Below are 72,089 nucleotides of genomic sequence, written 5' to 3'. Positions count from 1 at the left end.
TTGTGGAACCTCGTGTCATCATGAATGAAAAGTTGCATTGTGTAATGCAATTGATTAAGGAATATCACGAGATTGCTAGTTAGCCAATCAGAATAACGTATTATAATGAAACATACATCTAATGTTATTATAAATCAATATTGAAATATCTTATACGTTCAGGTATTTTATATTCAATCTGTTTATCTATTAGATCTGACAAAACATGTTTAACCTCGCCTTTACCAAATCAGGAGCCTCCTGACGTGTTTTTTTTTTTATTTTTCTATATCTGGGTGCGGGATTTTCTCGTTGTCTTTAAGCGCCTTTGGTGTCTTCGACTTTTTTTCTGTTCTTTTGTCGGTTTGTTGTCTTTTTTGACATATTCCCCATTCCCATTCGTTATTTAATTTAATCAGTTAGTAGTTTTTGTCGATTTTGTATAAATGGAAGATTTGTTTCGCTTTCTTATTTTTCAAGTTTTTATTGTTTCGTTTTACTGCGTTCAGAATGTTTCATTTCGGTCCATTTTTTCAATATAAGGGAAGCTAGCTATATAGTAACTATAGGGTAGCCGCTTGTTCTGATTTATACTATCTGTCTTACAACCTAAAAGGATTATTTGATATACTTTAATAAACTAACGAATATTAATTTTGATAAAATATATTAAACAATAAGAAAATTTACACTGCTTAAATTAACGATTGTAATACTGCGAATTTAAACAGTTATATGACAACTGCGGAGGTGGTTATTGCAGCTAAATCTTTAAAGAATGACAAATCAAATGGTTCAAATCGTATTTTAGATGAAATGTTGATGTGTATGTTAATTGTTCAATCTTATTCTTGAAGAAAATCAAACTATTTTTCTTGACCAAATTGGATTCAGAAGGGAAAGCTGAACAAGTGATCATGTTTTAACTCTTCAAACAAATAATTGATAAAGCATTTAAATCGTTAAAAAATATATATGCCTGGTTCATAGATTTAAGGAAGACATTTGATACTATTAACAGAGAGGTTCTGTTTTACAAATGGTCTTATTACAACAAAGATTGTCCCATAAAACTATGTTATATGCTGATGATTTAGTTCTTATTTCTGAAACTGCCAAGGATTGTTTCTGTTCCGGAACTATCACCCAGTCCATCAATTAGTGTGGAGTAGTATGCGGTTCGGAGCTGGAACTACGTGGATTTTGGGTCCAACTTATATACACGAATCGTACAGCGAGAAAGGTGTTTTATAAGTGGTGGATCCAAGAGGGGGTTACGGGGCTGGAACCCCTTTTTTGGGTCGATCAATGCATTTGAAAGGGGACATATGGTTGGAACACCCCCTTATATCCTGGGATGGGTGTTTTTGGTACATAAATCTGCATGTCAATTTCTTTTCTCGTTTGAATTGTTTTACATTGTCATTTCAGTGCCTTTTATATGAGCAAGGCGTCTGCAAAAATGAAGATGAACAATAAGATATGACTATTTATTCATTAAAATAAATGAAGTGTATGAACAAAAGCTTTAGGTCACATATGTATTTAGAACACCTGACCTGCGACAGTCAAATACATACCGAATAAGGCGGGGTTAAACATGTAAGTAGGATCCCCACCATTCCTCTAACCTGGGACAATGCTGATTACCACACAATACAAAATCAAATCTCAAATTTGGTAGCGTCACTTTTACCATTCATGAGTTATCATGTCCCTTTAAAAGCATAGAAAATGCTGAATTTTTCGTTTCCATTCTCTTAAATAAGTTTGATTCATTCAAATTGTATAAACCTTATACGCAATGCTTATTACCCCATAACACAGAACTATCAATTTCAATATTGGGTGGCGTCACTGTTTATGAGTTATTAGATGTAAGAAGGTGTGGTACGAGTACCAATGATACAAATGTCAACACGGAGCCTGAAGATAGGAAAATGCTAAATCTGTTGTGTCCGTTCTTTAACTTTAGTTAACCTCAACCAAATGTTTCGAAACTTATACACAATGCTTATGGTCACAAAACGGTAAAAATTACGTGAATCCTGTATCTATATGTTGAAGTTTACTCATGGTTTCAGAAGCAGGAGCATCTGTGGCAAATTGACATATTCTACATTTATTTTAGTAACAGCTTATTTACTTCCATTGAATTCTATTTCTATTAGAATTAACTTGCATATTTTTTCAGGATCTCGGTGCAGTTTGGTAATAGACAGTGATATTTCAAGTTACATGTGACCACTAGATTGAGCTCTCTGTCTAAGTGTACTTCTAAGGTGTGTTTCACTAGATTGAGCTCTCTGTCTAAGTGTACTTCTAAGGTTCTTTGCACTGAGTTCAGTTTATTGATATGCGAATACCCTCTGTGTGAATTCTTAAGATGTAAATACAGACTATCCATATCTATCACATCTGGCAGCACAAAAAGTCATAGTTTGGTCAAGAGTTCCTTGTCAAAAAAACACAAATCAGATTTTGAGGAAAGGGTCATCGTGGTACACAAAACTAACAAATATATTTATATATCTAATATAGATATAAGAAGATGTGGTATGAGTGCCAATCAGACAATTCTCCATTTAATTCAAGCAAAATATACAAGTTGTACATTGAGGGCAAGCTCACATGAAGTTCCTCGTGCCATAAGACTCACCATCTTATGACAATACATCTACATGCCACATATTCAGAAGCAAGGTCAATTGAAAATTATATTTTGAGGTCAAGGTAATATACCAAGGAACACACTATATCATGATGACACACCCACAGTGCATAGGTCGAGAGTCAAAAAGTCATAGTCTGGTCAAGAGTTCCATGTCAAAAATACAAACAGCAGTCCTGCTCGAAAGTACACGTAACAATGTCTTATGTCATGATGCACTACACCTGCCAAATACAGAAAACCTAGGTCAGAGACAGAAACACAAGACATATAACCAAACTCAATTGAACGGTTCTTGTATTGCAGGGGCCGTGTCATCGAAAGAGTCCTAAGATTTGTCTTAAGTTATATTTTAGGACAAATTGTAGGACATTTTTAGGACTGTCTTATGATATATCTCAGACTGTACATCGAAGGTGTCCTAAGATAATCTTAACAAAGAGGTCCTATAGTCACGGTGGGTATGGTTGTCCTGCGAGAGAACGTTCTGTGCTGGTGATTCGGTCCTGACGGGTGCTGGTGATCAATGAAAAAATGTAAACAAAGACGAAAATGATGATTTTTGACGTTTTCACTCATAAAAAATGGAAGAAAACAGTTGAGATTATTCAATTTTGTTTCTTATGGGTTCATATGTAAACCATTTAAAAGTTGACCCTCTAAACTGTTTCAGTAAGCGTAACACAAAAGTGCTCATTTTCAGAAAATCTAGAACTGAAAAAATAAAACAAAAATGCTCATAGAGTCCGCTTTCCATACCGCAATCCACACGGCAAAACTATTTTGTGAAAAAACATTGCAATTTATTAAAATTTAGCATTTTCTCAATTTATTCATGTCCTGATACTGTGCTGGTGGGTCCTGTCATTGTGCTGGTGGGTCCTGATACGGTGCTGGTGATTTTGGATAAGAAGTTGGTCATATTTGTAACAAATGTTACAAAATCAATAAAATTGGGCAGATAATTGTTGTCAATAGGATCAATGACTCCTATTTTAGCTCTTGTGCATCCATTTGGCTATTTAATATGTGTTTTCAAATGATCGTAACTTGTATTACATAATTACATAAAAGGGCAACATCTTTCATCCAATATCAGATAACAATATATAGTATCTAAAATAAGAATAGTTTTATTAAGATATTAAATGCCCCTTACATTGATGCTTCAACAATGATCAAAGCCCATGCCGCATAGACATGTTTGTTAGCGCTCTGCATACCCCTCCCCACTTCCACCCAACCAACCCTCCTTCATTGTTACAGTGGTGTACCAACACAACAATTTATCACATAAAATAATAACACAAAGACACACATTATTGAACAACGAATGCTCGCAGGTACTGAAAGCTAGTTCAAAGCCGCATTTTCAAATAATAGATAAACCATGTTCTCATATACAAAAATTCCAATCGTGTCGATTAAAAAAGTCTCAAAACTTAAGTTCACATTTTAATGTTTGATGAAGCAGACCTTTAAAAGTGTGCAGTAAATCTTGTGCTCACAACAGTTATTGTCATAATTATGTATACATAAGACTTATAAAGGAATTAAGAAGGTACCAAGAAATATTTTACAGTTCAATTTAATGATCATGAATGGAAGGAAATGGTACGGAAGTTTACATAGGACAAAAAGAAATTGATAGTATTTTTTGGCGAAAGACTTAAACGCTTCTTTGCATTATAGCTCTTCTATAAAAGCATGCAAAAAAAAAACTTTGATTGACTTGCTTGCTATGTTTGCTTGGATGTTTTGAGGTAGGCGGAGTTTCAATACATACTGGGATTTGATTGGACAAATACAAACTGACAGGAATTATAGTTAATGTTTATTGTCCAAACAAATTCTAGTATATAGTAAACAGACTACTTACCTGTCGTTTACAAACATCCAAACAATCATAGCAAGCAATTTGATCAATGGTTTGCTTTGCATATATTTATAGAAGAGCTGTAAATTCTGAAAAAAGAATGTTGTCGTAGATGGTTAAATCCTCAACAAAATCTCAATAACTTTGTTGGAACGAATAAAGGTTTTAAATCAAATTTTCTTGGACTTTTTAGATTCCACCCTGACGAGGCATGTTAGCTTTTCGTATGCTGTTGCACCTGACGCACGGAAAATTTCACATTTCCATCTTCTTTTCTGAAATATTTTTCCCAAGGATTGTTATCCTAGTAAAAGGTGTAACCAATGAATTGAACACAAGTTAAAAATTCCACAATACTATATAATTCATTTTATGTGTCAATTTGTTCGAAAAAAGTCGAAAAGAAGAGAGTTTTTTTAATGTCATGATTATCTGTCGCTTTCTAGATCTATGCTTAGCATTTATTTCAGATGACATGGACTCCTCACCCTGGTGACCCTGCTGCCTTTCATAACTTTATCCGTATACATATATTAATAGATAAACAAAAGGCTGCAACTGGTATTTTTGTATTTAAAATGATTCGTTGTAACGAGAATATTTGTGGTGAATGGAAACTGAGGGTCAAAATCTTAAATTGCTTATAAATGTTGCTGGACCCAGTTTCGTTATCTGATCTGAATTTTCTGAAATGTGCAAGGTAGATAGACATTGGCCTTTTGTTTTTTTTTACTCGGTAAGTTTTGCCCTAATTGCTTGAACTTTTGCAATATTAAAGCCAATTTCAATGAGTGTGTAGACCAAGGGATTATCTTTGGTTATCTTGCTTGCTGAACAGAAAAGTCATTGTTAGGTTATATAAACTACCCTACTTTAAGAGTTGACTAGTCCGACAAATGACACATCTTTCTGTCTGTAGGACCAGGCTACTTCGAAAGAAGGGTAGTATACCTAACATAACAATGAATTCACGGTTTAGCTAACAAGCAAGCTAACCAAAGATATTACCTTTGCCTACATACTCAATGGAATCGGCTGTAACTAAAAACTCGAATACATTTTAAAACAGACAGTGGTCATGTTTGTTGAGGGGGGGCAAGGGGGGTCCCAATAACAGCAAAACAGCAAATTGATTTGGCTTATAACAGATAACAAGGAATTAAAATGGACAAAAACAGATAACAGTAAATGACAGATCCAATATTTCTTATTACGGGTATAATCCTTTGTAATGAATTCCATTTTCTATGAACATGTTTTTAAAATTATGTATCTAGAATGTGTTTACTACTCAATATATTTTTATACACTCGTTTACGAGACGTATTATGGAATACTGTTGTCCGTCTGTCGTCAACATGTCGAACATTAACTCCAACACTCTTTAACCTATTTGCATAAAACTTTGGGAAATTGTCTATATCTATTAACCTGAGCTCCCCTTCGTTTTTAATAAATTTCAGATTTTTATTTTCTGAGTAATTGGGTTTTATTCAATAAAAATGGTGTTTTTTTTTTTCTTCAGTTTTCTGATAATATCTCAAAAATCCTGTCACAAATTTGCAAGGAATTTTAGTTCATTGTTTATATCTATTAACATAAGCTCCCTTTCAATTTTTATAAATTTTAGATTTTAAGGGCCGAGTTAAGGGGTTTTATTAATTAAAAGGGGGATTTTCCAGTTTTCGGACATTAACACAAAAACGTTTTCATCAGTTCTCATGAAACTTTGCTGAATTGTTTATACCTATTGTTGTAAGCGCCCTTTCTTTTTTCATTAATTTTAGATTTTATGTTATTGAGTTAAGGGGTTACTTATTCATTAAAAAAGGTGGTAATTTCCAGTTTTCGGACAATAGCTCAAAAATGTTTTCAGCAGTTCTCATGCAACTTTGGTGCATTGTTTATATATTGATCAAAGCTCCCTTTCGATTTTTATACATATCTGATATGACAAAGAAGTTCTCGAATATTTCAAAAAGGGCGACTGGCATATCATGAGCTCATGGCGTAGCAGTTTATTTGTTATAGAATACTTTTTTTCAGCATTTATTTTTTATACAGTTATAGAAACTCACACATGCTTGTAATTTAAATAGTGTTACTGTAATAAAATTAAGAATTGAAATGAGGAATATGTCAAAGAGACAAAACAGATCTCTAGTAAAAATTCAAGGGCAGTATTGGTATCAACGCAGGTCCAATTTGTGTTTGTTGCTACTAAAAAATGATCTAAAAGAGCTTAAATATATATATTCGCATTCTGACTTTTTTAAATGCCCATTTAATGAGGTGTGAGTATTTTTCTTAATAAGACTATGAGGCAAAGTGGTATATGGGGTAGAAAAATCAAAAGCACCAATTATAAGCATGCAATTTATCAAGTACCTCGAACCAATTTTCTCACTTCAAAAGTAATTTATTCAACTATTTTCAAAGGTTTAATTTGAACAATTTTTTATCAGGCTTTTGATTGCACCAAGTGTACTAGTAAGTAGAATACATAGTTTAGTAGGGGAACAATGGATTGAAGAAGAAATAAATGTTTGTTTGTAATGAGCTATGTGCAGCTTCGGAACCCAGTACATGGTTGGAACTAATATTGTACAATGTGTTTGATTCTGCTTTGAAAAGAATCACATAGCTGAGTCTATATATACCATATTATATAAAAGGCTAGCTTTATTGAGATTCTTGTCAGATATTCCTGGCCATAGGTTTCCTTTAATAAGATAATTCTAAATACATGTTCCAAAAAAATGGAATTTATTACAAAGGATAATCAAAATATATACTGGAATTGTCTGTGATTGGTATATGTTAATGGAATCCTCCTCCGCATACGGGACCAACATATTAGTAGTGGTAGACCCCAATGTCCAATGATCTTCAATTTCTACCGAAAATTTGCTCTAAAAAAAGTGCTAACATTCCAATTTTCAATAACAGTTAACAGCAAATACATTATCACAATAACAGATAACAAAAAAACTAAAAGCCCAATAACAGCTAACAAAGAATAGGACAATAACAGCTAACAGCAAATAAATTTTCAGAATAACAGATAACAAAGAATTAAATTGCCCCATAACAGCATAACAGTTAAACCCCTTGCCCCCCCTCTTTGTTGATGAATATTGTTTTTCCTAGATTCACTCTTGAAAAATCATTTGGTAACATTTGGTCAAGTAATTTCAGAAAAGATCTTTTTGTAATTGCGGACGCCAAGACAATACATGAACCTTACACGACCCCTCGACACCAGGGATGGGGTCGATTACTTTAAAATGTAATCGATTAAATTACAATTACTTTGCTAATAAAATGTAATCAATTACATTACAATTACACCCTTTTTCATATGTAATTGATTACATTAGATTACTTTTCTTTATAGTAATCATGATTACTTTAGATTACTTATGATTACATTGTATATATTGCAATATCAAAGTTTTTTTTATAATTTTTTATCCTCACAAAAAAGCTAATTTCGGTGATTTTTATAAATTCTTAAATTATTCATCTTAATTAATAGAATTTATAGACAAGTAAAGTGTAACATGTGTAATTTGATAAAATAGCTATTACAGACAAGTGCATGTCCTTTCTCTATGTAAAAGATATAACTTTATTTTTTTCTACAAATTTTAACCAACTGCCTAATTAACAAAAAAACGGAACAAAAAAGGAAAAATTAATTAAGTATAGTTTTATTGTCTGTTGGGACATAATTGACACATCCATTAATGTTTTTACAGGTGTTAATCACCACTTCCATTTTTTTTAACAAACAATAGGTGAGCTTGGGTATTAAAATTTTATTGTCTTAATAACAATATCAATAAAGTTAAAAGTGGTTGATTGTCATTATTTTGTTTTAAATTTTTTAATACTTGATCTAATTAATAATTATTGTCAGGTGAAAACACAAAACAGCTTTGTAACTTAGGAAAGTATATACATTTCTCTTTAAATTAAGAAACAGTTTATTTTAATAAAATATATTTTGTACTAATGAAACTTCTGACGTCACCTGTTGTTTACTATGCATATTGTTTGTAATATTATGCCATATGTATACACTGTACATGTACTTGTTTGTACTGATGAGCCGTAAGGCTCAAAGTTAATAAAGAATAAAAATTAGAAAGCACATATTATACACAAATTTATAGAAAACAAAATTTATTCAATTTCTCAATAAATGAAATCTGGTTTTTACTTCCATTTTGAATTAAGTGAGCTCATATATTTATGTCGACCAACAAAGTAAAATTGGAACTAAATGTTTTCTGCATTTGAATTTCAATGTAGTTATGTAAAAATATTGGTTAAACTTATATGAAATTGGAGTTAATATCAGAAGTTTTCAATCAAGGAAAAAAAGGTTTACAAGGCATATTCTTGTATCATAAGAGCTCAATCTCACAACAAAATATTGGAGAGGCAATTTCCTTTAGTAAACTGTTAACAAAATAAAACACTTGGTTATACAAATTTGTTATATAGATGATACAATCAATCACATTAAACAAGGTCCCATCATTGTGAATACCAGTTTCATGATTTTTTATTCAAGCTTTACATTTTCTTTTTTTCATATTGTCTATCAAAAACTATTTTCATATATATATACAAGATTTTGTAATCAGCAAGTAATCATATGAATGTAATCTTAAAAGTAATCTAAAAGTAATCATGATTACACCTGTTTTTTGCAATGTAATCGATTACATTATGATTACTTGTAATCAGAAATGGCATGATTACTGATTACATAGGATTACACTGCAAAATGTAATCGATTACAGCTGATTACGATTACTGATTACGATTACCCCATGCCTGCTCGACACAGGTGAGCTTATATATGATCTTATAGCGATTCGGGTTGATAACCAGTTGAAATTAAGCCAGTTTTTTGTGTGTGTAGATTTGTATTGTTTTAAACTGTTATGACCTTTTAAAGTTAAATGTAGGTGTTTAATCTAAGAATTTCTTTTTTAAACTTATATACTTGTTTTATACTCAATTGGTAGTATGAAGCTAGGAGATATTTTAATTTTTGAAATTGAAGGCACAATTAACAAAGCAAACGGTAGTTTCAAATACTTTTAAATAGATCTTTAAGAATAATTTACCCTTGTGTTGATCCAATGCTAAACATAACAAAAATCTCTGTACAAAGGTTATCTCGTCTTCATTCTCTGACATATTCTAGTCTGCCCTTTCATAAAATAGTGATTTTTTTTTAGTGTTCTATCGAACTTTCGATAAAAAATATACCTGATAACCGTTCAGACAAAAAAATTATATTGAAAAAATCTTACAGATACAGCAAGGGATTCTTAATAGCTATAAGATACATTTTTCTTTTAAAATACAACTTTTAAATCTTACGAGAAACTATGCCAAGCTTAAAACTTTCACTGTAATCTCGCTCTAACTTATCCCCCCCCCAAAAAAAAACAGCAAAAAAAACCAAACAAACAAACCCGCAATACTATTGTCATTCTTATAGTCAGCACTAAATTGTTTACAAACAAATGTGTTTTAAGCTGCTAAAGACATATGATTCAAACGTTCAGAAAGTACTTTGTTCTATATTTTTGCTCTCCATTTTTATGCAAAACCTTTTACATTTTTATTTTATGGGTTATTGTTGAAGGTCGTACGATGACGTATGGTTGTTAACACATACTTCCGTTGGTTTCTTATGGAAATTTGTCCATTGACAACAAACATACCACATCATCTACTTTATATAAGTATTGTATAATTTACAACGTATTTTGGTGAGCTTGCAAAATGATCGTAATCCCGAAAATCGTAAACATATTTTCTTATCTTAAAAGGGTGCAAGAAGGGTTCCATTAACAGGCCAATAAATAAGATTACAGTTAATTTAAAAAAAAATAAAAATATAGGGGTATTTTTTCTCTCATAATAACAGTAAACAGATTCACAACAATGTCAATTTCAAGAAAGCAGACAACAGTTAATTAGCCAATAACAGTCAGCATCAATGATCTTGAATATATGCCACATTTAACTAAAATATAAAGGCACAGAACCAGGACATAGGAGCACAGAACCAGGACCGTTTTTCTTATCACCAGCACTGCGTCAGGACAATTCCGTTTAACGAACTTGCACGACTTTTGCAATATAATATTGTTGTAATATACTTTGCATGGTACTTATGACGCATCAGAGAAAAATTAAGCAACAAAACAGTCGTTTTATTGCCGTTCTGATACAATGTAAACAAACCCACCAGCACAGAATCAGGACCCACCAGCACCTGACAGGACCAAATCACCAGCACAGAACGTTCTCTCGCAGGACAACCATACCCAACGTGATAGTAGTCCTACGTGAAATTATCTCGCCGTATAATAATGTAATTAATCTAACAAGAATATACCAAAAAGTAGGATTTCTATATGCTCCATTTGCACGCGTATTATGCTTAAACTTAAATCCTACATTTTAAACATATACGGTACCAATAAATTGTAAACACATGCATGGACGTTAAAAATATATGTTTAGTTGTAAATAATTAGATGAGACGAACTCAAAGTGCCAAACTGTTTCGATGTTTTAGATCAAAAGAAAATCTCGTGTTATTTTGGTATAAAAACTCAGGACATACATGTAATTATATAGTGTGTATTGCTCTACCGTAACCCTACAAAATGTGGAAGAAGAGACGTCCGAATTTTACAGACACAGAAGTACAAATTTTACCTAATGATTTATTTTATTTTATTCTTACTTTTATTTTATTTTAACAAGAATATACAAAAGAATCTATTTATACAATATATGTATTGTATCGGCTGTTGTCTGCTCTCTGGTCGGGTTGTTGTCGCTTTGACACATTCCCGATTTCCTTTCTCAATTTTATGTTGTTGGAAAATATAGAATTTATTTGTATGAGCTTTAGAAACAGGACGAAAAGCGAGGCTCTAGCTTTTCTCCTGTTTCGTAGCGAGTCAAATAAATTTTATATATATTTTCCGACAATGTACATATATTGTTTTTATCATGAAATTACTCCCAACACTTGAAACTTTAGTTATAAAATCAAAATCATTGTCTCTAATTTCACAAAATCGACATCGTTGAAACACGGACCGCGAAGAGGACCCCAAAATGAACTGGTTTGGAAATGTTCATACAACTGCTTGCTCAACGTGGAATTGGGGTAACAGGACAAGTACAAAAAAGCAAACATTTATTTGTATGTACCTGTTATTTGTACAATAGTTGGCTAATTGCAGGATTCATTTTTATACCCCACGCAACGAAGTTGCGGAGGGTATAATGTTTTTGACCCGTCCGTCCGTCCGTCCGTCATATCGTCCGTCAGTCCGTCCGTCAGTCCTGTTTCTTGTCATCGCAACTCCTCTCAAACCACACAACAAAATTTCATGAAACCTTTTTAGATGAAAAGGACATATTATGTAGTGCATATCGTCAGGAAATTACGATTCAATTTTTTTTCTAGGAGTTACGCCCCTTTGAACTTATTTGCTTCAATGTACTACTGCAACAGTTTGTCATCGCAACTCCTCTAAAACTACACTACAGAATATCATGAAACCTTTTTAGATAATAAGGACATACTATTAGATGTGCATATCGTCAGGAAATTACGATTCATTTTTTTTTTCTAGGAGTTACGCCCCTTTGAACTTATTTACTTAAATGTACTACTGCAACAGTTTGTCATCGCAATTCCTCTGAAACTACACAACAGAATTTCATGAAACCTTTTTAGATAATAAGTACATACTATGTAGATGTGCATATCGACAGGAAATTACGATTCATTTTTTTTCTAGGAGTTAGGCCCCTTTGAACTTATTTGTTTCAATGTACTTCTGCAACAGTTTGTCATCTCAACTCCTCTGAAACCACACAACAGTATTACATGAAATTTTGTAGATAATAAGGACATACTATGTAGATGTGCATATTGACAGGAAATTATTACTCATTATTTTTTTTTATACAATTTGTTTTCTTACACTTATTCAATTTCTCCAGTGACAATGTGGGGACGTGGGGTATGTGAGCGTGCTCACTAAGGTTCTTTAATTTTATATGCTAAGACATCATAAAGTTATCATTAAAGTGAAAATGTCCTTAAGACCTTATTAGTAGTTCTGAAGGTGGGACAACCATTAGGACATCTCTTAAAATAAGATCGTTTCAATAACACGGCTAAGAGCAAAAAATTCTCCTACGATGGTCTTGGGACATGTCTTAGTCCTAAGACACCTTCGATGACACGACCCCAGGTCACTACAATTTAATTTATTTAGCTAAAATGTACGCTTGCGTTAAACAATGGAAATTAACACTGTATTTTATAATTCGGTTGACTGGTAAAGAAGAATTTTACAAGCCTGTCGAAAGAAATTGTACAAGCCAAATCCGTAGAAATTATTGTATAGCGTGAAGATTGTATGTTTTTCTTGTATATGTTTCGACATTTTACAGATCGTTTTCAAAACTCCATTTCATTACTCTGTAATATTTTCCACTGAACATACACAAAACACTTTTAATGATAATTATATAAAAACCGCGCTCAATAGTCAATAGTGTCCTTGTTTTGATTCCAAAATATGTAGTCATACTTGAATGCAAATGTTTTAGCTCACCTGACACCAGGGCTAGGTGAATAATTCTCATCATTTGTCGTGCGTTAACTTTTACAAACATAAAAAAGAAAATGTGGAATGATTGCCATGCAATGAGACAACTCTCCACAAGAAACCAAAATGACACTGAAATTAACAACTTTAGGTTACCGTACGGCCTTCAACAATTAGCAAAGCCCATAACGCATAGTCAGCTAAGAAAGGCACCGAAATGACAATGTAAAAAAATGAAACACTTAAACAAACGACACCGGTACGTCTAAACACCGCTCAGGACGTCCTGAGTGCACTCAGGACATGAAATATATGTTTTAGTGTGTTGTGAAGGTATGCATTCGATAGATAATATAACTCTTCATCTAATAATTTTTGTTTTGATAAAATCATTTTAACATTTTAACATTTAAGGAGTTATCGAAGTTTTCATCGGCCGTTTTTGTGAAATATGTCAGGCATGACCTAGGATTATATATATTGAATACCAATTATCAGGTTTATTGTGCCTAGCCAGTCAAGGTCGTTAAAAACTTCCATTTGTTGTTGTTTATTAGGTCATTTGGTCTTTAATAGTTAAGAGTTATTAGTGATGGTACTAACCGCATACAAGTAAGCTTGGCAAACAAACAAAATAAGATGTCTTTTGGAATATCAAAAAACAATGAAGATATATTGTTTTAGAAAAAAACCGCTAAATAAACATTTTTCTTTTTGTTTGTAATAATTGAAGACAGTCGAGAAATATGAGAAATCTACATAATATAGTTTGGAAATTTTAATTCAATAGACCACTTTCGAGTTCATCCGTCACCGGAAAAAACTCGTCAATTATACGCGCCTTTATGACGTCATTTACCAGATAGAGGGGATCGCCTGTATCCCTGCACTATTAACGTTCATCAAGCGTCTTAGTGATAATAATAATAATAATAATAATAATAATAAATTCTTTATTTAAAGAGGGTAACTCAATTAGAAATAGTCTAATTTTCATTGAGGCCCTCAAACAAAATACATGCATACAGTTAACATTCATACATTCATACATTAATTTACAATATATATTACTAGTATATACACAATTCAATCATTGAAATATACAAAGGGTAATAAATGACAATATTTGATATAGTTTTGTTAGAGGAAAACAAATTAGTTGACTTGCATATAATTTTCAAGAAAATGATTATAACTATGTTTCTTGAATAATTCCACATTAGGACATTTCTTTATTTCGAGTGGTAAATTATTCCATACTTTGGTTGCAGAATAATGAAAAGATTTTTTATAAAAATTTGTATTTGGTCTTGGAACAAAAAGATCATTATTAGAGACAGATCGTAAGTTGTGGCGTTGCACATCATCAATATTTAGTATTGCTAAGTAATCAGGTGCTAGCCCATTTACAATTTTATACATTAGAATTGATTGTTGGTATTTTATTCTTTTGGTAAAAGATAGCCATTTTAAAGAAGAAAACATGAAATTAGATGGAATAGAAATATCGCATTCCAGTATAATTCTTGCTACTCTTTTTTGAAGTTTTATGATTCTATCTGAATCTTTTTGTAATAAATTTCCCCAAACTGAACTACAATAGTCTATATATGGTAGAATATATGCATTATAAAATAGTTGCCTTGTGTGCATTGGCAAATATACTTTAATTTTATATAAAAGTGATACTTTAGATGAGATAATTTTACATATACGATCAACATGATCTTCCCAGCTTAAATTTTCATCAATGTCTATTCCAAGTAATTTGAAAGAATGGACATTCTCAATACATGTTTCGTTGACGGTAATACATAATTCTGATAGTTGTTTAAGTTTTTGTTTTGAACCCAATTTCATACACTTAGTTTTTTGTGCATTGATTTTCATACTGTTATTGTTACACCAAGATTGTATAGCATTTAAATCATTTTGCAATATGCTGTTTATTTTTTCAATGTTTTTATCATGAAAATGCAATGTTGAATCATCAGCATATAAATCCATATTGGATTGTTTAACATGAAGTGGTAAATCATTTATATATATTAAAAATAACAGCGGACCTAAAATAGAACCTTGAGGCACTCCATACTTTACAAACGATTTATCAGATTTAATGTTAGCGTATTGGACTTCTTGTTGTCTGTCAGACAAATATGATTTTATCCAATCTATTATATGTTTTCCGATATGATAAAATTTTAACTTTTCTAGAAGTATGGCATGGTTAATAAGGTCAAAAGCCTTACTGAAATCTAAAAACACTGTACCAACTATTTCTCCATTATCTAAATATTTTAACCATTCGTCAATTAGTTTAGTTAGCGCTGGTTGGCAGGAATGACCTTGTCTGAAACCTGACTGGGCGATATGTAACAATTTTTTATTGTTAAGGAATTCATATAACTGTGTACATACATGTCTTTCGAAAATTTTAGATATGGTATTCAAAATAGAAATTGGACGATAATTTGAGGGAATATCTCTTTGTCCTCCTTTATGTATAGCAGTTACTCTTGCAAGTTTTAATTTTTGCGGAAAACGATTTGAAGTTATACTTTTGTTTATTAAAAAAGTTAATGATGGGGATATTATTTCTGCACTTAACTTTAAAAATTTGGGACCTATTCCATCTAAACCTGCGGATTTATTAATATTAAGATGTTTTAGTTGAGAACACACCTCTCCAATGGAAATGAGTTTTAAATGAAAATTTTCAGTTTTCTTTAATTTTTCACTAGTAAAATTTTGTAGCATAGAAAAATCCATATCTGAAGTATTATTTCCAATAAGTTTTTCAGCTACGGATGAAAAATGAACATTAAGAGTATTTACAATATCTTGGTTGTTATAAACCGTTTGATTTTCATACTGCATTTTAGGTGGGAAAATATTATCCTCTTTTGGATTTAACTCTTTAATATGATTCCAAAGTTCTTTACTATTTTTGGAACTAGTTATGGCGTTTTGGTAATATTCCTTTTTTGCATTAAATATTAACGACGTTGTTTTATTACGCCACTTTTTAAAGTTTATCCAATCTTTTTTTGAATGATACATATTCCTATATTGAATGGAGTTTTTAATTTCTTCATTAGATGTAAGTCTGTACAAAAGGCATCTTCATTAAATTTTTTAAAACACCTATACTTTATTTCGATATGATTTTCTTTTTTTATCTTTATATTGATTTTTCTATTTAAGCATATAGGATAGTGGTCACTTAAAGCATATGAAGGTACATGACAATGGACAATATTTTCAGGATTAGTAGTGTAAATATGATCAATTAGAGTTTCAGATTTGTCACAAATACGTGTTGCAGTGGAAATTTGTTGTTGAAGATTAAAATTGTTTATGAAATTGATCCATTTTGTATTCTCAATTTTAATCAAGTCAATATTAAAGTCCCCCATTAAAATTATCTCTTTGTTTTCTGAAAGAGCTGCATTAAATTCTTCCTCAAAAAGATCTATCCAGGACTGAGGGGAATTTGGTGGTCTATAAATAGTACAAATGAAGAAAGGTTTAGATTTTGGAAATTCTACCTCTAACCATAAAGTTTCTAATGTATTAATGGATAAATCAGATCGATTTTTAACTGCAATAGAATCTTTGACATAAACCAATAGGCCACCACCATCCTTACACTGGCGATCTTTTCTGAAAATTTTGTATCCCGGCACTTTACATTGTTCATTGTTAATGTCAGGTTTTAAGAATGTTTCAACTAATCCAAATAAATCTAAATATTTGTTGTTTATAGTAATTATATTTTTTAACTCGTTAAATTTAGATAAAATATGTCTAACATTAAGACATACAGCATTGAAACCTTTACATTTTAGATTAAGACAGTTTTTTTGATAATGTTTGTTTCTATTACAATAAGTTTTGAGCTGAGGCTATTAGCATATTTACCATTTTCTGATTTTTGACAATTTTCTGTAGAACTTTGGTTTTTAAAATTCTCAGCTACAGACATACATTTTTGAGTACATATACATTTTGATGTATTACAATTTGGACATAAATTAAGAAGTATATCGAAATTGTTATGAAGTAGTAATGATTTACTATGATTTGATACTTTGTCTACAAATTGAAATACATCAGATTTATCCTAAAGTGTGTGACAGTCTTTACAATGATGACCATAAAAGCCACAATTAAAGCAGATACCATTGAATGTCTTTGCAATGGTTTGTCTTTTACCATGCTGTTCATTACTTTCATTATTGGACTGAGAAATAGTTGTTTGGTTGAAAATGTTTACAACTTTGTTTATGTTTCTAAGTAAAAGAATTGTACCCTGATTAGTGAGGTGTATTCCATCACGGTGGTAGTAAGAAGAAACGAGATCGCCGCCTCTGGAGACAAATGCATCTGTTTGTTTGATGATTTTTAACTTATGTTCAGTAGAAACCCTGTGTAATATTGCATTATAAATTTCTGTATCAACATTCCGTCTTGGACAAATCTCAGATACAGCAATGTTTATGCCTGGGTTTATCGATTTGACAGTTTTTATCATATCATCATATTTTTCTTTGAAAGCTTCTGGATGTATCCTTGACGAGGCATCATTCCCACCAACAACTAAAATAATACTTTTGTAATGTTGTATATTAGATTTTTTAATCTTTTCTGTTAATGTTGGTACTGTTGCGCCTCTATTTGTTCGTATGTGAACATCTTTTCCAACTTTGTTTGCATCGATGCCTTTAATTATGGAACTTCCTATTATCAATGTTTTTTCTTTCCGTTCGTCTGGAAATATTTGAGAGTTTCTTATTGTTGTATGTGATTGATCTATATATGTCTTTGATGTATTGGCTGTGTTGCTGTTAACACTACGATAATCTATATTTTCATTTGATTTTTCCACTTCAAAGTTTTTGGCGTTGTACTGTGTACGGCTTGGTAAATCTTTTACTCTATCGGCGAGGCTTTGTATTTTGTTATGAACGTGACTAAAATTTTTGTCCTGGTCAACTTTAACCAACTTGACACTGTTTTCAATGTCATATAAATGTTGTGTCTGGTGTTCGTCAATAGTACACATTTTTTTTGAAAAAGCGGTAATCCTATCGTTGACTTGATCGATCTTATTTTGGAAATCTTGTTTGTCTTCTATACATTGTTTGTCTATTGATTTAACGAGTTCAAATAAACTGTCGGTTTTATCTAATAGTTGATGTAAAAGTGATTTGACAGAATTTTCATCTTGTGTGATATTTTCACGTGCATGTAACAATTCATTAACATTCTGTAATGGTTGGCGTACTGTATCGGAATGAATTTCTTTTATATCTTCTTTCTTTTTTATGTTACTGTTATCTTTGGTTGATATCTCAGAATTTTCTTCATTGATATTCTTATTTTCCGTGTTTGAACATGTATTAGATGTACATGTAATAGACATAATAGATTTAGCTTGCGAATGTTCAATGTTTTCACATGATTTTTCATTTGTCTTGGTTGAATTTGAATGATTTTCCTGTTCCGGAAAGTTTACAGAAATCATGTCATAAATGCATTTATTAAGCATATTCAGATCAACTGGTTTTCCATTGATTTGATAGTTTTTCATACAGTTAAGTACTTCTGGAAGATGATCATTGATGAACACAAGTAACTTTTTTCCATTTACTAGTAAGGACGAAGTTGTATGGTACATATTTATAGAAAAACAACTAAGTTTTATATTTCGGCCTCGTGTATCAAATCCTTCACATTTTATTTTATATTGATCTTCAACATTGACAGTTTCTGATTTGTCAAATACCTTTTTGTATATGATGTTTCCTTCATTTTCTTTTCTTTTGTTATCATAAAAAGTATTTAGTGCCCATCTAAATGATTCATAGCAGCTAGCGCTTAACCATATTCTAAGTCCACCGCCTGTTAGATTGTATCGAAAATGCTCATTTTGGGTTGCATCAAGTTTCTTTTTAAGAGATCTTTGTTTATTTAATGAATAATCTTTTGCAATAGTTTCATTTGCAATTAATGTTTGTTCACTTTGAAGAGATATGGACGTCGCCATTTTTAGAACAATAGTTGCCAACGACGCAACAATTAAAAGTTAATTTGTGACGTTCTGTTTCCTAGATACTGCAGTCCATACAAATTCAACGATGTAGAGATTTATGTTCTATTCATTTTTTTCTATGAAAATTAGCTAAGAGTGCAATAAATGTCCTACCAGAAATAAGCGAATATATCATCCTTTCTGTTGTAACTTTTTTTCCCTGATTTATATTGTGTCTGGACACTTTTTCGTCTAAAAACTACTGCCGAGGTGAAGCCGATTTTCTTTCCAACCTTCCATTTTGCCTGACGTCACAATCATTCAATCAGTCATTATGCAGGATAAACTAGAAATAATGCTTGTTATATAGGTACTTAATGACAATTCCCTAATGACAGTAGTGCTGATTGTCAATTTTGAGAATTCAATTTGCCGAATAATTCGTACAATATAGAAGTATAGTTTTCCAACCACTCGCTCAACATTGGAATGGAAGTGACGACGCCCCTAAGCACACAAATGACGTTCACTAAAACCAGAGTTTTTGACGGAAATGCATCGAACTCGAAAGTTGTCTATTCATTTCATTTCATTAATTTAATAGAAACAAAACATATCGTTATTTAATATTTTATTTGTATGGATTTTCGTACACTATATTTTATTTTAATTTCGTGCGATGAAATTTTTTGTTTTATTCTTGCTTCAAAAATTAGGAATTTTTATTATCAGATGTATTAACGGCTTACTTCTTTCGATGACAGAAACCAACCCGCGTCAGCATACACTTCAAAATTCATTTTTGATGGGGGAGTGTTATGACGACATACGCTCGAGAGCTGTAACCGAGGTGTTGAATAATGGACATTCATTTAACTGTCTCACGACTTTGGTACTGATAATAAGCTACCTGTCATCGTTATTACTACGTCAGAAACTCGTAGACTAGTACGCCATCGTCGTTGTTAGCGGGCTATCAAGCTAACCAACCTGGACCTGAAAGTAGCCGTTGTGAAGTAGAAAAGAAACATCAAAAGAGTAAACAAACCAAAAATAACTCAGCATAATCAAGATGGCTGCGCAACAAAATAGCGGCCTTCAACCTGTTGCTAATTACCAAGGATTTGTATAGTAAGTCTTACTATACAAATCCTTGTGATTACCAACTGCAGAAAATATCTAAAGCTCACCAATTGCCCGCGGGATGTATATCCAGTCAATGTCGTTAAACACTTCCATCATCATCATGTTAAACCACGTACAACAAGATCAAAGCCACGAACATGATAAGCAGAAAAAAAAGCATTATTATAGTCCATTTGCCAATTCCCGACCCTGTAATTAGATACCTTTTTTTTTAGTTGTCTCCATTATGAGGGACATTCATTTTTTTTTATTAACAATGGAGAGCTAGCAGGAACAGCAAATTTACCTGTGCGTAATCTTAGGTTTTGAAATCTTTTAATTACATTAATTTGTTGTTTAGATAAATACTTACGACATCAGAAATTATAGTTAAAAACTTCCAAGTGCTCCACGAAACCTCTTTCTAAATTATTAACATCTATTTTATCAGCAATCAAAGACGGGCTTCAAAGTTATTGTGAAACTGCCTATTCTAGAGGTGGCGTGAATCAGATGTGGATACTTAAAAATTCCAAAGATCTTTTAGAGTACATACAATCTAACTCTCTTTCATCTTGTAACAGTATTAAAACATTTGACTTTTCTACTCTTTACACAAGTATTCCACATTCCAAACTAAAAGACAAATTGAAAGAGTTGGTATTACTTTGCTTCATAAAAAAGAATGGCCAACGTAGATACAAGTATCTTGTCTTAGGGAGGGATAAATCATACTTTGTAAAGAATCACTCTGATTCAAACAAAAAATTCTCTGAAACCGATATTATCAAGAAGCTTGATTTCTTGATTGACAACATATTTGTAACGTTTGGAGGACGTGTTTTTCAACAGACTGTCGGCATCCCAATGGGAACAAACTGTGTCCCTCTACTTGCCGACTTGTTTCTTTATTATTATGAGGCTGACTTCATGCAGGAACTTCTTAGGAAGAAAGATAAGAAGTTAGCAATATCCTTTAACACTACTTTCCGCTATATAGACGACGTTCTTTCACTAAACAATTCAAAATTTGGTGACTATGTGGAACGCATCTATCCCATCGAATTGGAGATTAAGGATACTACAGATACAGTTAAGCTTCATATCTCGACTTACATCTAGAAATTGACAATGAGGGTCGGTTGAAAACAAAACTTTACGACAAAAGAGATGATTTCAGCTTTCCAATTGTGAACTTTCCATTTCTAAGTAGCAACATTCCAGCAGCACCTGCATACGGGATATATATCTCCCAATTGATACGATATTCCCGTGCTTGCATTTCCTATCACGATTTTCTTGATAGAGGGTTATTGCTCACAAGGAAGCTATTAAACCAAGAGTTCCAAATGGTGAAGTTGAAATCATCCCTTCGTAAATTTTACGGATAATTTCTGATTTCGTAAGTATTTATCTAAACAACAAGAGGGACGAAAGATACCAAAGGGACAGTCAAACTCATAAATATAAAACAAACTGACAACGCCATGGCTAAAAATGAAAAAGACAAACAGAAAAACAATAGTACACATGACACAACATAGAAAACTAAAGAATAAACAACACGAACCCCACCAAAAACTAGGGGTGATCTCAGGTGCTCCGGAAGGGTAAGCAGATCCTGCTCCACATGTGGCACCCGTTGTGTTGCTTATGTGATTACAAATCCGGTAAATAGTCTAATTCGGTTGGTCACATTCATGAAATGGAAGGGGATTGTAGTTACGACGTAAGGAACATATCCGATATCATTTGTGAAACGGTTATTCCATAACGGTCAACCAACTCGTGATGGAAAATTAGTTTAACCGCCGATACATAATTTTCAATCCATCATACTTTGCATTGGCAAAAGCCAATATTGTCCGATATGGAACCAGTCCCAGATTGACAAAGGGAAGTAATTTGTTTAAAAAGTTTGTAATAACAGAATCAAATCGGACCAAACATTTTGCCTTATTTTGCATTAGAAATGCACAGCAGACTAAGTTGATGATATACATGCATTGGTTTAAGAATGGAATAAACATTACTTTTAACCAGTGACTCACTTTAAATATTGGTTTTATCGTGCAAGAAACCAAAAAAGAAGACAATTTTCATTCCAAATGTAATTAAGATTAATTGTATCGATGTATACCACCAGGACCAGTGCATCTATCCATTTTCAATGATTTTAATCTGAGGAATCTGCTCTAATTTCTGCATGATGACATTTTCAACCTTTCAAGCAACTGTGAAGTGCTGCAATATATTTTTAAGCAGCACATAAACAGTTATTAGAGAGGTACTTTCAGCTGAAACGAGAAAATATATTAGTTTTGAAAAAGCACTTTATACACTAAATAAAACATTATTAAAATTTTTAGTGTTTAAATATTTTTTTTGAATTTTACATTTGTTAGAGATACATGAAGTACCGGTACCTTATCCCGGCCTCGTGTTTCTTGTTTGTACACCTGATTTCTCTCACAGTCTATTAAAAAATAAACAGGGACTAAATTTAAGTCAGTCCGGAGATTTAAAAAAAAATATGTGTTCCAGGGTTCACGTTCCCCTTTTCTTGCCCACTCTTCATATTCTTTGTATGTACTTCATGTCCAGGTAAATGAAATGTGAGGTGAATATCAACTAAGGTGTGATCAAGTGTAAAAAATCAAATGACACTCTCTCTAAAAGAACAGATATTATGAAACCATATAACATTTTAGTTCCAGGAAAATATCTTAAGAAGGTGGAAATAAAATATGTTATGTTTGTTCCAACGAACTTATTACCATTCAAAGACTTGTTCCAGGGGGGGGGGGGGACAAGTATTATGGGAACAACAATCATGTTCACACCACTATGAGAATAAAAAAATTTCTGGCTTCTGGCTTCAGTTGGAAAAGTTTTAAAGTCTGTCATACACTAGATGTGTAAAAGTTAAATGCATTTTGTGTTTCAGAAAGATAATTTCTACAGGGGCGGATTCAGCCATATACATTATTAGATATAGAACTTGTGTTATGATGAATCTTGAAAAATAAGTGATGAAAACTGCATTAATATGACCTCAATTGGAGATATAACCCAGAGCTTAGAGGTGGATTTAAGAGGGAGCAGGGTGTTATTTCTGAAAAATTGGTGGAATATAAAGGGAACACAGGCGGATCAACCCATTTTAAAAAGGAGTTCCTAACCCAGGACAAAAAGGGGGGGGGGATTATATAGGGAACACACAATCTTACCGCTTTTGAATCCGCCACTGTGGAATCACTGAAGAATGACTAGAGAGGGCCCCTACTTTATGAAAATTTCTAGATCCGCCAGGGTCTGTGATAAATTTAAATCTAAATAAGCTATTGTTATTTATTACGTTAAGTAGGTCAACAGCTCATCTAGCTAATAAATATATTGTTTTGCCTTTTTATGTATATGGCTCTGCTCTGGTTGTAGATTAACATCTAAGAAAAAGTTAAATTCATGTTTATGATTTGTGTCATTATTGTTTCATTATTGTAACAATTATAAAAATCATTGTAATAACGTATATATCACGTGAGATTCATTGTTATAAAAAAAAAAAAAACCTTTTAACGAGGCGTATATCGGTTTATTAAATATATCTTTTTAAACTAAGAAAGTTGGTTTTACTTAATTTAAACAAAAAATTAAGGTATCTTACACTTTATCTATTTCATAAATAAAAAGCAATATATATATAAAAATATATCGTTACAGTTTATGTATAGAGGGGAAATGCATACTTAAACCCCGTGCCTACTTTGGTGTTTGTACACCTGATTTCTCTAATATGACCTCATTTTGAGATATAGACCAGAGCCCAGAGGTAGATTTAAGGGGGCGCAGGGTTCTATTTCGGAAAAATTGGTTGAATATAAAGGGAACACAGGCGGATCAAGCCATTTTAAAAAGGGGTTCCTAACCCAGGACAAAAAAAGGGGGGATTATATAGGGAACACAAAATCTTACCGCTTTTGAATCCGCCACTGTGGAATCATTGAAGAATGACTAGAGAAGGCCCCTACTTTATGAAAATTTCTAGATCCACCAGGGTCTGTAATAAATTTAAATCTAAATAAGCTTTTGTTATTTATTACATTAAGTAGGTCAACAGCTCATCTAGCTAATAAATATATTGTTGTGCCTTTTTATGTATATGGCTCTGATCTGGTTGTAGATTAACATCTAAAAAATAGTTAAATTCATGTTTATGATTTGTGTCATTACTGTTTCATTATTGTAACAATTATAAAAATCATTGTAATAACGTATTTAATCACGTGAGATTCATTTCTATAAAAAAAAACCTTTTAACGAGGCGTATATCGGTTTATTAAATATATCTTTTTAAACTAAGAAAGTTGGTTTTACTTAATTTAAACAAAAAATTAAGGTATCTTACACTTTATCTATTTCATAAATAAAAAGCAAAACATATATAAAAATACATCGTTACGCTTTATGTATAGAGGGAAATGCATACTTAAACCCCTTGCCTACTTTGGTGTTTGTACACCTGATTTCTCTAATATGATCTCAATTTGAGATATAACCCAGAACCCAGAGGTAGATTTTAGGGGGCGCAGGGTTCTATTTCTGAAAAATTGGTTGAATATAAAGGGAACACAGGCGGATCAAGCCATTTTAAAAAGGGGTTCCTAACCCAGGACAAAAAAGGGGGGATTATATAGGGAACACAAAATCTTACCGCTTTTGAATCCGCCACTGTGGAATCATTGAAGAATGACTAGAGAGGGCCCCTACTTTATGAAAATTTCTAGATCCGCCAGGGTCTGTGATAAATTTAAATCTAAATAAGCTTTTGTTATTTATTACATTAAGTAGGTCAACAGCTCATCTAGCTAATAAATATATTATTGTGCCTTTTTATGTATATGGCTCTGATCTGGTTGTAGATTAACATCTAAGAAATAGTTAAATTCATGTTTATGATTTGTGTCATTATTGTTTCATTATTGTAACAATTATAAAAATCATTGTAATAACGTATTTAATCACGTGAGATTCATTGCTATAAAAAAAACCTTTTAACGAGGCGTATATCGGTTTATTTAATATATCTTTTTAAACTAAGAAAGTTGTACTTAATTTAAACAAAAAATTAAGGTATCTTACACTTTATCTATTTCATAAATAAAAAGCAATATATATATAAAAATATATCGTTACAGTTCATGTATAGAGGGGAAATGCATACTTAAACCCCGTGCCTACTTTGGTGTTTGTACACCTGATTTCTCTAAAATGACCTCAATTGGAGATATAACCCAGAGCCCAGAGGTAGATTAAAGGGGGCGCAGGGTTCTATTTCTGAAAAATTGGTTGACTATTATAAAGGGAACACAGGCGGATCAAACCATTTTAAAAAGGAGTTCCTAACCCAGGACAAAAAAGGGGGGATTATATAGGAAAACAAAAATCTTACCCCTTTTGAATCCGCCGCTTTGGAATCACTAACTAATGACTAGAGCGGGCCCCTACTTTATGAAAATTTCTAGATCCGCCAGGGTCTGTGATAAATCTACGCTAAATAAGCTATTGTTATTTATTACGTTAAGTAGGTCAAGAGCTCATCTAGCCAAAAATAACAACTAGATGCATTTAATACCTATCTATTATATCTATTATACTGACAATAAACAAATAATACAAATAAAATCCTATTTGGAATTCTCATACCTTGATAAACTCGTAATATAGTGTAAATCTCAAAATATATAACTTTCATTTTCTACAGACTGTACATGATATCAAATGTCCTTCACATTACATGTGACGTATTTAATCACGTGAGATTCATTGCTAGAAAAAAAAACCCTTTTAACGAGGCGTATATATCGGTTTATTAAATATATCTTTTTAACTAAGAAAGTTGTCTTTATATAATTTAACCAAAAATTAAAGTATTTTACACTTTATCTATTCCATAAATAAAAAGCAATATATATATCAGTTTAAATGAGATATATATGATTAAAGACCGTGCACTCTTAAGTTATATGTTTTAAGCAAGCGCATAGGTCATCATATATACGCTTTGAAATTTCGAAGTGTCGGCATTTCACGAAAATAAACGCAATTGAGCTAATTTTTGGTGCATGTGGAAGATAACGTAAAAGCCTTTAAAAATAATACCGTAATTCAATGAACAAATAAGTTTTTCATAGAGAAATATATCGCTACAGTTTAAGTATGCAGGGAAATGCATAGTTAAACCCCGTGCCTACTTTGGTGGTCATTTTTACGCACGAAATGCTGACTTTTACGCCAATAATTGATATATATATATATATATATATATATATATATATATATACTAGGCAAAAAAGAAACGTTAGTTTGTAAGATCATTTATATTTTTATAACAAAAAATTGAATACAATAAGTTAATGGAATAGTTAGCTGACATCATTTAGAAGAGATCAATTACAACTTTTCTCTATTTGAAACAATATTGCACATTTTCGGACAATTTTAACAGGACGAGTTCAAAATTCCAGTTAACATGTCAATACCGTGTATGACCTCCTCTTGCATTTATGACCGCCTGACATCTCCATCGCATCGAATAAATTAGACAACGAATGAAGTCTTGAGGGATGTTGTTCCATTCCCTGAAAAGTGCTGTTCGGAGATGGGCGAGCGTTTCCGGTGGATTTGGGCTATTTCTGATGCGTCGTCCAAGTTCGTCCCAAAGATGTTGCATTGGCGATAATGCTGGCCATGGCAACACACGAATGTGATTATTCTTCGAAAAAAATCATCGAAATGTGTGTCACGTGACAACGGTCGTTGTCCTGCTAAAAACGTGGTTTAAACGATGCCTTCGGAGAAACGGGAGAACGACTGGAGCCATAATTCCGTCCCTATACCTTGTTGAATTTAGGTTACCATCAATGATTGTCAGATCGGTGCGTTTCTGGTAGGTTATTCCGTCCCATACCATAATTCCGCCACCCTCAAACCGATCTGTTTCCTGTACGCACGCATCAGAAAATCATTCATTGCGCCTCCGGTAGACACTGGCTTTGACGTCGCTAAATGTCAAGTTGAATTTTGATTCATCGGTAAAAAGGACCATGTTAGCCTATTCCATCGAATCCGTACCCGAGTCCATTTAAGTCGCGCCATCCTGTGACGCTGCGTAAGGATAGGTTCCTTCAACGGACGACGAGCTCTTAGACCAACTTGATGCAGTTGGTTACAAAGTGTTTGGGCATATTGTCTCGTTATTTCTACCATGAGTTTGTCGTGCTGTTTGTGACACGTTTACAAATCGATTCCGGAGATGAATAATGCGGATGTGCCTGTCTTGACGTAACTTCGTTTCACGTGGCCTGCCACTTCGGGGACGATTATTTGTCGTGCCAGTATCTCTAAGACGAGTCTTAAGCCTTGCAATAGTCCATCTAGAGACATTGGAATGATTTGCAACCTGTATTTGATTCATTTCCGCTGCCAACATCCCAATAGCTCGTTCTCTCTCATTATGACGTAGACGTGGCATTTACTTACGTGTAACTTTTTCAATTCTTTAATGCGACCTTTTGAAAGAGATTAAAGAAACAACAGACACGGCTTCCTCCGCCTCATTTTTAGACTTATATCTCGAATTTGACTTACACAGTCATCTCAATACCAGAATCTATGACAAACGAGACGATTTTAATTTTGAAATCATAAATTTCCCCCACCTTAGTAGCAATATACCAACTTCACCTGCATATGGGATATATATTTCCCAACTTATTCGATATTCAAGAGCTTGCAGCTCCTACTCAGACTTTGTAATACGTCATCAGTGTCTGAGTAGAAAGTTGATGAAACAGGGGTATGTCAAAGAACGTCTCGTTCTTTTTCTAAAAAAGTTCATCGGAAGGTACCAAGACCTTGTTGATAAATATTCCTTCTCAAATAATACACGATGGTCTTGATGTATAGATTCTTCGTACTGATGTTGTTTATCATCTTAACAACGTGTTTTATAGTTCTTTCATTTGTCTTTGTTCTATTATTAATATTACTTTTACTGTTAAATGGTTTCATGTGATATCCGTTTCACGTGGCTCGGTACTTATACATCTCGTCAATGTGTTTGTATTGGCTTTCATTTTTTTGTGGTTTGTTTTGTATTTGCGACTTTTTGTATTTCTTTTGTTCTTATAACGTGACTCTGTACTTTAAAAGATCCCGTCAGTATGATATTGTTCTATTATATGTCATTATGATATATTTCTATTATGAATTACAATATACGTTGAACCACAAACGTCAAAATCATTCAATCGCGTAGTGGTATTAACTATTTTTGGATTCTTATAAATTCTATATATAACTTTTGGACTAGTTTAAATCTCGGTCTATTTCTTAAATTTATTCTTACATACTTTTGATTTTTTAACCCTGTATACTAACATTCCCATGAAAATTTTAAAATTGTTTGTACGCACATTGAACGACAAATTTATGTGACGTATAAAATTTTCTGACGTCAGACACTCAATTAATGTGTTCGTAGATAGTAGATGTTTTTGTGTTCTGTTAAATTGTCCCTTTTAAAATTGTTAAACGATGATGACTGATGTACCCATATTTTGACTATTATATTTATTGTGTCTGTTTATTTAACGCATCAATGTAAAAATATCGGAAATTGATGAGACTGTCATTACAAAAGTGAGAGGGTTAGCGCTATAGAACCAGGTTTAATCCACCATTTTCTACATTTGAAAATGCCTGTACCAAGTCAGGAATATGACAGTTCTTGTCCATTCGTTTTTGATGCGTTTTGTTATTTGATTTTGCCATGTGATTATGGACTTTCCCAATTGATCTTCCTCTAAGTTCAGTATTTTTGTGATTTTACTTTTTGTTAACAATGGTGCTCGACACAATTAATGATAAAAAGGACAACTAGATTCCATCTCTATACAGGTAAATGTTTGAAAAAATGCTCATTTGTTTGAAATCAGAAAATGACGTAACGTCATCTCCGAATTTTTAACAAATTAGTAAATTTGATAGATAAATCATTCAGGTCACTAGTTTTAATCTTGAAAATATTATAAATTAATATATGTAATTTCTTTTAATTAAAAACCAATGTAACGTTTCTTTTTTTAGCCTAGTATACATTTATATATATAAGATAATGCCCGCACGTGGACGAGGGTACTTATACCGTCTTTAAGGAAGTGGCGCTATCATAGCTTTTTAACAACGCAGTAATCTTGGCCAATTTTGTTTTATTCTTGTTCAAAACCTCTGATATAAATAAACTGTTGAAAATAATACAATTTGGATTTTCATTACGACTTCATATGACAAGAAATTCTAACAATTAGTCTTTGCTGACTTTGGTATGTCTTTTTCACGGTTTTCACGTTCTTGTCTGACATTTGAGATGGCTTTATTCATCACTAAATTTTAGTTCCTTTCGACATAATTAAACATAGCACCTCTAGAAGCCTTGCGCAAACGATGCACCTGTTTTCCCTCTACAAGACCTATATAGTCATACCCCGTGACATCCCTCATTATTTTTTTTCTAGAGGCCATGGAATAGGCCAATCCCCCTGTTTTTTCCATTTTTTTTCAATTTTTGAGCCCTAGTTTCAGATTTTTGAACATATATAGCGCCACTCGATACCTTGCGCAAAAGATGCACCTATTTCTCCTCTACAAGAACCTATAGATATATTCATAACTCGTGACACCCCTCATTTTTTTTTCTGTAGAAGCCATGGAATAGACCAACCTCACGATTTTTTAAAACTTTTTTTCAATTTTTGAGCCCTAGTTTCAGATTTTTGAACATAGCGCTACTCACTACCTTGCGCAAAAGATGCGCCTGTTTCTCCTCTAAAAGACCTATATAGTCTGCCTTGTGACACCCCTCATTATTTTTTCTCTAGAAGCCATGGAATAGGCCAACCCTCTTTTCATTTCTGAAAATGTGTATGTTAGTTCAATTAAACAATGACATCAAAGGTGCTATTTGTTTATAGGGAAGGACTATAAATTGAAGTGGGTGCATTGGTGGTCTTACACCTACAACCAATCCGTTGACAGATGCAAATTTACTGTGGTACTGAATATTAGTCTAGATAGGGGTGTGACTTGTTTTATCAATGGATGGGATAAATACCATTTCATGATAGAGTTGAAATTGCAATGTGGACGGAATTTCTGCCTTTTTAAATATTTTTTTATTTTACGGTCGTTGCTGTCTTATTAATTTTTTCGGTTTTTAGATATATTGTTCGCTGGCTTATTGTTCGTTAGCTTCAGCCTGGTCTTTAAACTTGGAATTATCAACATTGAAGTTGGAATTTCCAAGTTTAATGTTGATAATTCCAAGATTAAAATTGATAATTCCAAGATTAAAGTTGGAAATTCCAAGATTAAAGATGATAATTCCAAGATTAAAGTCGACAATTTGAAAAAAAAAATAAAAATAATCAAAGTACTGAAGTACTGAACATCTGACGACCGCAAGTTCTTGTAGATGGTCAAAAGCACTTGTTTAAAAAAAAATCACATCTCTATACCTGAAACTGAGGTTAATGTACAGAGATATATTTTTTTCTGAGACAAGTTCGTGCGTGGATGATGAATAAATGACAGGAAATTCAACCTCACCGTAATAACTATTATATTGTAGTGATACAAATCAGTATACACTGGTTTGTTGTTATATATAATATTATATAATATTAATATAACAGTTACATGTATATATAATTTTCATCCATTTGTATATCATTTTATTCTACTCTTCTAATAATAGTGCAGTGCAAGTGCATGGTGGACACTATTCTGTAAAAATGGGAGATTGCCGCAAAACAGATATTCTTCCGCATGCGTTAACACAATTTTTTGGTTCGTGTGCATAGATAGTATCAATGATTTTTTTACTTATATATATATATATATCGTGTGGTCTAGCGGGACGGCTGCAGTGCAGGCGATTTGGTGTCACGATATCACAGTAGCATGGGTTCGAATCCCGGCGAGGGAAGAACCAAAATTTACAGATCTAACATTGTTGGGTTGATGTTTAGACGAGTTGTATATACATTATGTACACAGCCATGTATCACCATCATTGATGGCGATCCGATGGATACATCTGTTGTAGGGTTCGCTGACTCAGACGTACTTATGAATATAATTATTTTCTGTGACTGTATCTTACATTAATTTGTAGGATCCTTTACTATAGATAATTTAGCTGATCTGTAACAATAACATCTTCATGCCTTATATATCATGTACTGTAGTACGCCGCTAGATTAAAACTGACGTGGAAAGGTAACACATGCCCACCGAAAGCTCTTTTAATGAGAGCCCAGGTGGTCGTGTGGTCTAGCGGGACGGCTGCAGTGCAGGCGATTTAGTATCACGATATCACAGTAGCATGGGTTCGAATCCCGGCGAGGGAAGAACCAAAAATTTGCGAAAGCAAACATTGTTGGGTTGATGTTTAGACGAGTTGTATATAAATTATATATTATATATATATATATATATATATATATATATAAACCGAGTCACCAATAAATTGCAAATCTGTCACAAAATTTGCAGATTTGGGCAAATAACTAGACCAATTATTTACTGGGATTGTACAATTCAAGATGGCGGTATACCCCTAAAGTACCTTAAGCAAAAACAAATCATGGTTACAAACTAAAACCGAGGGAAACACGTCAACTATAAGAGGAACACAACGTAATTACAAAAACACTTAACTATAATAAAGCAAACGCCAACATATATAGAAAGGGAGTATATATAACAACTGCCATATTTCTCACTTGTTTCAGGACATTTTCAGAAAACATGATGGCTTGGACCTTATTTTGTGGCTAGTAAAACCAAACCTCCCACTTATAAGGCAATGTTAAAAATACTGCTGAAATGACAACACTATTTGACAGGAATACAGTACAAACGAACTCATATCGGGGTCTTTTATAGCGGACTATGCGGTATAGGTTTTTCTCATTGTTGAAGGCCGTACGGTGACCTATAGTTGTTAATGTGTGATTCATTTTGGTCTCTTGTGGATAGTTGTCTCATTGGCAATCATACCACATCTTCGTTTTTATATATCAAGAACAATGAGAACATAGAAATACATAAATAAATAATATAATAGTTCATTACGTCATGTTATCGTAGAAAAACAACGGACACATCAAAAGAATTTACGACAGATCAAGACACGACATACGAAATATAAACTGCGCGTTACACAAAAGTGGCGTATTTTTACGTTTATTTCTTCAAAGGTAAACTATAAAAATAAAGTTAATGAACTCATTATAGATACCAGGATTGCGATTTTGTACGCCAGACTCGTGTTTTGTCTACAAAAGACTCATCAGTGACGCTCGAATAAAAAACACATGTAAAAGGCCAGATAAAGTTAAAAAGCATTAATGATTCATAACTTTCAGTTGGAGTTATTTTATTTTGTTCAAGATTGTAGTTAAACTTCGCTTATAACAGATTCATATGACATGCATAACATATAGGTAATGTTTTATTAAAAAATATTTTCTTAACAAGTTTGGTAATTTAAGAAATAATACATGGCAGCATTAGATTATTTTGTTATCCCGAACTATAGCGAGTGGTTAAAAAACGAATGTAAATCCCCATCACATGGTTAAATGAAATCATACCAAATCTTCTTTTCATATGGTTTGGATTTAATGAAAGATTACTGCACTGCATTTTTTTGTTCGAACTATCAAAGGTAGTTTTAAGTTAACCTTGGAAATAATGGAAATCAAGTCAATACCAAAATGTTATTGATTGCACTTCATCAATGAAATTTGTGAGAAAATAAGGTTCTAACTCTCCTAGGCAACGTTGGTCCTAGATTAATTTGCCTATTCTTTTTTATATTACTTTTGATTATATAGCTTCGCAAATGTTTTAGCATTTATACATCCTTGATTTTCAATCTAAAATCCATATTGAGTTCAGTTTCAGTACTTTCAACACATACTAAAAGAGATTATTTGTAGGTCAATTTCAATGCATACCATTGCCAAGTTTGCTTTTAAATTGGAAAAGTAGTGTCAGTCAACACATGTGTTTCCCTAGGATTTTTCAACATTAAATATCTGCCATCAATTCAATAATCATCATAAAATCAGGATAGTTTGTAGATTGCTATTGCCATGTTTACTGATCAAGACTGAATTTTTTGAAAATTCTTTGGAATCAATATCTTACTACAAGTGATTTTGTTATGCATTTCCTGGTTGAATTATTTCACATTTGTTCATGTCTAGCTTATAGATGACTTTACTAAATGAGTTTAACTACGATTGAAATGTAGAACAATGACCTATAGTAGCCAACATCTACGTCATGTGGCAATACTAACACATTTTCTGCATCATACAATAAGCAATTAAGATGAAAAATATGTTTTGTTTTCAATATAAAGTAAATGAGGAACGTGTCCGTGGGAATTTTTGTGATTTTACGTTTTGTTACAATAACGAGATACAGTACAATAGTGGAAGTGAAATACATAATCTCCTTAGCTTTCTATTTAGTCTTGGATTTGATGGCACACTCAACAATATCAATCCATCTCTGGAACCTGTGAAAAACAAAGTCCTATTTCATAACACTCTATCAGTGTTGCTCCTTTGTTAAATTCTGTAATTTTATATTTGGCATTAAATTAAAAATTGACAATATAGAAACACATCAGTAGTTGTCGGGAAAAAACGGCAAATACCATTATGGCAAAAATGTAAAGTTAAAAGAAATGAAAGTTTTTTTTACATAAAGTTAGTATGAAAATCAACAAAATTAACAAAATTTGCAGTCAATACTTTGAATATTATCTTGTTGTTAATCAATTAGTTCCTAAAGCTGAATAGTTATCAAAGGTATTCCTAAAGCTGAAATTAAAGAATTCCAGATTTTTATTTATGAAGGAAGTGATAATTGTGACATTATCACTTTTTATATTTGTGGCAAAGAGCTTTAAAAATAACATATCAAGGTTCCTCAAGAACATTAACGGTACCAATTTTTCTGCACCAGATGTGCATTTCGACAATACATGTCTCGTCAGTGATGCTCGTGGCAAAAATATGTAAAATTCAAAGCTATTATAAAAGATGAAGAGCTATAATCCAAAAGTTCCAAAAAGTATAACCAAATCCGTGAAAGGAATCAGAGCTTTGCATGAGGGAGATACATTCCTTAATTTATAATGATGTTTAACATTTTGTAACAGCAAATTTAATAACACAAAAAATCCGTATTTTCATGCCAGTACCGGAGTACTGGCTACTGGGCTGGTGATACCCTCGGGGACTAACAGTCCACCAGCAGAGGCACCGACCCAGTGGTAGTAATAACATTAACGGTACCAATTTTTCTGCACCAGATGTTCATTTCGACAATACATGTCTCGTCAGTGATGCTCGTGGCAAAAATATGTAAAATCCAAAGCTAATATAAAAGATGAAGAGCTTTAATCCAAAAGTTCCAAAAAGTATAACCAAATCCGTGAAACATATTTAACATCACATCAAAGTCAAGTACAGGTTACAGGATGAAATAGATTTACCATTAGATATTGGCTCATTGAAGGTCATACAGTGACCTTAGGTGATCACAGTTTGTCTAACTGGAAATCCATTTATTGATATGTTTGTATCTTGATTTTTTGCAATCAGTTATGAGTTATTGATAATCTTGGATACATTCATATTTTCACTCAGGTCAGCAATAAACAATAATCAATATCTATGGTAATAATAAAATATTATCACAGAGATATGTCTCGCCTTTTTGTAATTTTGATTATGCAAATGTTGAAATCAAAATAGCAAAACTTCAACATCTTACACAAGTTATGCAAATGTTCAAAGTCAATGAACCATGATTGAGTTACATGGCTAAACAATCTCCATGTAAATGAGATGTGCCAATGCTAATACAACTGCATACAATATACATTGACTTATTATAAGTCGTTCCCAAACTAATTATAAAACATAAACTTGTAAACTATGTAAACGTATCAAAGTCAATGAACCATGAAGAAGGGATGGGGCTATATAATCTCCATGGAAACAATACTTGAAAATGCCAATAAATTTGCATACCAAATATCATTGACTTAACATTAGCAGTTCATCTTAAACTGATCTAATCACAAACTAATACATATAAACTAAAATAAGTTTCAAAGTCATTAAACTGTGACTGAGGGGCGAGGCCAAATATTCTCAATGGAAATGAGATGTTCCAATGCTTATACAACTGATTACAAATTAACACCGGCCTACCACTAATGGTTCCCCTTGGACTGACCGTATCACAAACTAATACTTGATAACGTAGAAAAAATTCAGTAAATAGACAATGACTAAGAGGGCAGAGCCAAATTATCTCAATGGAAATGAGATTTGCCAATGCATATACAACCGCATACAAAATATCACTGACCTACCACTTGTGGTTCCCAATAAACTGACCTAATCAAAAACTAATATTTGTAAAATAAGCAAAAGTTTCGAAGTCAATAGACAATGACTAAGGAGGCGGAGTTAAATCATCTCCATGGAAATGAGATATGCCAATGCTTAAACAACTGCATACCAAATATGATTGACCTACCACTTGTGGTTCACCATAAACTAGACCTAATCACCAACTAATACATTGTTGACGCCGCTGTCACCGCTGTAGACACCGGAAACAGCATACCTATGTCTCGCTTTTTGACTCCGTCAAGGCGAGACTAAAAGCAAATGATGTACTTTTATATATTTTTCTTTCATGTAAATATCCAACAAAATGCACGTGTAATCATTACTCATAGAGAATAAAACATATGACGCAAAAGAAAAAAATGAGAACATGACTCAAACCTAATAACACTTATGTGCAGAGGTAAAATCCCCTTACATAAACTTGTTGAAAAGGTTAATTGATCAATAATTGTGTCACCTCCTTTATATTGTCGACGTTGATATTAAAATCATTATCACATACTGATAAAAAAAAGTTGTGTGTTAATTTTTATCAAATGTAGTTGAATATATCTATGGAATCGCCTAGTTATTTTCTATACTGTTTGCAGTAATAGTGATTTTGTCTCATCGTCTTCTTTCACAGAGTTATTTTTGAGAAACGATGTTTGCATAGTTGAAATATTATTCTGCTTGAGGTTCAAATATTAATCAAAGTTACTATTATCACTGGAAGGAAAACGATTGATTTCATTTTTCAACTTTGTGAATTGAGAAAATATTGAATTGTATTTAGTTAGTTAAATTATGAATTTGAGTCAGAGTTATCTTCCTTTGTTCATGAGTTAAACCTATAGTATAACCGATTCATACACCATGCAATGCTAATGCAATTTTTTGTTTAAACAAAATTGTCTTGACTAGTGTTGTCTTCAGAATATAAATAATATTGTTACTTTAGTATATAAGTATAACATATTATTGATAATTTGCATGAAATTGACTATATAGTTCTAAAGAATGATCGCCGCACTGCACAATTTCATTATCGTAGTTGTATACCTTGCAAGATAAAGAAATCAAGTCAGAACCATTAAGGCTAACCCCAACCCACACCTTCCCCCGAATAAAAGAGCAAATGAGCCTTAACAAAAACTAAGGGTCTCACATCTTTAGGTATTTATCCATCCTTGACTTTCTAATATAAGTTCTTATGCACTTGAGTTTAAAAAAAAATGTCTTGTATTTGATGAAAACATTCTTTTTTAATTAGTCTTTAACCATTTTGTTAACTGAAAGAAAGTCTTGCTGTCATGTTTGTTTGCAGTTTCAAAAAAAAAAAAAAAAAAAAGTTTAATTTAGAAGAGCACCTTTCATGCATGAGTAATGCCAATGCTTAAGTTAAATAAAGGCAACAGTAGTTTACTGCTGTTGAAAAGTAATAAATTATTTGAGAGAAAACAAATCCAGGTAACAAACTAAAACCGAGAAAAATACATCAACTATAAGAAGAAAACAAATTAACAGAAACACTGAAGTGCAACAAAAACCATTTTGTTTAAGAGAGGATGAAAAATAAATGTGTCATAGGGTTTCAACTAGGATATAATAAAACATCCTACGAGTTCAACTTGAAACATCTATCTCAATTCACCCAATCAACGTAAAATCAAGATAGTGTGTAGGTGGTCCTTTTATCTTCAACCTAAGACAATAGTAAGCTGTTTACTGTTCTAGACTGCATTCTATGAAATCCCTGTCTTGCTACAAGTATCACAAACTTTCACCATTTTCTATTATTCATGAATATAAAGAAAAGGTCATGGAGAATAATCATACAGCATACACTCCTAACAATTATGTTATATGCCACATATACTTGATATATCACGTCAAGTATCAAAGAAACTTATATTTAGGTCAGAAACCTTCAATTTAGTGGATGTCATTTGTTGCTGTATATCATATCTGTTTTTCCTTCATTGATTTGCACATAAATCAGGACTTAAGTTCTCCTGTTTGAATTGTTTAACATTTGTCCTGTCGGGGACTTGTCAAGCTGACTATGTGGTATGGGTTTAGCTCATTGTTAAAAGTTGTATGGTTACCTATAGTTATAAACTTCTATGTGTTTGGTCCCTGATGGAAACACAGTCTTTCTTGAAACATTCTACATATCAGACCTGAATATTTAGGTTGTCATGATTTTCAGTCATGTAACATTTGTGGTAAAAAGCAATGTGTATAAGTTTCATAACATTTGGTTAATGAAAACTCAGATTAAAGAACGGAAACGAAAATCTAAGCAACAATTCTATTTGTAAAGGTGAAACCACCAAAATTCAAACTTGATCTGTGTTTTATTGTAATAAGCATTGTGTATAAGTGTCATAACATTTGGTTGAAGCAAAATCAAATTAAGAGAACATAAACAAATTTTGGGATGTACACATGGAAAGATGGACATATGGACAGACAAGGGTAAAACTGAATGTCCCTCTCTACTACGGCAAGGGCCTAATAAATAAATATAAAAGGTGAGTAAAAATGATCAATAAAATTTATTGCACAATCTCAGGTACAATCACAAAAATTTCAATCAACCTATTTAATACAAAGTTCTTTTTTCTTCATCTGTACATACATTGAAATACTTTTAAGAAAAACAAGATCTATTTATTAGTTGTAAACAGCTTTGAACTAGCTTTCAGTTTCTGTATTCACTCTCAGATTGCGATTAGAAGTTTTTCTTTTCATAATTACTTTGGATTCATTATATTATTCGTTGGATACCAATATTCGAGGGTTTCGTGGGGACATGTGAACCGTGAATTTGAATGTTCAACGAAATAAAAAAAAATTATAGAGATGTATCCAGACTTTGGCAGAAGAAACTGCAAGGTTTCTGCTTACCACAAAAATTGGTACCCACAAAAACAAATGAATCCACAGTATCTATCATGCTTCGTGTCAATATGATGAGTTATCTTATTTCCTACTGACTTTTACAGTTTATTCTTATTTTGTGTTATTCTAAAAATAAAATGTATTATGATTGCCAATACAACAACTATCCAAAAGTAACAAATCAAGTGGATGTTACACCACTGTCTCAGGCTATGTTAGAAAGAAACACCCACAAACATGTTTAACTTCATGACACACTGTAAATGCCTATCTAAAGTAATTCTGTGGTGGTCTTTGGTTATGATCAGTCTTATTTGATTATTTTAGTTATACTTTTCTTTGTTCAATTGTTTCACATTTTGTCATTAGTTCTTTTATAGATGACCTTACAGAATGAGTTTAAACTACTTGTGGAAGGCTGTGCAGTGACATATAGTTGCTAACTTCCACATCATGTGGCAATCCTAACACATCTCCGGTTTCTATTTCATATAATAAATAATTCAGAAAAAAATAGTGGTTTTATTATTAAAAAGGCCACCAACTCAAATATCTACATTGAGGGATATTTAACGATCATGTGACATTTTTATAATGGTTCAAATTACATGAAGCAACTGCAGAACCTTTTTATGGTCATGCACAGCAACATAAAGTGAAACATATTTATGGTGCTAAAATAGATAAGATTAATTTAACATTAATATCTAGTATTTTTTAAGAGAATTTCAAAACCAATAAGACAATAACAGGAAAAATTGTATCTATTTCACACACTGGTTTTGTATTAAGTAACCAGAAGTAGTACAATAATGGTTGCGAAAAACTTGATTGCCTTGTTTTTATATTGAGTCTTGGATTTCATGGCACACACTACAATATAATTCCTCATGAACTTCCAACCTGTGAATTAACAAGTCCTATTCCATCACATTCTATAAGTGTTGCTCCTTTGTTAATTTCAGTTATTTTAAATTTAGCCTGAAATTAAAAATCACAATATATAAACACAGTCTACTGGTCAGTAGGTGATCGCATGTCATATCCTGATGGTAGTTGGTTTTTTTTGTATTTGGAAAATTCTGTGTTAATGACAATGGTTTTTCTAGATCGAGTTATATGATATCTAAGTTTTTGCACAATGTTTTTATTGAAAATCAACAAATAGGCAGTCTAAACTTTCCATATTGTCATGTTGTTTCACCTTTTTTCTTGAGTTCAGTTTTTCCATAAAGCTGAACTTTTTGAAATCCAGTATTTGTGTTTATTTAGAAGGTGATAACATTACCACATTTCAAATCTGTAGCATAGAATACAGATATTATTATATTTCCACAAAACATGTCAAGGTTACCCTAAGTATTAAACATCACATCAAAGTTAAAACAGATTACAGAGTAAAATAGATTTAGCATCAGATATGGGTTTTCTCATCATTGATTTCCGTACAGTGTCCTACAGTTGATCACATCTTCATTCTTTTTTCTAATGAGGACAATTTGTCTAAATGGTATTTCCAGCACATGATGAAGATTGCCTCATGTTTACATATGTTTTTCTGTAGTTTTTCAATCAATTTAGATGTTTTCTGGTCATTGAAGGCTGTGAAGTGACCTGTTGTTGATCACGTCCTCATTCTTTTTCCTCATTTGGATAATTTGTCTAAATGGTATTTACAGCACATGATGAAGATTGCCTCATGTTTACATATGTTTTTTCTGTAGTTTTTCAATCAATTGAGATGTTTTCTGGTCATTGAAGGCTGTGAAGTGACCTGTTGTTGATCACGTCCTCATTCTATTTCCTGATTTGGATAGTTTGTCTAAATGGTATTTACAGCACATGATGAAGATTGCCTTATGTTGACATATGTTTTTTTCTGTAGTTTTTAATCAATTTAGACTCAGGTTATCAACAACCAGTCATCAATTGTATATGGTAATAAACAAAGCAAACCATGTACTTTTATCTATTTTTCATTCATTTATATATCCAAGCAGACACACATTTTATCATGACCCACATATAGAATAAAATATATGACGCAAAATAGTACATTAGAACATGGCTCAAACATTATAACACTTATGTGCATAGGTTAAAGCAGCTTACATAAACTTGTTCAAAAGGTTAATTGAACAACAGATGTGTCACCTCCTTCGTGAGATCCAATTTTATATTGAAATTCATTATCACATAGCGATAAAAAAGTGTAGGTTGAATAAAACTGTATCATTTTCTGGTAGTTCTTTCTACATAATGTATACAGTAAAACTGATTTTGTCTTATGGCCTTCTTTCACAGAACATTTTTATAGTTTGTATAGAGGGTGGAAAAATGGGTCAGAATGGAATGTAAACAATAGAAAAATAATAAGTGATAAATTAAGAAATTAAGAAAACTAAGGTTCCAATTTGCTTATGCAAAGTTGACCCCAGATGAATTTGATCATTTTTTATGACCCTTTTGAGCATATATCATATAGCGGTTTATTTTCGTGGGGTGTAAATTTTCGCTTATTAATGCGGATAGAACAAAATCACCAAAATAAATTCCTCCAATTTAAAAGTGCACATGCAAAGGAATTGATAAAAGATTTGAATCCGCCATAATATTAACCACCAAAAATATTTCGTATATCTTATTCAATGAAAATCGCGAAATTTTACACCCACGAAAATAACCCGTTATACGGTAGCTTCTCATCCCAGTGATAAAGAATTATTTTCATATATTGAAGAACTGAAACTTTTATACAAATACAAATACATATGCATATATTTCTTTTATTTCATTTCATTTTATAATTCCTTGCTTGCATTTTTTATAAAGCTTCTTAAGTTTAGGATATATAATTGGTCAATAAAATTTAAAATTAAATTAAATATAAGGAAGATCTATAATAACACTGCATCACCGATTTAATGATTTGAAGACATTATATGTAACTATACCTCTGTTAGCTGTTTTGCCACATGAATGGCTGTTTCTGTATGCAAAGACAAGGCACCAATTCTTACTGTGGATTTGCCTTTGGCTAGAGCCATTAACAGTATAATCTGGAGAAAAAAAATCTTACACTCAAAGCAACACTGACAGTATAAATTGAAAAAATATAGTATGGAATTTATTTATAAACATTTACAAATTAGAATATTGAATATTAAATGAATTATTTATTAGTGATCACTTCCGTTCAATTTTGTAATAAATAAGGCCAAACACTTTGATTATAAATCATTGTCCTACAAGCAAATCATTCAAACTAATTTGAATCCATCTGCATAACCTTAGATGTGACCTTGAAGTTTGAAATAAATGTCAGCTGAAGAAGTGCAAGTACAAGACCAATTTAAACTATGATTTGGACAGCAAATAACATCATATACAGGTTGAACAGTGATGTACATTTTTTTATTTTATCTGTAACAGAACCAAATTGAACAAAAAAGAGCCTTAACCACAAAAAATAAATATTTACCAAAGAACAATCAAAATGAAAAAACAGTCAGATGAAATTTGCTTGACAGACCCTACAGTCATTTCATACACTAAATATAGTTGACCTATAGCTTATACTATCTTAGAAGAGGACATATAACTACTCAAACTTAACATTGAACAATGAGGTCAAGGACAGATGATACCTGCCTGACAGATATGACACCTACAATCATACCATTCACCAAATATATTTGACCTAAAACATTACTTATAGATATAGAAAAACAGACTAAAACACAAAATAAATATCATTGACCAACCAACAGTGAAAATGAGGCCAAGGTCAGATAACACCTTCCAGATTGACATGTTCACTTTTCAATCACCCCATTCACCAAATATAGTTGACCTACTGCTTAGTAACTAAGAAATGTCCTAATCATGTTTCTTTTATCTTGATCACTGATCCAGGAAATGAGGTTGAGGTCAGGTAAACCTGTCTAACAGACATGTAGAACTTGCAAGAACCCAATAACAAACACAGTTGACCTATTACAGTTCAATAACAAACCCAGTTGACCTATTACAGTTCAATAACAAACACAGTTGACCTATTACAGTTCAATAACAAACACAGTTGACCTATTACAGTTCAATAACAAACACAGTTGACCTATTACAGTTCAATAACAAACACAGTTGACCTATTACAGTTCAATACCAACACAGTTGACCTATTACTCATAAGTAAGAAACTCACATTGGTTTGTTTAAGTCACTGATAGATATTGAAATGAAAACTACAATTAATAAACAAATCCTTTTATGAATATGTGAATCTCAATCAGTAACATTCAAAGATAAAGGGTAAAAATACCATAAACATTCAGAGAAAAGCATGAAACAGGTTAATATTTCAAATTATTTTTAAATATTGAATTTGCATAATTTCTTGTGCTTGAAATTATTAATGTTCATGTTTATTCTGTATTTTAATGTTCTGTTTGGCGCTCAACACTTTCTATTACAAGATAGACAAATCATTTCAATAAAATATATGTACAACACTATGTATACAAAAAACATTGTATGGAATGTGTTATGTGCTTCTAAAAACATTTTAATACATAAACATGGAATTCATTAAAATTTCAAGCACAATAAATTATGCGAATTCCATAATTAAAAATAATTCCAAGTTGAAATAATAGCCTGTTATTACCTTATTTCATGTTTTTCTATATATTAGACCTTGTATTTTGTTTTTTTAATATATTAGACCTTTCATTATGTTTGTCAATATTTCAGACCTTGTATAATATTTTCACTACAAGGTTATGTTTCATATAAATATGTTTACTAATATAATACCTCCCTGTATAAAATTAGCAAAGAGAATGGTGTGAAAGAATTATTTTTTAAGTCGCAAAGCTATAACAAAACATAGATGTTTTATTCAAAATTAAAAACAATTTGAAACGGTATGATTGAATCCAATTATATAACTGCATAATTATTGTCATCAACTGAGTGGTGGTGGAATATATATCCCTTTTAGAATATAGGGTGATTTTTTCGTAAAATCATAACCTAAATAGGTGTTATAACAGGCAACTGATGTGTGTTTATCGGGAAATCTGTCTCACACTTATTTTAACAGTTTTTTCACCTACGTCTTGTTATGATCAAGACAAGTGTTTATTGTGTAAATGTTCCATATTTACTATATAGTAACACCAATTTAATTTTGAATCCATATTGAAGCATAGAAAAATGAACAGACCAAACAACCCATAAGGAGTTCCAAATTCTGTAATAAGGAGTTCCAAAACTGCATCGATTCTTTTAAAAAAACATCCTTAAACATCAAATAACAGATGCTTTGTTTTATTTCTTAAAAGTATTTTGAACAATTTGACATTGGTCCATGCTAACTATTCATTTTTTAAGAAGCTGATGCTTGTAACATATTTAATTTGCTCATTTTTAAAAGATGACTTTTTGAAAATGTCGCATGGCGATGTTTCTGTAGATATATTTTTTCTAGTGAATGCTTTATCTGTTGACATAGATTGTAAGTTTAGTGTATATTTAAATTTATTTACCTATGTTGAAAGATGTGTATAAGGTCAAATCATTACAATGCAAGTTTTTTAGTCTCAAAGAGAACTTGTAAGATTTCTGGAGCTAATTTTGTTGAATAGGTACAATTTGGGTACTGTGACGTTATCTTTATTTATGAGTTGATTTTGTTGAATAGGTACAATTTGGGTACTGTGATGTTATCTTTATTTATGAGCTAATTTTGTTGAATAGGTACAATTTGGGTACTGTGATGATATCTTTATTTATGAGTTAATTTTGTTGAATAGGGGCAATTAGGTTACTGTGACGTTTTCTTAATTTATGAGTTAATTTTGTTGAATAGGTACAATTTGGGTACTGTGATGTTATCTTTATTTATGAGTTAATTTTGTTGAATAGGTACAGTTTGGGTACTGTGACGTTTTCTTTATTCATGAGTTAATTTTGTTGACTAGGTGCAATTTGGGTACTGTGACGTTTTCTTTATTTATGAATTAATTTTGTTGAATAGGTACAGTTTGGGTACTGTGACGTTATCTTTATTCATGAGTTAATTTTGTTAAATAGGTGCAATTTGGGTACTGTGACGTTTTCTTTATTTATGAGCTAATTTTGTTGAATAGGTACAATTTGGGTACTGTGATGTTATCTTTATTTATGAGCTAATTTTTTTGAATAGGTACAATTTGGGTAACGTGACGCTATCTTTATTTATCTTACTTAGAAGTACCATATCTTGGCTGAGTCGTATAAATATGTTTTTAATGTAGCTGCTTTGCAACTTTATGATGTAAGTAAACTATGATCTTGTTTGAATTTTTTTTTATAAAATATAATGTTTTCAACAAAACACATGTAGCACATGCTTTTTATAGGCGAATTGTGTGTACGTTTACAGGGGTTAAAGCTCAGTGAAACTCACCAAAATAAAATAGATAAGTTATGAACAATAGTAAAACTGTTAGAATTCACAGAAATGTGCAGAGGTTTTTATTCACATGTGTCATGAAATTGATGTTCCTTCATAAGATCTAAATGGAAGAAATATTCTGTTATATTAATTTGATTGTAACATATCACAGTATTTTTCCTAACTGAATAAAGATTATAGAATATTTGTTCTAGCAGGAACAGATTGTGTGTACTAATACAAAGATCAGAGTCATGATGACACTTTGAATTTGAAGTAATAAAGCATGAAAAAGTTGTATTTGAGGAATAATATCTATTTTAAGTAACAGTGGCTATGTAAGTAGATCAGCGGTCACAATTGATACTAAAACTATTATTAACTATAATATATTATATTAAAACTAATCAACATAGGGAGGATTTTAGTCAAGTTTTTATCAAAGAAGTTTTAACAACAGGCAACAGACTACAATGGATGTCAAGTTCTGGTAAGTGCTACATAAACTTAAGATGTTCCTAGCTCTAACATTTATCAAGACCCTGGCATGTTTAGGTTATTATAATTCATCATTTGCTAAAAACTTTCTATTCTCCGTACTGAACAAGGAAAGACTACAAAAACAGATGGACAGAGAGTGCAAAGGGTTATTTTGACTAAACAATCTGATTAATTGATTTTCATCTTTGAAGATGAAACTGATAGCACAATCAAAGAGTGTAAATTAGTGGTGGATCTAGATTTTTTTATAAACGGGGACTGACTGACCTAAAGGGGTGCTTATGTCAGTCATGCTTCAGTGATTCACTCAATTATCTACCAAATTTTTCTTACATAAGGGGGGGGGGGGGGGGGGTTCATCCCAGGCCCTCTGGATCTGCTTATGGTGTAAATACAAACCTGATCTTGTACATAATCATCAACACAACCTCCATGATATAAATTATTGATTAATTCTTCTGCTGCCTCTTGTCCAACTTGTTCTGCTTGTTTTCCTTTTATAAAGAACAAATATTTTATTTGCATAATCTATGTTGATTCTTACTGAAGTTTTATATATCTTAAACATTAAAAGGAAGCTCATGTAACTTACTATATAGAAAATCAAGTTATCTTTGATTTCTACTTGCCATTATTTATTATTTTGGTATGCATCTAGAAGTTGGTTTTATTTTTTAGTAGTTTCATATTTTGTCATCACAGGACCTTAATGCATACTGTGGCTTTGCCTATTGTTGAAGATTTGTTGTTCACATTAATGTCCTTTGGTCCTTGGTAGAAAGTAATTTGAAATCATACCACATCTCCTCATTGATTAAATCTTGGTCAGATACAAATTATAATTCTCTAGAACTTTATTTTCTTCAGTCTAGAAATTTAACGTAAATAGCATAATTATTGAAAGAATAAATGAATAATCATACAAATAAAAAAAATGCCAAAAAAAGTAATAAACATTCACCTGTTACAACTTAAATATTACTATCATTTATAAAAGGGTAAAAAGATACAAAGTCAATAGAATTGATTTTCAATTTTCATTCTAGAAAAAGCAATAGGGTATTGTTAGAAAAACAGACCTTTATCATGACTAGATTTAACTAATGTGGATTCTTCAATTTTTGTGGGTACAATTTACCAATTTTCACGGAATTCAGGAAAACTTACATGTTCATGGATATTTAATCTCATGGTTTTGCTGAAGTCTGCGTTCAAGTGTATAGGAAATTTGTTCACCTGAACCGGCAAAATCCATGAAAATTGGTATCCAACAAATAATAATGAATCAACAAGAATGGTTATGGCTTCTTTTTGTATGTTCTTATTATATAAAACTCATAAGGCCAACATAGTAAAGATTTAGATAATTACCTTTCTTCCCTAAAGCTGTACCTCCCAAATAGCAACCAGTTGTAGTTTCTGCAACGAGGCTGAAAAAAAATATTTAGTGTTAACATGCTGCTTCAAATGGGTATACAAAGTCATGTGATGCTGTAAGAGTCTAATTTTTCCTTTTCATTTTTACTTTTCTTTCATTTTATATGAAAGTTGAGATAATACAAAGCTCACAAGTTTAGGATTCATGATAAAACCATAAATGTTACCATCAAATATTAAGTATGGATGATTTTGAAAAGGCCTTTGTAATGCTATGATACTGGTTATAATTAAGGGGAAGTAATCTGGAGTACTCAGAAAACAAATTAAAAATGAATGTTCCTTGGGTTACACTAAAGACCTGAATGTGGACCTGAAAAGACCTGAAAAGACCTGAAAGTATACGACTAAAATTATTCAAATTGTAATAACTTTTTTGTTATTGAATGGAATTTCTTCAAGTTGGAATTTTTTTAATTGTAAATATTCATATTTCATAAAAATTTAAATGTTTTAAATTAAAAACAAATTTTTGATGCTAAAAGTTGGACCTGAACGGAGAAATGAAAAGACCTGAAGGGACCTGAAAATCTATGGTCGGACTAATTCTAACTTCAATAACTTTTTTAATATTCAATGGTTATCTTTCAACTTTAGATTTTTTGAAACTAAAAGTTCAGTTAAACGATAAAATAACAAATAATAATATGAAAAATATCGTTGGGGTGTGAAAACTCGGACCTGAACGGAAAATTAGATAACATAAATTTGCTTGAAAAGACTGCGGTCAGATTTATTCAAGTTTTTGAACTGTTTGAAGTCAATCTGCTTGAAATATGAATTTTGTTATACTGAGAAAGGTCACTATATCATTAAAATGATAAAGAATTTTATCGAAAATATAAGGGTTGAGTTACAAAATTCGGACCTTGTCGGGAAAATAAAAGACATGAATGGATCATAGGGGGAAATGTATTTAAACTCGCACAAAATTGTTTTTTCTATTTGTTTTTATTTCAGACAATAATCTATTCATGTATTCACCAACAGTCAGGGTTCCGAAACAAGGACTCTACTATAAATCAGTTACTTTTATTATATGATGAGATTGTAAAAAATCTTGACAAAGGGAAAGATGTCAGATTTATTTTTTGCGATGTGTCTAAGGCATTTGATCGTGTATGGCACATGGGACTTCTATATAAGTTAAGAAAATATGAAATAAAGGGTAATTTGCTTAACTGGTTCAAAAGTTATCTTTCTGATAGACAACAAAGGGTTGGAATAAATGTTTTTTTTTCTAACTGGAATACTGTCAAGGCAGGAGTCCCTCAAGGGTCCATCTTGGGCCCTTTTCTGTTTTTATTGTTTGTGAATGACATAGTAGATGTGGTTACAAACAAAATAAAACTGTTTGCAGATGATACTTGTCTATATTGTGTTGTACATGATGAGAGATCAGCAGCTGAATCCCTGGGGCAAGATCTAGAATCATTAGATCAATGGGCAGGAGAAAGGGGTGTAACCTTCAATGCAGACAAAACCAAATCTATGTACTTTACGAGAAAAAGTAATATTGATGTCACATCATTATGCATGAATGATGCACCTCTAGAAAATGTCTCAGAACATAAACATCTTGGTATAACCTTATCATCTAATGCCAAATGGTCTAGTCACATACAGGATATTTATTCAAAAGCTTGTAAACGTCTTAATATTATGAGATATTTAAAACATAAGATTGATAGACAGTCTCTGGAAAGACTTTATATTGCATTTATAAGGCCTATTTTAGAATATGGGAACATAATTTGGGATAACTGCACACAAGAAGAATCAGATCTAATTGAGTCTGTACAACAAGCTGCTGCCAGAATTGTAACTGGGCTTCGAAAGGGAACTCCTAGATGGAAATTATATAAGGAATTAGGTTGGGATTCCCTCCAGAATAGACGTCAGAAAAACAAATTATTGTTTCTTCATAAAACTATTTCTGGAGATATTCCTAGTTATATTGCTGCTGATATTTTGTCGTATACAAACACTAATGACCAGTATGGACTGAGGAAAAAAAGGGAATTTAAAACTCCTCAGTGTCGAACCACAGCCTATAAGAACAGTTTTATTCCACATACTCTTGAAAAGTGGAATTCACTTGATGGAGAAGTTAAAAATATTTTAAGCTTTACAGGATTTAAAAGAAAACTGAATGAGGACATAAGTCCTTGTCCTGTTTTCTTTTCCACTGGTTCACATAAAGTTAATATAATCCACTGCCAATTAAGAAATGAGGCTAGTGATCTAAAACAACATCTTTTCTGTGATCATTTGTCAGACAGCTCTATATGTGCCTGTGGAGATCCAGTAGAAGATAATTTTCATTTCTTTTATGTTTGTCCATCTTACATTTATCAGAGATATGAGCTCTTTAGAAAAATAAGTAACTTTAATAATGTCAATCTTGATGTCCTACTACAGGGTTGCTCAGACTTTAATATTGATGAAAACACAGAGATATTTACATATGTACAACAATATATTCATGAAACTGGAAGATTTTTATAATATTTTATGTGATACTATACTGTTTAGAAATCAGCTTATAACCACAGTGTACCACTCTTTAGTCTTAATTAAAGACAAACCTAACTTTTAACACAAAAAAACAACCAATTGTGTTTAGCATCTTTTTGCAAATAAATTTATATATATTTTATTTTATTTTTTGTATTAGTAATTATATTTTCAAAAATCAAGAAATTAATAGTCATGTAATAAGATGGTACACTAAATTACTTATGTATTGCAAAAAAGGGCCAATCAATTCTTGTTATTCATATAAATAGAACAACTTTGTTGCAGTGAGTTTGTGAATTCGAGTAAAAAATCACTTAATGATCTACTTGATTCCTTACCAACACTTATTAATGTGGTATAAAATTCGACACCACCTTCAGTAGGTCTTGCTTTGACTTTGTTAACATAGTTATTTATATACGTATACACAATAAAATACTTCAAGAAGTGGGGGAATTGCCTCCCCTGACTCACTGCAACAACGTATGATCTATTAACTTATCAGAAAATTATATACTATCATGCATGTTTTTCAATCCATCTTGTATGGGAAAGGATTTGTATAGGCACTGCCTTTTGTCCAATCCCTTTGTTTAAATGTACATTTGATATTTGAACAATAAAATATTTTGAATTGAATTGAATTCATGTATTGAAGAGAACGAATGACTTCATATTTATACAGGAACATATTCGAATACAAAATACCTTGTTGATGATGAAAAAAACGAGATTTCCCGTTGAAATTATTCAAACTAATTCAAATTACTTAAACTGCATTAATATATATTAAAGCAGGTCTTAAACTTACAACTGAAAATAATAGTATTGCTTCCCCGTAAACCGTATGTGATTTAAAGACGCGTGTTCGTCGATTAGAATTTAATTACATGAACGTGTGCCGGTTGTAATTCACACCTTGTATAATTATTAGGTGATAATTGGATCATTAGTCTAAATAAACAGTTTAATCTTTAATCTTTTAATTGGATTATCAATTCAATTCAATTCAAAGTTTTATTGCCATATAAACTTTACAGTTTGTGACATATAACAGAGACATGTCTCTGCATATAACAACAACAAAAACAAATGAAGACTTAAGTCCTTTATAAAAAAAATAATTTACTTTTATCATCTATAGATCTCAACTTATCCATCAACAGGTTGTTCTAGTAGGAGTTTATTTGGGGTTTAATATAGTTTTTAATAATTATCACTATTATATCTTGTTACACGAACTATCATATTAGTATCTTCCGTCAATAAAAATTACAAAGACGATGGGGTGTGATCCCAATGAGACAGATCTCCACAAGAGACCAAATGACATCGAACATGAAAAGTTAACAACCATATTTTTCGTCTATGTTTATTATTTTCGTTTTAAAAAAATATTGGCGGAATTTTAGACTCATTCAGATTTTAATTTTCGTTTCAGGTCCGAGTTTTGACACCCCAGCGATATTTTTCATATATTTTTTTTATATTATCATTATATTGAATTTTTTTGTTTCAGAAAATCTAAAGTTGAAAGATATCCACTGAATATTAAAAAAGTTATTGAAGTTAGAATTAGCCCGACCGTAGATTTTCAGGTCCCTTCAGGTCTTTTCATTTCTCCGTTCAGGTCCAACTTTTTACATCAAAAACTTGTTTTTGATTTAAAACATTTAAATTTTAATGAAATATGGACATTAACAATTAATAAAATTCCAACTTAAAGAAATTCGATCCAATAATAAAGAAGTTATTGCAATTTGAATAATTTTAGTCGTATATTTTCAGGTCTTTTCAGGTCTTTTCAGGTCCACTTTCAAGTCTTTAGTGTAACCCATGTTCCTTTGGTATCTTTCCCCTCTCCTTTAAAACCCCCATATGTTATTGTGCCTGTCTGAAATTATTAACCAAATAATCATTTTAGAGTAACAACCAAAATTTTACTGGTCATATAAAATAGAGAGATAATACCAAAGAGGGAACAAAAAAAGAACAAATCCATTAAAAACAGACAACACCATGGCAAAAAAAAAGCAACGAAAAGACTAGCAACAATATAACAAAACACTTCATAAAAAAATAAAGACAAAGCAAAAATTACCCCAGCAAATACCAGGGGTAAATACAGGTGCTCCAGAAGGGAAATTAATACTTTATTATCAAATGAATACTAACACAATACCTGTACCAGTACCTACAGCTGCTACTTCCTTTACTACATCTATATTTACTGGCACATCTTTATATTCTTTATGTATTATACTTTCAGCAACTTTTGCCATAATATGTGCAACCTGAAATATACATTGATCTGTTTCATAGTCATAATTTTGAGCTTTTCTCACAAAGAATTTGATGGAAATATTCATATCAATCTCATAAAACAATTGGATTAAACAATGGCTTGATGACAATGGATGAGCTGTACAATATTATGTACAATAAAATGTTTAGGCAAATACTCTAATGAAGGAAATAAACTAAACACTTTCAAAGTTCAAATATTGCTTTTTTGGGGAAATTGTTAGGGTCAGAAATTGTCAGTATAGCTTTTTTTTGTCTAAGACTAGAAAAAAAAAAAAAAAAAATCCTTTAAATATTTTAACTTGTAATGAAATAAAAAAGAATGCATCATATTAGCAGATCAGTCAAATTATCCCACATCAATTATCAACTGTTTAACCTTTCACTAATCATTTAACACCTTAGTCATGCTAAGGCAGTAAAGTGTACTTCACTTTTTTCTATTTGGCACCAAATATGGTTGTGAAACAAATATTATCACTTTGATTTTTTTATGCAGCTTATACAAGTGATTCTGCTTACCATTCTTAGCATTGAACGAAAGGTGTGGTCAGTGTTTCATATGTTAAAAAATACAAATATTTTTACAAAAATATTATATGTTTTATTAAAATAAAAATGCCAACTGTCTTTAAATGAATTTAAATCTGTGGTTTATTGCAAGTTAATGCAGCACAAGATCCATGTCGGCAAGAAGATCTATAGAGCTTATGTTTGTAATGTTCATGTAACCCCGACTTAAAATAATATTTTCTATTCTATTCTATTTTATGTTGAAAGTAATCAAGTTACTTAAAAGATATTTGAACAGAAGGCTACTACATATTTTCAAGTAAATAATATTCAAAGTAAGTACATCAACCAATTTTAAGAAACTGTCATATGTAAGCTATTTAAATAACACTGTTACATTATTTACCCTGACAGGAAGAACTCCAGCTACAAATGATAAACCATAGATTTGTTTGATATCCCCTCTGTCTGTCATAGTAACAGCTGATAATTGTTTGGTTGGATGACATGTGACCACGACTTCTCCACCACCTTTAGGATAATACCCTCTATATGATAAAATAAAAATCATTGCATCTTAGTCTAAAACAAATATCCAGAAACTAGAAAATATGTTTATTTTGAACTGATATAGAAGCCTGTAGCTACTTTACATCTACATCTGTCGAACAAGTGTTTAGACATTGTCAGTCAGCTCTTATGTTATTTATAAAACATTTTTCAACTCAATTTGGTATATAGTCGACTGTGGTTTCCTTATAGACCTTATCCCCTTTTGGGAATCTGTGTCACTTGACCTATTGACATCATACAACACTCAATTTTCCTTTGTGGCGTCACACATTTTCTATTGTGATGTCTATGATTTTACAGGAACCTTTGTGATGTCAATGATTTTACAGGAACCTTTATGATGTCCATTTATATGGGGGAACAAATCGCAATAAAGTGTATTTTATGTGGGATACCATTTTTCGTAGATTTTACGAAACACAAAGTGGTAATACATGAATAATGCTACTTTAACATTAAAAGTTAAAAGCACAACAAACAAAAACTGGGACATAACGATTAGTGATAACATTAACATTAATACTTAATACTTAATAAAAGTACACTAATGATTCATGTCTGTCATATCTGTTTTTTATTACTTGTTTTGTTACAAATTAGGCTGTTAGTTTTCTCAATTGAATTGTTTCATATTTTCATGTTGGGGCCCTTTAAAGCCGACAATATGGTATGATAAAGGCAGTAGGACTACCTATAATTGCTTACATCCACTTCATTTGAAATTTGGTGGATATTTGTCTTATTGGCAATCATAACCCATCGTCTTTTTTTTTTAATATATATTACAAACGAGATGCAAGTAGACCTTAAAGTGTTACAAAATCAATTAATCAACAGTTGAAGAATTATAACAACAGCCATACCTCCTGATAACTCTGCAGTCAAATTTCATTCCAAATTTTTCTGCAATAGGTCTAAATACCATAGTCATGTGATCTAACTGTGGCGCCATGTCTGCATTGGTTCCTCCTTTTAATGTCAGATTTGTAGGACCGTCAGCATAAACCAGACATGGAATAGCTACTTGCAATAAAAGACAAATACTCCTGAAAAAAGAGAACATTACAAAGCATTTTGTTTTCCAGTAATCCATCTAACTACAGGCTCTCAGAAACCAATATAACACAAAGATTCAGTGGATGGAATTCCAGTACTTAGACATTAAAATGTGTTTCCAGAATAGTTTAGTGTAAAACTATATTTCATGTTGTTTTTTATCCATAATTTCTTCTAATAATTTGGTTCGTGGTAGACATTGTTAGTTTAATACATGTATGTTATGTTATTGTTGTATTTATTTGAATATTCTTTGAAGCAGAATTGGCAATTTACTTTTTGGTTGCTAAAAATTCAGAAACAGTTGTGTGCATTTCTTATTGCTATTGTTGAACAAAGGACAATAATGGAAGAATAATCATTACAATTTTAGAAAACGGTCTTTTGACAAATTTATTTTTGCGAGTACCAATTTCCTGAATTAAGGAAAAATTGTATTTTTGTCTTAATTTCATAATCATTTAAAAAGTAAAATATTCTCAAGATGTATATGGTTAATGGATCCCTGAGTTAAACATTCACCCATAAATCAACCAACCAATATATATTTGCTTACAGAGAAAGGTCACCTTGTTATTTTAAGTCTTTCGTGTTTAACTAGAACCTACCCTGCAGTACCTGTGTCTGCTGTATAGTCTCCATGTTGAATATTTCCAGGATGAAATTGAATTTCTGTTGAGCCAACGCTCCCTCCTTCCAGTCTACCTTGACAAACATCTCTGGTTAACATTATACCAGTTAAATGTTGAGGCCTGAAGATACATACAGAGAAAAAAATTAAAAACATTACTCAATATTTTATTTTGCCAAATTTAAAATAAGTCAGTTGATTTACCTGCTAAACCAAAGTTAAATGTTTTTTTATGAATGTAGATAAACCTTGAAAAGAAATGGAAGATTGTTATGTTTCCTTTTGACATAAATAACATTTGACCATCTTTGCATAACAATTTAAATAAATAAGGAATATGTCCAATGGACACAGATGATGCCTCAGCTTGCATATAGGATTATAAAGGGACATAACTCAAGAATAGCAAAAGTAACGATACCCAAATTCGTTTTTTGTCTGTGTTTTGTGGTAGTAAGCATTGTGTATAAGTTTCATAACATTTGGTTGAGGCATACTAAATAATAGAACTGAATAGGGACGTACAGACAAACAACTTGAACAAGGGTAAAACTTAATGCCCCCTCTGCTACAGTAGGTGCATAAATATGTATTAGACTCCATCAAAAGAATCATTGTATGTTAATTTTGTAGGTAAAGGGATACCAAGTGAAGCATTGTTGACAGGTTGTGTTATACTATGATGCACAAAGAATATGGAACATTACCTTAATCCTGGTTTACTCCTACCAGCTCTAACATTATATACTCTAACAGGTCTATGTAATAAACAACTAAATGAAACAGTATTTCTTAAGACTTGACCACCCTACAATTACACAAATACAATTCCATCAGTAAAAGTAGTTGAAAAAATAATGCAATTTCCATTCAACATATTTCAGTAACTTAAACAATAGTTTTAAAAATTGCTTTAATGCTTCTGCTACACATGTTACTAAAACTGTCAATGTGTTGATTTATCCCTTGTCAACAGCTTACAACCTTGAGATAATATGTTTCTCCCTATATATATTTTAATCAATACAAGTATTCAGAACTAGTAATATGTTAATTCTTTTACTTTCAATGGAATATTTATCTGAAAATATGAGTACTACTTATAATGCTAAAACAAATGGCATTTTAATCAAGTGGTATTCATTTACTTGCTGCAATACCACCTGGTGAGAAGGGCATTAAAGAACAAGGACAGACCCAGATGTAGTTAGAGAAAATAATTATACCCTCATGCATGTCATGTAACAATGAAATTTCTTATTATCCAAAATAATAAGTCCTATAATGCCAACGGATTAAAGTACAGCCAGTATGAACATTCTACTATTATGCATGGTTTATAAAGACTAATTATACTAAACTGTTTATCATGTTTATTGTGTGGAAACCAAATGATCAACATGTAAGGAAGTAAGCAAATTTGTGGCAACATGAAATGAGCACCTGTCCTCCAATATGAAAAGTAATATCAGGACAGAACACTTACCCCTTCAAGAGCTCCTCCATCAATATCAGGACAGAACACTTACCCCTTCAAGAGCTCCTCCATCAATATCAGGACAGAACACTTACCCCTTCAAGAGCTCCTCCATCAATATCAGGACAGAACACTTACCCCTTCAAGAGCTCCTCCATCAATATCAGGACAGAACACTTACCCCTTCAAGAGCTCCTCCATCAATATCAGGACAGAACACTTACCCCTTCAAGAGCTCCTCCATCAATATCAGGACAGAACACTTACCCCTTCAAGAGCTCCTCCATCAATATCAGGACAGAACACTTACCCCTTCAAGAGCTCCTCCATCAATATCAACAATACTTGTATCCTGAATACTATTGGGTGCCTTCAAAACTGGTTCCGGAATTGTACCTGGTATTATGTTAGAAGCTGCTCCAGAATCTTGATCTGCAGTGTGTGACAAAGGATTATTAATAAACAATAAATTATAAGAAGCGACAAATTTTACACAGAAATTATCTTTGTCAAATACTTCAGAATGTTCAGATGTTTTGAATCTTCTTGTAAATATAATGTCAACAAGCACTATATAAAGAATACATAACTAAGTGATAGGGCAGGTTTTAACCCAGAGAAAAACACACAGGCACTTGTTTCTATTCATAGGAAGGTCTACTATCCATATAAAAAAGCTTCTATTTATATGGATAGTCGACCTTCCTATGGATAGAAACAAGTGCCTGTGGAAAAAAATTGTAAAGTAAACGCAGACAAAGTGAAGTGTTATTCAATCATTATACTGGATATTTCTAGTGTTCGTGATTATTTCAAATCATGTGTTTTGTTTTGCTAGTGTCTTGTTGGTTAATAAAAAAGGGAAACATTAAATAACTTAAAATCTGCTGCCAAATATGTTACAAAAGAATGTTAATCTCATATTAACCATAATAAATTAGTCATATTAACCATAATAAATTAGTCATATTGACCATAATAAACTAGTCATAATAACCATAATAAATTAGTCATATTAATCATAATAAACTAGTCAGACTTGTGTGGATAGCATCATACTTTTTAATTCACTATTGTATGGCTGTCAGTTTTGTTTTATTTGTGTGATATAGTTTCAAATGGAAAAAAAAAGAGGAATAAAATACTAAAGGGACAATCAGAGTCATTAGTCAAAGAAAAACTAACATTACCATGGCAAAACACATAATAAAGACAGAAGACAAACTTTCTACAAAACATAGGAAACTAGAGCCTCAGACAAAATCTCATTTCAGGAATTCTCTAACAAGTGTTTTGATGACAAATCATTTTGCAATATTGACTGCAATGTTATTAATAAAAGTTTCTCATGTATGTTCATTTCTAATAATATCACTGTCATACATTTACATTTAATTCTCTTCATACCTTCAGCCATTGCTGCTCTATTTCTCCTGTTTTCTCTTGGCTGTCTTTGGGGCTTGGGAGCTGTAATTAATCATACAACAACTTTCAAAGTTTGTTTTCAAAATACATACATGTACATGTTACTTCAACTGTTTTCCTATCAGTTAGGTGTGTTAATTATTCAAAACAAGCATTCTGTGAGTCTTGCATGGCAATACATAGTACCCTACCGGTTAAAAATTCATTGTACTGGAACACAAAACCTACCACTAAATTAATTATTGAAAAAAAAATTGCATAAGTATTACCCCAAAGAACTTGGCCTTTCTTCTTCTTCCTTCAATACAGAGTCGGACTCTTCTTGAGTGTATAATGACTCTTGGGGTGTTTTAATTTTCGCACTCTTACTTCTAAAGCAATGCTAAAATAGTCTTTACATTAATTCATAATTGTTTGGGTCGTATTTTGATTAGAAATATACATATAGCTATATAAAATGAACTTAAATTCAATTCCAAAACAATTGTTGGTATATTAGTAATGAAATCTATGATAAAACTAGATGCTCCGCAGGGCGAAGCTTTATACAACCGCAGAGGTTGAACCCTGAACAGTTGGGGCAAGTATGGACACAACATTCAAGCTTGATACAGCTCTTAATTTGGATTGTAAATAGTTGACACAGCATAGGTTTCTGACACAGAATGAATGTGGTCTAATGAACTTACAATTTTTTTTTGCCTTTGAGCAATACACTAAGCTGTTGGATATTAATCCCCTCAACAACAAAAAAATGAAGATGAAATGAGAAAAATTATACCCCACCCCTAAATCTTTGGAACCATAACCCCTAAAATCAATCCAAACCTTCCTTTTGTGATTATGAACATTGTGTTAAAGTTTTATTTATTTCTATTAATTTACTTATACTACAGTTATTCCCGGGAAACCATGCGTCTTAGGACGATGACACAGACGACGCTGACGGCCCAGATGAGGAAGACAACATGATAGCATTATACGACGCAAACATTTTTTTTGCTGTCGTATAAAATGTAAAGATAGTCAAATTAAAAAGCATTACACAGTTACAAATTAGTCCAAATAATTATGACGTCTGGCAAGGCTATTTTATTATTTTTCTGGGACACCTTCCTATTAAAAATTAAAATAGCCTTGCCAGACGTCATAATTATTTGGACCAGTTACAAATAAGAAAAACTAAAATAAAACTGCTCTATGTTAATTTGTGTATATATGAAAGTTTTTTACCTGCATTATTCATATTTTCTACCTTATTCTATGGTTTAAAATAATTTAGAATGAATATTGTCAACTCAAACGAGTTATTGCAGGTGGTTTCGAAACAAAAATATGTATACAAATTTTTCGTTCAATGTATTTTTTCTTCTTCATTCTAATATAGAAATTAGATTCATATCAAGAGCTAGAGAGATAAAGATAAAATGTAATAACTTTTAACAAGTACCGTGAAACTTGATTTTCCGGAACTATAAGATAATACCAAAATTAAGCTTACAAGATCCCGTCAAGAATTTATGTGGTAAGAAGCTTTCTGGGTTGCTCTTCTTCTTTAGTTTCAGAAAACCATCAACATACTGATGTTTACTTTTCGGTGCATGCCTGGTAATTTTTTTCCAAATTTATGTATTTATAAATATAGTTACCATATTTTTGTATATATTTGTTTTAATATTAATTTTTACATTTTTTTTTTTTTTTTTTTTTATTTTTCGTTTTTATTTAGATTTTTCGATATTAGATTTTTTATTTTTATTTTTTAATTTAAGATAAAAACATGGTTGCCCTCATTACTTCAGGTGTGGATATGTATCAAGGAACACTTCGTGCGTGAGTGCACCCTTGAAGGTTTCTGTGGTAGTGTTTTTTGTTATGACTGAGGATAGTTTGTTCCAGTCTTTAATTGTTTGGAAAAAGAAAGAAAATTTGTAGCTGCCCTTGTTACATTGGATTTGTCTGTAAGCATCTTTGTTGGTGGATCTTGTGATGGACTGACTCTTTTGTAATAAATTTTGCGAAGGAATTGCAATATTTTCGTTTGTAATTTTGTGAAACATTATTAGTCTTTTTCTAAGCCGGCGTTCTTGTAATGTTTGCCATTTCACGGTACGTGTCTAACATCTCAGACACACTGCTGGTGTAGTGATGTCTGTTACATGCGTACCTTTCCGCTAGTCTCTGTACTTTTTCTAATGATCGTATGTCACGTTTCGCTTGTATAGGGGTCCCATACAGTACAGCAGTAATCTAATTTGGGTCTTATGATGGTTTGGTATGCTCTTTCTTTTATTTTTTGTGACTGGACTTTGAGATTTCTTCTGATAAAACATAAAGATTTGTTTGCTTTGGCGGCTGTTTGTTGAATGTGGGTGTTCCATTTTAAATCTGAAGAAATCGTGATACCTAAATATCTAGCATGTTTTACTGATTCTGATATGTGCCCATACATGTTGTAGTAGAAGTGGATGGGAGTTCTCTTTGTTGTTTTGTTCATTATGTTGCATTTGAATGGGTGGAAAGACATGAGCCAGTCTTGCTCCCATTGTATGGCGGCTTCTATATCTTCTTGAAGCTTGAGGTAGTCGTTTTGAGATTTAATTTGACTGTAAATTATACTGCCATCTGCGAAGAGTCTGATTTTGCTATGTTTGATGTATTCTGGAAGGTCATTAATGTAAATAAGGAAGAGTATAGGTCCTAGCACCGTGCCCTGTGGCACACCTGAAGTGACTAGTATTTTTGAAGACGACATGTTTTCTAAAAGTACTGTTAGAGTTATGTTTGACAGAAAGGATCCAACCCAGTTTATGATTTGATCTGATATGCCAAGTATTTCATTTCATGTAGTAATCTTTTGTGTGGTACCTTGTCAAAAGCTTTGGCAAAATCCATGATTATGAGATCTGTTTGTATGTTTTTGTCGTTGTTTTCGAATAATTCATGCATCAGTGAGATAACTTGAGACTCACATGATCGCTTTGCCCTAAATCCATGTTGTAATTCATACAGTGTGTATTGGTTTCGAGATGTTGCATCATGCTGCTTGCAAAGATGTGTTCAAGTAATTTGCAAGCTATGCATGTTAAGGATATAGGTCTGTAGTTACCTGGGTTATGTTTATCCCCTTTTTTGAATACAGGTGTGACGTTTGCATGGTTCCAGTCAGATTGTACTTTTCCTGTTTCTAATTATCTGGTGAATATTAATGTGAGGATGTCTGTACATATCTCAATGTATTGTTTGAGTACTTTGCCTGCGATGGTATCAGGACCAGTGGCTTTATTAGGGTTTATGTTTTTGAGAAGTTTATAAACACCATATCCCTAGATATTGTTATGGTTGTCATTTTGGGATGAATACTAGGACCTTTATCTGGAATGTCAGTATTTGCTTCAGATGTAATTTAGCAGACTGAAATTGTTTGTTCAGTATGTTCGCTTACTCAGATGGATTTGAGTGCAATGTACCTTCACTTCTTAAAGGAGCTATGCCTGTATTTTCATTTTTCTGGCTTTTAATATAGGAATATAGCTTATTGGGTGTATTTTTGAAGCATGGTTGGTCTGGTTCCTTTAATTCAATATCAAAGATCATATTTTCTATATATTGCCAGTAAGAGTTTCTCATTTCTTTTTGGAGCTTGCCGCTATAAAAATATACACATCATTATGAAATTTCTTTTGTAGACAAAAAAATAATTCAACGGAATTCTTAGATGACATCGTTTTTCGTCGGTTGACCTTGTGTCTACTGGTGTATCTCATTTACACAACCAAACAAAACTGTCTCGCCGACATTAACACTTCGGAAGAATTTATTTAAGTTATGACTGTGATCAAAGGGACATTACAACTCATAAGTCGAAAAGATACTGGCAACGACATGATTTAAAAAAAGATAAAGACAGAAAAAATTTAACATGATAGGGCAAACTTCAGGAATTTGCAACACGAACCCAATCAAAAACTGAATTACTGAATGACAATTTTTACACATATTTTACGTTTTTTGACATTTTTAAAACCATTTTCAACAGATAAGATATGTACTTCAAATTATCTAGACAGTCTAAATTGAAGGTGGTCCGAAACCTAGTGTAAACAGCAATAATAATGGACAAGGAAAAAAGGATTAATAGCCTTCAATGTATAGAGATTCTTCAAGTTTCTCAGCTCAGGATTCTGTATTTTTGACAATTTTCTTGAAAGCTATCATAGACAACGAAAAAATGTTACAGCCGCAGTCTAAAGAAATATAAGATCTACAACTGAAATAAACAACAAATTCGTTAAGCAATTACTGACTTCTTGTCGAAACTATAGTAGGTAGAGAGAACACAGAAACAAAATCAACTGACTAAATGAAATCTTCAAAAACGCAAACATAACGATTGAAACAAAGATGAAACTAATAATCAAAATTGGCATGCGTCTGACAGAAGAGCGATGCAGACTCATAGAAACCTTTAATTTGAATCAAACTTGGAATTGTGTTCAAATCCTAAACACAGGAAAATGTCTTCAAAACACGCTGTACTCCTTGAAGTGTTCAAAGGGCTATGTTTTTTTTAAACAAGTGCGTTGAGCCAGGAAAACAAGCTGTTGTCAAATAATGGAATTCTTTTTGTTACTTTAAGTGGTAATTTATAAGATCATTTAACTGTAAAGATAAGCCAAGGACTTTTTGTATGATTGTCAATGAGACAACAATCCACCAAATATCAAATTAAGTGGATGTGAGTAATTATATACATGCAATCGTAAAGCCTTTAACAATGAGAAAAAAACAATACCATAATCGGCTATAAAAAGCCCCATCTTCAAACATATGAAACAATTAAACTGAAACACAAACGCTACAGACTTGAACCCTAGAAAAAAATAGAATAAACTTAAGAAAAAAATAAACATAAGGACAAGATTCCTGATTTGCGGTACATGCACATAAACAGCATAATCGAATTAAACCAGTTTTGTTCCTTTGTGTAAAATGCAAAGTAATGATAGAAAAGGGTATACAAATATTGATATAAATTGTAATTACGTTCATGAGAAAAGAATATTTATCGGTTGAAGCGTTCACTGTGTGGTTTTTGAATTGAAACAGAAAGTAGATTTACAAAATATATCTAAACTTAAAATTATGTAATAATATACATTTTGTTATGCGCAAAATCTATTAATATCTATCATATATGTCCGCACAAAGCTCGTCTAACTAGAAGGAAGAATAAGCATAATGCCTGGGACAGGACGTAGATATGGATTTTTTAGATGTACGAACTGTAGAGCACAGTGGGAAAGTGCCTATGTGTTTTGTGTCAGTCAGTGGAGTGACGGTGTAAGTAAAATTCAGAGTGAGAAAATGTAGATATTATCTTTGGTCGGGTTGTTGTCCTTTTGACATATTCCCCATTTCCATTCTCAATTTTATCTACGTTTTTTTTTTACCACAAATAGAATATTTTGGTTGGGTTTTAATATTAATCATTTTCATTTACGATTTTTTACAATTCACTTCTGTGGACATTCGTTAACCTTTTATATAAATCGTGAGCAATAGGTTAATTAACTTAATGTGTACTTTGGATTATAGAACTTTTTTATACCGCTGAATATGGAACAAACATCACTGTTGTTATTCAAAGACTGACACAGAACAGTTACACTGAAGTTTCTAAAGATACCAAACTAATATTTTTGTTCAGTTTGGTTTTCGTTTACATCAGTGACACTCGAATCAAAACATAACCACAGTTACAGTTGTTCTTACTCCGACGAATGTCATGTTTTTTCTCAGAATACTTTTGTTGTTTTTTTTTGTTTTTTTTACAGTAAATCCATTTGATGTGTACGGATTGATATTTTTGTTAGGGTAACATTTGTTATTGACATTTAACATGACCTTGCATGAATAGTACACAATGTTCGTTGTTTTTTTTCCGGTCATTTTGCCTTATATGGTTACAGAGGCGGATTCAACCCCCACCCCTCCCCACCCCCTTTTGTGTGGGGAAAAATTGATTGATTATATAGAGAAATAGGTCCCCTCTTAGGCAGTCAGTGGGCACCTACGCATGCCAATGTTCTGTTTTTATCCCGGCATTCTTACCAAATATATATATATTGAACTGATTATAGGGTTTTCATAGTGTTTTATATATATGTCCTATCTCGGTATCGACATACTTCGTACGTGAACTCATATAGAAAATTATTTGTTATGACCCAAACGGGATAGTTACATATCATATTGGGACTCAAATGGTTGCATATAAGTCATATACATGCATGTACTTCATTTTAGTTTTTCTCAGTATTATTTAGTGGGTTTTTAGACGACTGTATCAGTCGGGACATGCTTTGAATACTGTGATCAGATAACTATTTCCGACCTTTTTTAAGTGTTTTTACTTCAAGCTGGTGGTTCAAATGATTGCTTTATAATACATATATGTGGGTAAACTGTTTATTATATTAAAGTATGTGAACAGCAAATCTAAATCACGTGGGTTAATTTACATTCATCTAATTCCAGGAATACTACGAACAAGATTGCAAAAAGTGTAATACAGCCTGCAGCCCTTACAAAGTTGAAAAGCTGAAATGCTCCAAGTGTGGTCAGAGCGTCTGTGTTTGTTCCCGGGCGGAAAAGGCAGAACGTCATACCGATCCAAACAAGCCCCACCGCAGTGATCTTTGTCATAAATGTCAGAGTGGAAGCCCTTGCATGGACTAAAATGGAACTTTATAATTTCTTTTTCTGGATACGTAGTTTGACAGTTGGAGAAGATGGTTGGAAACTTAATTGAAAAGGAATGATTTTACGTGAACTTGTTTTATAGCTTATCGTTTTGAGTTTGTAATTTATTCTTGAAATTTAAGTTTGTTTGTTCGCTAGGTGAATCATTCCTTCTTCATTGCCTAATGTAAATACCTATTAATCAGTCTTTTATTTATGTATAACCTCATATATGAGAATATCGAAAACAGAGATATGATTGGTGTCATGGTGTATTATATGCACCCAGCGAATAAGCAAACGTAACTTCTATATTATTGTACAAAGGATGTATATACGTCCTTGCGTGTACACACGGAAATAAATATGCCGAAAGAAGCTGTATTCTTCGTTTTGAAGAACCTCACTCTAGTTATTATTGTTGTTACGGCCAGAAATCGCCTTTAAATTGTAGCCAACAAAAGACACAAATCAATAGTAAAATTTAACAATATTTATTATACAAAAGTTTACAAAAGGTATTACACAAATATTACTGTTAACTTAACTGTCAAAATATGAGTCCAATCTGTTATCTTTATCTGTATCCGGAAATCTTTCGGAATCCAATCTGAATATTATGTTCACTACTAAGGTCACAATCCAGTATGATGTTGTTTGTAGAATAAAAGTGTCAATCCAAATGCTGTGAATACTAATGTCTATCAATGTCTATGTCCAAGTTTAATTATCAGAGTTTAACTTTAGTGTCTGTATATATAGTGTTGTCATGGAAAATTCTAGAACACTCTATAATGGAACATTGTGGAAAATCCTGGAAAGTTACAACGGAAGTTTCTGGAATAACGTAGAAGTTTAAATTACGCATCGTTTATAAGGATCATTCTAGAAAGTTCCAATCATTCTGTGAATGTTCCAGTGATTCCTAAACTGCACAGTTATAAGATTATTTGGTAAACAACTACATGTATCAGGCCATACAACACAAATTAGGCCAACATAAATAACATAATAATTACAATATCATAACATTGTGTTTTTGATTTATTTGTTAATATTTATTTAAGTTTATTTGATTAAATCATAGATTACACCTTTGTTGAATACTGTTTTTGCCTGATCGTGCTAATACAATTGTAAATATTTTACTAACCAGGTCAGGTACCTAATACTGTAAGACATATATCATAACAAGAATGTGTCCATAGTACACGGATGCCCCACTCGCACTATCATTTTACATGTTCACTGGACCGTGAAATTGGGGTCAATACTTTAATTTGGAATTAAAATCATATCATAGTTAACATGTGTACTAACTTTCAAGTTGATTGGACTTCAACTTCATCAAAAACTACCTTGACCAAAAACTTTAACCTGAGCTTCACACTATCTTCTTCTTTGTTCAGTTGACCATGAAATTGGGGTCAATACTTTAATTTGACATTAAAATTAGAAAGATCATATCATAGGGAACATGTGTACTAAGTTTCAAATTGATTGGACTTCAACTTCATCAAAAACTACCTCGACCAAAAACTTTAACCTGAAGCGGGACGAACGAACGGACGAACGAACGGATGCACAGACCAGAAAACATAATGCCCTTTTACTATCGTAGGTGGGGCATAAATACTATAAAAGATATATAGATACTTAAAAAAAGGACAACACATGTACAAATAAGCCGACGACTCCTTATTCGAGTTATTGACCTTTAATGGTGATTTTTCTGATTGTTTACGCGTTTGCCTAATCCTGAAAGGTAAAAGAGATAAAATAACTGAAATAAGCAAAATTGATCAACAAGATAATATCTACAAATAAGTTATATGACCGAACAGCCGACTCTTGGGTCTTTTGCTGTTACCGTATAATCCAGTTATTTATTTCCTTAGTCTGTGACAAAAAACACCAGAAGTATAAGATATCGAGTTACTATCAATGGAATATTGTTACCCATCGATTAATACCAAGACTGGTCTTCCAGGAGGTATTTTTGCCGGGGAGGTGTTTTTCAGTTTGATAGTCTTGTTTTGAAACATATAACACGCATGTGCATGTAGGCAGTAACAAAAATAGCTATATGATTACTATAGACATTGTCAAATTTTATTCAATTAAAATTAAACTCGGTTAATCTTAACATGTTGAAAATCAATTAAATAGAGTCATCCAATGAATCAATATCATATATGATTTATGCCTGAAATAGCAAGTAGGGGATGAAATTACACTTTTACAAAAATTGGGTCATGCTTGACATTATATGAAGGCTTTTTGATCTCGTTCGCTACGCTCACTCGACAAAAAGCTTCATATTATGTCTCGCAGCTGATATTTTACGATATCAACACGCAGTTAACCTGATAATCGGTACTTATTTTTAGTGTAACTTTACGTCGCTTAAAAATCTGTTGATAGAATTTAGTTTGTCGAGTTCTTATGATGACAAGTTTTTCAGTTTCTGTTAGAACTAAAACATTATATTTGTTAAACAATATTTATCGATCGAAGCGTTTACTGGGATTTTAAGAATGAAACCGAAAGTAGATTTTCTGAAATAAAACTGAACTTTGGATTATTTGTTTTTACGTTTTATCTATTCCTATCTTATTTTCCCCAAAGGCATGCGCGTGAGCTATTGATAGGTTTTTATTAACACAATCCTCGCCTTACTAGAGGGAGGGATAAGCAGAATGCGATTTTAAGATTGAGACCGAAATTAGATTTTCAGAAAAAAAAGCCTTAAACTTTGGATTTTTCGTTTTTACGTATGACATGTGTATGATCTATTCCGGGTTCCTATCTTATTTCACCACATGCATGTGTAATATGTGTATATTAACACAAACCTCGCCTAACTAGAAGAAAGAATTCGCAGAATGCCTAGGACAGAACGTAGATATGGATTTTTCCGATGTCCTATTTGTCGAGCACACTGGGAAAGTGCATACGTTTTCTGCGTACAGGGAACTGACCGTGTAAGTAAACTTCATACAGATAAAAGTTAGATATGTAAAAGATGTAAACACAAAAGATGAAATGTGTGGATTTTTCTAAAGTCCTTATATATCTAAAGAAGGATCGGATTCATGATTTGAGGTTAGTCCGTTAGTCCGTTTCTTTTCAGTGTTTTATTTTTCGATTTTAGGGGTTGCATGCCCTCCTGAATTGTATCTAGATCTGTTTTCTCAAAAGTATCTATCAATTTTGCTAACGGTCGAAATCTTGTTCAAAATAAATATTTTGAAACACTCGACTGTGGTCATTCATTCATTTAGCTATTCGACATCGGTAGGCTTTGTTGGAAATATAAAGGAATTGCGTGCAACTGTACAAGTAAGAGGTTTAGCTAGCTAAAACAAAACAGATTTAAGCCATCCTTTTCTACGTAATTTACGCACTGGTCACAACGATCCCCCGACACATCTATACAGCGCCACGACAAGAATTTTTGTCAAATCATGGGTCATCTGTGATCTTCGTACGACAGTCGCACGATATTTTGAGCATCGTGGCGCTGTTGTGTGTCGTGGGACGAAAATTGGACATGCACCTTTTTTGCTCTACGATTTTTGTCGTGTCACTGTCTTGTGGCTGTCGTGAGAGTGTCTTACCACAGCCGTGCGACTGTCGCGCGATAAACAAATTGTTGTGGGTACCAAAATAAACCATTTTAATATTTAACAATCGTACGACTGTCGTACGACAATCTCACGACTGTCGAAAGACACTCGTGATACAGTCGCACGATTGTCTCACGAATACAAAATTTTATGCGATGTTCGCACAACATTGATTGTCTGTCGTACGACAGTTGTACGTTCGTCGTGCAACATTTTTCGTCCCCGACCCCCCGTTGACGTCTCAAGTAGTTTCCGAATCTTCATATGCCTCAGCTTGTGGTAGGGGTCCTCCGTCTGATCAACATCATCCACGTTTACTGCTACCACCTTTCTTTTGATAATTTTTCTTTTCGGGGGCATCCTGGTTTAAATTCGCTGAACAATTTATGATATAAACTAATACGAAAAACGTCGTTTACTTGGATCAAACTTATAATAACACTAAAAAATATTGAAAGCAAATGGCAAATGGCACGCAATATATCGGGCCTTTTTTATATACCAGTAGATCGGAGTCAAACGCGCGAGTGACATTTTGCACGACAGTGCCACGACAACTATTTTATAGATATTCCACGACAAAAATTCGTACGATCTGTTGTGACCGGTGCTTAAGGAAACGACTGTACCAAGTCAGAAATATGACAGTTTTCCATTCGTTTGATGTGTTAGAGCTTTTGATTTTGCCATTTGATAAGTGACTTTCCGATTTTAACTTTCCTGGGAGTTGAATATTTTTGTTATTTTTCTTAATCGTTAATATAGAATATATATTGGTAATACATACAATTGCATTAAATTGTGATCGGGATTTTCTTCAATCTAATAAGTCCCTACCGAAGAATAAGTACCCTACCGACTAAGTCGAAGGGGACTTAAGGTTTGCATTCTCTCCGTCTGTCCGGCAAATCAGTTCTCCAGACTTTTTTTCTTCATGCTTGATATTGATTTGATATTTGGTGTATTGTTTTATCATGACAAGTTTCAGGTCAAGTTCGATTTTCACGATTTAAGCTTTTATCCTTATTCAATTAAAGCCCTTTCCCAATAATTTTATTTCTGATTGAATACTTATTTACTACTAGATTTCTGTTCGAAGGGCAATAACTCATTTTTTTTTTAAAGATTTGTAAAAGACAATGACATTTTGGATTTTTTTCCTTTTCTGTAGTAAATTGTTAGAAGAATTTAATAGTAGGTTTATTTGTTATTTTATGTAGTTTACACCATGGCAAGTTATCGATCAAGTTAGAATTTCGTGCCATTACAATAAAATTAACCGGTAGGAGACTATATGGATCTATATGTATTGCCATGCAATACTCACAGAATTGCTTGTTAAAATACATATTTATATCGGATATGAAATGAATATTGGCGTTTGTTCGTTAAAAAGTTACCATGAGCACTGACGTCTTTTCAAAACTATAGTTCTTTCATTTTATAATAACTTAATTAATTAGAGGTATATAGATATTGGATTTAAATCATAGAAATATCAAAACAAATCAAAGAACTGAAGAACTGCAATTCGGTTGACCGCAATTTCTGGTGGATGATTTCAGGCACTTGTCTCAGAAAAAAATCTTATCTCTTTATCCGAAAGTAAAGTCAAGATACATAGATATTTTTTTCTGATATTAGTTCCTGTTTCGATGATGAATAACAGGAAAATCTACCTAAACGTAATAATTATTATATTGAAGTCATATAATCATTTGTTATTAGTATAATTTGATTTGTTGTTATATAATGGTCATCTCTCGTGGTATTCTTCTGCATTTCTGAACACAAATTTTCGGTATCTGATATATTTAAATTATATACGTATTAGGCTGCGCTCAGCGAAGCACTTTATTTGCTATTCAAACGGTAGAAAATTTCAAATCTTGTTGCAGTTTCTCGTAATTTTTTAAGTACATGTATTATATATATTATGTGTACAAAATTATCCATAAGTACCTTTTATTATTTCTAAACGTTTTACCTTTTCAGGTATACTATAAACAGGATTGCAAAAAGTGTAAGAAAGCTTGTAACCCTTACCGACTTGAAAAGCTGAAATGCTCGATTTGTGGTCAGAGCGATTGTACTTGTTCAAGGGAGGAAAAGGAAGAACGTCATACCGATCCAAACAAACCCCACCGCAGTGATCTTTGTCATAAATGTCAGAGTGGACGCCCTTGCATGCGAAAATGAAACATATTTCTTATTCAAAATATGGACTCTGCATGGATGTTCTTATATAAGACATAAAAAAAACTTTGATGTTACTAAGATTTTGTAGATAAAATTCTTGGTTTTTGTTTTGTTTGTTTTGATTTTTTTGTTATCGGTATATTTTATATTGTTATAATTCAATTTAACAACATAAAAATAGTAAGTTTAAGGGATGGGGGTATGATATTTTCATTATGAATAGACGACTAGCATATACAAATTACAGTTATTAAAATGTATGTTGTATGGACTAGCACATAAATACCAGCACTAAGTGTTAGCTCAATTACACATTACATTCAATTACATTGAAAGTTGTAATGCATTACACTTAATTACCATAACATTTTCAATTACCCCATCTATGCTTACATCACCGTTCCATTTTTACAATGGATCAGTTCTTTGTGTGCCTGTTCAAACCCGGAGAAGCTTGTAGTTCATCGTATGTAGTTGGTTTATCCAGATTATGCATAAAAATATTTCAACTGAACGTTGAGCACAAAGCAATGTATAAATCAAATACTAATGACACTCATCGTAAATCCGTGGCAAATTGTATGTTATAAATAAGACCATTAGTTTTCTCAATTGAATTGTTTCATATTTTTCATGTTGTTGCCTTTTTAGTCATTGTAGAATGCTGTGCATTTGCCTTTAATTCTTACATCTACTTTATTTAAACGTAGGTGGATAGTTGTCTCATTGAAAATCAAACCATCTCCTTGTTTTTTATAATGATAAAATTGAGAACGGAAATGGGGAATGTGTCAAAGAGACAACAACCCGACCATAGAAAAAACAACAGCAGAAGGTCACCAACAGGTCTTCAATGTAGCGAGAAATCCCCGCACCCGGAGGCGTCCTTCAGCTGGCCCCTAAACAAATATATACTAGTTCAGTGATAATGAACGCCATACTAATTTCCAAATTGTACACAAGAAACTAAAATTAAAATAATACAAGACTAACAAAGGCCAGAGGCTCCCGAGGTGCACAGTTAGTCCCCATTGGAATTCATTCTAGATGTATTTATTAGTTGCAATTAACTTTGCATTAAATTTCCGTATATAACAGTATATATATGGATTTCATAAACTTCTGGTAGAGTAAGGAGGTTTATATAAGAATAGTATAAATATAACCTAATTTGGAAGAGTAACTGTGTTATCCTATTCCTTTATAATAATTGCAAAGTAACAGTAAAATTCTATGGTTCGTGTGAGAACATTGCCATGATTTCTATCCGTTGAAAACCCCTTGCAACACTGACTCTTTGGGAGTTTTTAATTAGATATAAGATGATGTGGTATGAGTGCCAATGAGCAATGCAAGGCTAACTTAAAAGATACCCTCATATTCAATTGAAAGTCCAAATGTTCCAACATTCACCTGGATCTTCCCTGATTACAAAACATATACCTATTGTATTTATGATTAGTTTGTTCTAGTTCGCTTCCCGAACATGAATGAAATATTCGCCACTGTACATAAGTCCAAGATGAGCAATTAATCAATCAACATGATCAAGTCGTAACAGAAAGTAGATTTCCAAAAAAACATATTTAGTTACGTAATAATGATGTATTCTATTGTCACATGCCGTATACGAAACCTGACAGCTATGCATGAGTGCCATTCTTGTTAGTGAAACCTTTATCATTGCATATGAAGAAACAAAAACAATTATTTTTTAAATTCACAAAAACTTGCTTTATTGACAATAAGTATACTTTCTATTTCCATTTATTTTTCTTACTACAAGCGTCTGTTTTAAGTTCCCTTTTTCGATTATATAGCAA

At 32.1% G+C, this 72,089-nt stretch overlaps 1 protein-coding gene and 1 long non-coding RNA gene across 2 annotated transcripts; one reads left to right on the top strand and one right to left on the bottom strand.

The window, feature by feature from the left end:
- Nucleotides 1-38,453: 38,453 nt before the first annotated feature.
- Nucleotides 38,454-59,142, bottom strand: LOC139523613 (RNA 3'-terminal phosphate cyclase-like). The gene is made up of 12 exons (XM_071317764.1): nucleotides 58,928-59,142; nucleotides 57,677-57,736; nucleotides 56,580-56,701; nucleotides 55,500-55,600; nucleotides 54,770-54,913; nucleotides 53,969-54,151; nucleotides 52,939-53,080; nucleotides 51,891-52,009; nucleotides 47,130-47,188; nucleotides 46,158-46,252; nucleotides 41,773-41,877; nucleotides 38,454-39,799 (listed from the first exon to the last, which is right to left on the bottom strand). The coding sequence occupies exons 1-12, from the start codon at nucleotides 58,938-58,940 to the stop codon at nucleotides 39,707-39,709; spliced, it is 1,236 nt and encodes a 411-aa protein (XP_071173865.1). The 5' UTR covers nucleotides 58,941-59,142; the 3' UTR covers nucleotides 38,454-39,706.
- Nucleotides 59,143-66,381: 7,239 nt separating this feature from the next.
- LOC139523621 (uncharacterized) lies at nucleotides 66,382-70,374 on the top strand. The gene is made up of 2 exons (XR_011664654.1): nucleotides 66,382-67,422; nucleotides 70,063-70,374. It is a non-coding gene; the product is annotated as an uncharacterized lncRNA (long non-coding RNA).
- The last annotated feature ends 1,715 nt before the right edge of the window (nucleotides 70,375-72,089 follow it).

This window comes from Mytilus edulis, chromosome 1 (assembly GCF_963676685.1).
Source record: "Mytilus edulis chromosome 1, xbMytEdul2.2, whole genome shotgun sequence".
Lineage (NCBI taxonomy): Eukaryota > Metazoa > Mollusca > Bivalvia > Mytilida > Mytilidae > Mytilus > Mytilus edulis.
Note: the sequence above shows the minus strand (reverse complement) of the source record. Positions and strands in the feature narration are given on the sequence as shown.

Coding starts and splice junctions, on each gene's coding strand:
- LOC139523613 (XM_071317764.1), bottom strand. Junction 56,702..57,676: donor TAGAGCAGCAATGGCTGAAG/GTATGAAGAGAA, acceptor CACACACTGCAG/ATCAAGATTCTGGAGCAGCT. Junction 54,152..54,769: donor GCAGACACAGGTACTGCAGG/GTAGGTTCTAGT, acceptor CTCTTTTTTCAG/GAGTATTTGTCTTTTATTGC.